The 72,089-nt window shown below is 42.3% G+C and overlaps 1 protein-coding gene across 5 annotated transcripts; it reads left to right on the top strand.

Moving 5' to 3' along the window:
- The first annotated feature begins 8,808 nt into the window (after positions 1-8,808).
- Positions 8,809-56,092, top strand: atf7ip (activating transcription factor 7 interacting protein). 5 transcript variants are annotated; one of them, XM_080448154.1, is made up of 15 exons: positions 8,811-9,271; positions 9,393-9,472; positions 30,964-31,019; positions 31,906-32,442; positions 35,694-36,177; positions 37,732-37,901; positions 43,121-43,258; positions 43,428-43,499; positions 44,015-44,100; positions 49,262-49,317; positions 49,507-50,145; positions 50,804-50,905; positions 51,024-51,104; positions 53,496-53,578; positions 55,465-56,092. In XM_080448154.1, the coding sequence occupies exons 4-15, from the start codon at positions 31,912-31,914 to the stop codon at positions 55,927-55,929; spliced, it is 2,907 nt and encodes a 968-aa protein (XP_080304280.1). In that variant the 5' UTR covers positions 8,811-9,271; positions 9,393-9,472; positions 30,964-31,019; positions 31,906-31,911; the 3' UTR covers positions 55,930-56,092. The 5 variants fall into 5 exon arrangements, with proteins under 5 accessions (XP_080304279.1, XP_080304281.1, XP_080304283.1 ...); XM_080448155.1 differs by lacking the exon at positions 30,964-31,019 and having other exon boundaries at positions 8,810-9,271; XM_080448157.1 differs by lacking the exon at positions 30,964-31,019 and having other exon boundaries at positions 8,810-9,267; positions 9,392-9,472.
- Positions 56,093-72,089: the final 15,997 nt, after the last annotated feature.

A 72,089-nucleotide genomic window follows, 5' to 3' on the forward strand; every position in this document is an offset into this window, starting at 1 on the left:
TTCAGCTTGCCTCATTCAAATACTCGTATTTCTCCATGCAGTTTTGTAACAAGCTGTTCATTATTGTTTTCTTTTAACTCCTCCCCCTGACTGACTCCCTCCCCCAGTATTTATTTTTTTGCAATGACATACTGCACACTTCCCTCTCCAACCACAAATACATCTACCCTCTGTTCCTCCACTGTTTTAGTTACAGCCTCTTTAGATAGACTAGTGTTCTCAAACAAAACGAGATAAAAACAAGTGGCAGTAGGTCACGGTGGTCTACACTGTATGTTCAGAACATTAGAAGAAAAAAAAGAAAAACAATAAAAGTCAACTCGAATTATGGATTTCAAAAAACGTGACACTCCTACTCTGCACCAAATCTCTTTGCTGAAAGTAGACAAGCTCACAACGTAGTACGATGATCTGATACTTTCGCCGAATGTTCAAACTTTGTCTATTTTCGCAGAAAGCTTGCATATTATTATGACATGCCCAGAATAGGGATGATAGGGTTCATATATGGTTAAAGTGGTCATCCGTATTCACGCACTGACATGAATGAAACTGAGCTTTTACTGGACTACACAGGATAATAAAAGCCTCACATTTGTAGAATGAATGAGAATTAGAATGAGAATATTGTTAGAGCACCCCCCATAAATAAATAAAAAATAGAGAAAAAAGAAAAAGAAAAGCATTTGTACGTTTGGTGAGCTCACCTTACAACATACCATATCTATATTTCTAGTTCAGGCTAGAAATTAGCTTTTGAATTAGAATGTATTTATAAATCTCTCATACATAATTTGACTTAATAAAGTGACAATTTCATAGTGTCACTGTCATTTAAATATTACTATTTCACAACAGTTTCAGAACAAACTGTTCATTGTCTCCTTACACTCCTCCCCCTGACTGATTCCCCTCCCCCAATGTTTATATTTCGCAATGACAAACCACACCCTTCCCCAAGTACAGTATACTGCCCTCTGTTCCTCCTTTTTTCCTGTGTGAATGTTCAGTCTGTGAGGCTGTTTCAGTAAAAGCCTCTCTATATAGACGAGTGTTCTCAAACAAAATGATATCATTAAGTGCCAGTATAGGTCCCTGCAGTCACTGTATCTTCAGAGCTGCCCACATTACAAGAAAATAGAAAAATTGAATCGAATCATGACCTTAAAAAAAAGAATTGTGACACTCCTCTACACAAAAGATCTAATATTTATAAAATCTTGCAAATGTTACGAGATTTTGTAAAATGTATACAGCTTGCCTCATTCAAAATAAGCAAATTCTCCATATCAGTTTCACTGTCTTCTTTAAACTCCTCCCCCTGACTGATTCCCCTCCCCCAGTGTTATCTTTTAACGACAAACTGCCCTTTGCCCGCTCGAAGTACATCTACCCTCTGCTCCTCCTTTTTCCTGTGTGAATGTTCAATCTTTGAAGCTGTTTCCGTTACAGTGTATGTAGACACTAGATAGACTAGTGTTCTCAAACAAAATGAGATAAAGAAGTGGCAGTAGGTCATTGCAATCTATGCTCTGTTCAGAGCTGTGCACATTAAGAAAAAAGCTAAATTGAAAATTGAACCGAATCGTGAGCTAAAATTCTAAGTAAAATATGATCGTGGATTTCAAGAAATGTGACTTTCCTTCATCTATATACCAAATCTCTTTGCCGAAAATAGGCAATCAACAAGCTCACATTGCAACACATTGTACGCTTGTAGATCTCATACTTTCGCAGAATGATCGTCTATTTTCATTAAAAAATCACTTATTATGACATGCCCGGTATAGGGATGCTAGGGTTCATGTAGTGCATTCACGTTCTAACATTAAATGCAGGGTAAGTGAATTTTATTTTGGTAAAAAAAAAAAGTTTTTTGTTAAAAGGTTAAAGCACTATATTCCTATAGCAATCAAGTGGGCAGCAAATGTTCAACCAATCAGAAGAGACTACCCATTTATCATCTTTAATTTTATATTGCAGAGAGAACAAAGCAACCAGGTGCTCACCAGAGACGTAAAGGTTAAAAAGGTTAAAATTGTAAAAGGTGCTCCTGGATCAGACGGGATAAAACATCAGAAAAAGAACAGGAGATCCGGGCACTCAGAGTAAAAAGAGGTGCTAACCACATTCATCCCCTATGGGTGACTTGAGTAACTACATGTTTCCTTCTGCCAAATGAGACAACAAAATGGCTGTCGTTATATAATATGCATTAATATAATGGTTTAATGCCTCTCTGCAAACATTTATTGACAATTGCATATTGTTTTAATCTATATGTGTATACTACACACTCCTCTATAAATATGGCCCCAAGTCTTGTGAGTGTGTGCGTGCAAGCGCGCGCGCACGCACTCACGCACGCACACACGCACACACACACACGCACACACACACACACACACACACACACACACACACACACACATACACACACACACACACACACACACACACCACACACACCACACACACACACACCACACACACACCACACACAAACACACGTGTTCAGAAGCTTTTCACAGAGGACACAGCCAAAATCTTTTTGAAATATGTAGTAGCATATGTAGTTGCTTTTATCTCATTGAAATGGTTTCATTTGTAATTAGTATAATTTAATAACATTGAGATTCTGGAGTTTCACAATCCAACCTCTAAGAAGACACTTTAGTTGTAATGGCAGCCACAAGGTTTTAATTTGTATTGATTAAAAGCAAATTGCACCCTCTGCTGGTGACATGGGTAACAACATCTTTCCTTCAACCAGATGAAGAAACAAAATGGCTGTCCTTACTATAATATGCTTCATTATAATGGCTGAAAATGACACAAAATCTATTATTGACAATTAGAATTGGAATATTGCTAAATCACCACCCCCCCCACACACACACACACAAAAAAGAAAGGCCACAGATTTAAATCAGCCTATTCGTTATATAATATGCATTAATATAATGGTTTAATGCCTCTCTGCAAACATTTATTGACAATTGCATATTGTTTTAATCTGTATACATATACTACACACTCCTCTATAAATATGGCCCCAAGTCTTGTGAGTGTGCGTGCAAGCGCGCACACACACACTCACACACACACACACACACACACACACACACACACACACACACACACACACACACACACACACACACAAACACACGTGTTCAGAAGCTTTTCTCAGAGGACACAGCCAAAATCTTTTTGAGTTTCACAATCCAACCTCTAAGAAGACACTTTAGTTGTAATGGCAGCCACAAGGTTTTAATTTGTATTGAGCAAAAGCAAATTCCACCCTCTGCTGGTGACATGGGACGACATCTTTCCTTCAACCAGATGAAAAATTCGTTGCTAAATTACTCGATCCGGAAAACCAATCTTCCGTCCATATAAAGCGCAAGATCCCAGGTACTGTACCCATCGGTATCGTTCCAAAAGCTGGAACAAAGCACTCCATTACAGTAGAAAGGGACTGTTCTTGTAGGCATATGGGTTACAGTTTTAAATCCCACACCGATGTGCAGTTTTGACCAAAGGTTCGTTTTCCCTTTGAACGATGAAAGGCTATTATGAAAGGCAGGCAGACAGACATGTTTTCTCTAAATGAGTATGCCCCCCTCCCCCGGCACACACCAGGTGCAGTTTTGACATAAGGTCTGTTTTTTCCGTGAACATTATGATGAACGCCAGGCACTCAGTGCCATGGTGTTAACTAAACAATTATAAGCCTATTGTTGTTATGGAAATATGACACCAGTCATATTCTGGAATGTGTCTGAATGGAAGTGCTTTATTTTCTTTTGATAATAATAATAGTAATAATAATAATAATAATAATATTATTAACAGCTCGTATTGGCCGATCTTGAGGGGGAAAATCAGGGATCGGGATCAGACCCCACATTTTTTATCGGCACACCCCTACTCATTTTACGATGCACTATATTATACCATAGCTATATTTGTAGTTCAGGCGAGAAATGTGTTTTAGAATTACAAAGGTAAGATTTCCTGATCTCTCTAAATGATGGGTCATGGAGTCATGAAAGTATGAAGAAAATCTTGCAAAGGTTACAAAAGAGAGATTTTGTGAAATGTATTCAGCTTGCCTCATTCAAATACTCGTATTTCTCCATACAGTTTTGTAACAAGCTGTTCATTATTGTTTTCTTTTAACTCCTCCCCCTGACTGACTCCCTCCCCCAGTATTTATTTTTTTGCAATGACATACTGCACACTTCCCTCTCCAACCACAAATACATCTACCCTAAATGAGATAAAAACAAGTGGCAGTAGGTCACGGCGGTCTACACTGTATGTTCAGAGCTGTGCACATTAGAAGAAAAAAAAGAAAAACACTTAAATCAAAAGTCAACTCCAATCATGGATTTCAAAAAACGTGACACTCCTACTCTGCACCAAATCTCTTTGCTGAAAGTAGACAAGCTCACAACGTAGCACGATGATCTGATACTTTCGCCGAATGTTCAAACTTTGTCTATTTTCGCAGAAAGCTTGCATATTATTATGACATGCCCAGAATAGGGATGATAGGGTTCATATGGTTAAAGTGGTCATCCATATTCACGCACTGACATGAATGAAATTGAGCTTTTACTGGACTACACAGGATAATAAAAGCCTCACATTTGTAGAATGAATGAGAATTAGAATGAGAATATTGTTAAAGCACCCCCCATAAATAAATAAAAAATAGAGAAAAAAAAAAAGCATTTGTAGGTATGGTGAGCTCACCTTACAACATACTGTGCCATATCTATAATTCTAGTTCAGGCTAGAAAAGAGCTTTTGAATTAGAATGTATTTATAAATCTCTCATACATAATTTGACTTAATAAAGTGACAATTTCATAGTGTCACTGTCATTTAAATATTACTATTTCACACCAGTTTCAGAACAAACTGTTCATTGTCTTCTTTAAACTCCTCCCCCTGACTGATTCCCCTCCCCCAATGTTTATATTTCGCAATGACAAACCACACCCTTCCCCACAAGTACATACTGCCCTCTGTTCCTCCTTTTTTCCTGTGTGAATGTTCAGTCTGTGAGGCTGTTTCAGTAAAAGCCTCTATATAGACGAGTGTTCTCAAACAAAATGAGATAATTAAGTGCCAGTATAGGTCCCTGCAGTCTACACTGTATCTTCAGAGCTGCCCACATTACAAGAAAATAGAAAAATTGAATCGAATCATGATCTTAAAAAAAGTATTGTGACTCTCCTCTACACAAAAGATCTAATATTTATAAAATCTTGCAGATGTTACTAGATTTTGTAAAATGTATACAGCTTGCCTCATTCAAAATAAGCATTTCTCCATATCAGTTTCACTGTCTTCTTTAAACTCCTCCCCCTGACTGATTCCCCTCCCCCAGTGTTATCTTTCGTAACGACAAACTGCCCTTTGCCCACTCTAAGTACATCTACCCTCTGCTCCTCCTTTTTCCTGTGTGAATGTTCAATCTTTGAAGCTGTTTCCGTTACAGCGTATGTAGACACTAGATAGACTAGTGTTCTCAAACAAAATGAGATAAAGAAGTGGCAGTAGGTCATTGCAATCTACGCTCTGTTCAGAGCTGTGCACATTAAGAAAAAAGCTAAATTGAAAATTGAACCGAATCGTGAGCTAAAATTCTAAGTAAAATATAATCGTGGATTTCAAGAAATGTGACTTTCCTTCATCTATATATCAAATGTCTTTGCCGAAAATAGGCTATCAACAAGCTCACATTGCACGCTTGTAGATCTCATACTTTCGCAGAATGTTCGTCTATTTTCATTAAAAAATCACTTATTATGACATGCCCGGTATAGGGATGCTAGGGTTCATGTAGTGCATTCACATTCTAACATTAAATGTAGGGTAAGTGAATTTTATTTTGGTAAAAAAAAAAAAAAAGTGTTAAAAGGTTAAAGCACTATATTCCTATAGCAATCAAGTGGGCAGCAAATGTTCAACCAATCAGAAGAGACTAACCATTTATCAGCTTTAATTTTATATTGCAGAGAGAACAAAGCAACCAGGTGCTCACCGGAGACGTAAAGGTTAAAAAGGTTAAAATTGTAAAAGGTGCTCCTGGATCAGACGGGATAAAACATCAGAAAAAGAACAGGAGATCCGGGCACTCAGAGTAAAAAGAGGTGCTAACCACATTCATCCCCTATGGGTGACTTGAGTAACTACATGTTTCCTTCTGCCAAATGAGACAACAAAATGGCTGTCGTTATATAATATGCATTAATATAATGGTTTAATGCCTCTCTGCAAACATTTATTGACAATTGCATATTGTTTTAATCTGTATGTGTATATTACACACTCCTCTATAAATATGGCCTCAAGTCTCTCTCACACACACACACACACACACACACACACACACACACACACACACACACACACACACACACACACACACACACACACACACACACACACACACACACACACACACACACAAGCTTTTCTCACAATCTGTGGTACTGAAATGTTTAGTGTATTTTGTTGTTGTTGTTGTTGTTGTTAGCTCTAATGGCAGCCACAAGGGTTTATCAAGGAGATGTACACGAACAAACATAGTAACATTTGTAGAGAACATAAGCACATTGCTCCCTTTACTGGTGACTTGGGGAACTACGCCTTTCCTTCCTTCAACTAGATGAACAAAATGGCTGTGCTTACACTAATATACATGATTATGGCTGAACATTCCACAAAATCTGTTATTGACAAGTAGAATGAGAATATTATTAGAGCACTTATTTAGGGGAAAAATAAAATAAAAGCATTTGTAGACCTCAAGAAGTGCTTTTGAATTAGAAAGGGAAGATTTATTTGTCTCTGGCATACATAGCTCTACTAAATAAATAGATCATTTAATAATGTCATGGCACAGCGGGCATAGTATGACAATGACAGGCAATGTCATTCTGTAGTGTCATGGCACTGTCACAAAAGTGTGTAGAAAGTCAAAATGTATTTAGCTCCATACCAGTTTCAGAACAAGCTGTTCATCATTGTCTTCTTTAAACTCCTCCCCCTGACTGATTCCCCTCCCACAGTCTTTATCTGTTGCAACGACTTGCACCCTTCCCCCTCCACCCACAAGTACATCTACCCTCTGTTCCTCCTTTTTTCCCATGTGAATGATGTCAGTCTTTGAGGCTGTTTCAGTTACAGTGTTACATCTAGATAGACTAGTGTTCTCAAACAAACAACAAATGAGATAAAGAAGTGCCAGTAGGTCACTGCAGTCTACACTGTATGTTCAGAGCTGTGCACATTATGAGGAGGGAAAAAAAGTAGTGTGACTTTAAGGGGGAGGCCACTGCTGGCAAGCACATAATCAGTGGCACGGCCACTGGAGGAGGAGAGGAGACTCAACGCTCTCTACGCGAGACCAGCACATGGCTGGTATCGTCTGCCAAAAAACAGTATAGTCTCTAAAGACACGCTCACGTCTGATTACATTGTTCTCAGGGTTATCCAATAGCGGCGAAGCTGCCATGATTGGCACAGTTAGGCATGATCAACACTCTCTCTTACAGATGCAAATTTTGTTGGGATTGATTGATCATGTGTGATAGAGGGAGCCGACCTAATTGTCTATTAAATATTTTTGACAAATTGATCTGCTCAGTTAATTTATAATACTTGTCCACATTTGGGAAATAAGTTTGTTCAACTTGGCGAACACCATACGACAATTGAAAACGCACAAACAGAAATGTCATTGTGGGCTTTTATTAGACTGAATCACAGGAATTGACCACCAAAGAAGCATATTTGTAATTTCCTTGCCACTGAGTGTCACCCAATTATAAAATCATACCATTCTCCCAGAAAATCTGCAAAATCTGCAGAGATGTGCGTACCGTATTGTGCAATCAAAGTTCCTTTTCAAACTGTAAATACTAATCTATGTATAGAAAGTTACCCGGTATGATTTTGAAGCGTACACGCCCATTGTCTTGTGTAATTTGTGTGTTTGTGCGCAGGCACATTTTGTTTTATTTTTTCTTCACTGTCATGCTTTTTTCTTAATAACATAGGAAATCTGGAGTTTCAAAAATCACCCTCTACCCCAAGTTTTTATCAGGTAGATGAGTACAATTGATCAGTAACATTTGTGGAGAACGTTATCAAATTGCACCCCCTATTGGTGACTTGGGTAACTACATGTTTCCTGTAGTCACATGAAGCAACAAAATGGCTGTCCTTATATAATACTCATTACTGTAATGGCTGAAAATCCACAAACTCTGTTATTGACAGTTATTATGAGAATATGGATTGACCACCAAATTTCACACAGCAAAGCAGAAAATCAATTGTTTTTTTTATATTAAAATGCATTGTACCATATCTTTATTTCTCTTTGAGGCTACAACGGTGCTTTTGAATTATAAATGCTAGAATACCTTCTCACACATACTTTTCCTTACTAATTAGTTAAGTTCACAGTTTGACAGTGACAGGAACAGTATGACATCACTGTATAGGTTACTGTAATGTACAACCACAAAAGTATGTAGGCTGATAGGCAACCACTCAAAGGTTACACATATCTGAGATTATTATATATTTTTTCACTATGTATTCAGCTTCCATTATTCAGACTGACATCGGTTGAAGCCGAACCAATTTCATATCTCAATACCAGTTTCAGGAGGACAAAGTGTTCAGACTGTTCTTTAGACTCCTCCCACTGCCCGATACCCCTCCCCTGTCTTTTTTTCTCCCTAACCAGAAACGGCGCCCTTCCCCCCACAAGTTGCTTCTGCCCTTTTTTTCCTCTCCCCCTTGGCGCGATCGACCGACGGTTCGGTCTGTGTGAGGGTGTTTCAGCCGTCTAGCTAGACAGTCGGTCACACTAGGGTTGTAGAGCAACCCTACATATAACTTTCACTTCCGTCCAGGAACGCAGATCACGTCCCCGTTGCCTAACTTGCACATACTCACCTTGTTAGATCTAACTGCTTCAGCACCAGGATCGGTCAAAAGAGACTAAAAGTTGGTTGGGAAAACAAACAAATATCTATCTATACGTGTTGTTTTTCCTGTGGACTGCTCTTCGTCGCCGCTCTGCTCTCCGCTGTGCCTGTAACAGCCCCACCCCCCACTGCTGCCTGACGTCTGGCGCGCTCAGCACGAAAGGAGGAGGAGCCTCTCTGTGCCGACCGACCGAGCCGTGTGGTGAGAGAAGAGTCGGACGGAACAGCTCGTGAATGCACCGTCGCCGGTAAGACTGTTTGTTTTGATGCACTAGTCATCATACCAGAAATCACACGAGTGATCCTCACTGTGCATGCATCAACACCCAATCACTCCGCTCTGTAACCAACTGTCACGTTTGAAACCAGGGTCCGGAAGTGTGCAAGAGAAGGAGAGCGTTCGTGCAGTGACGCGATTTCGCGGGGAACGTCGCTCTCGTCCAACACCGGTGAGTAACCTATCAGTAAGCTGCTTGCATGCTAACATGTTAGCATTTGCTTAGCCTGTGAAAGTGTGAATAAACAACATGGGGTCCATGGGTATGTGTTATGCAGTAGTCTGCAAACTGAAGGAAGATAATGAGCATAGTTTATTACAGAGTAGCCTATATTTGCAATTTGATTGCAAGTCAGTAAGGTTGATTACATGTCTGTAGTGACCCCTGCTGGTCAAGAATCAAGCAGGAAGGACTTGGAAGCTAGCTCAGTTGGCAGTTGGTGTACAAGCATGCATTTCAGTATCGCTAATTAGCTTTGCAATTGGTTTCATCCATCTCTGTTCAAAATGAATGCTACATGGTACAGTGACACCACATCAACTATGTAACGATGCATACGTTTTCCTTATTTTGTGAAGAAATTAATGCAAGTCCAGCTAGCGGTTAATTGATTTGTACATATTTTCACACCGCTTTAACTAAATATTTATGATATTAAACATCTTATTTATTTATCAATATGATAGACCACTGCTGGCTTGCATATATAATCACTTTTCTAAAAATGCAAACAGTAACCAGGAAATAACTAATTAAGTACTGTGCCATTAAACATTTAGCCTTCATCACTATAAATGGTTAGAAATTTCGACTAACCCACTTCCTCACTCTAATGCAGTATCCGTTATAGTGCCCAGTGAGTGCCTGTTATCAGAGTACTTGGAGGCCAGTCTATGACCTCAATGCTGTCAGTCATCTCCATATTTGGGCATATTGAGAGACAGACAAAGATGGATGGATAGATATTGTTACTCATTGAAGACTGAAAGTGTCAACCTCTTCTGTCCAAAGGTAGCTAGTTTTATCTGTTAAAACAACTGAAACGTGGAGGAGTGACAAAATAAATCTTTTTTTCTTCTACCAGGTGTCTTAACTTAAAGTGATTAACTTTACTTTTGAGCTAAGCGTTGAACTTTGTTCAGCAAATGTTGTTTAGCAAATCACTTCCTGTATAGTTTCTTAACTGCTTGATCATAGTAGACAGAGTGACAGTTATTCAATTGGAGTCATAAAAAAAACGTTAGAAAAAAGGAAAAGAAAGGTATGCTCACTCAAGTTGAGTAACTTTAGTGTTCTGAACATAATACCCCTCTAAGCCGACAGTGGTACATTCCTGCAGTAATTTTCCATGCAGTGCTCTGGTCTAGGAAGGGGGTGTGGCTTAAAGACTGGCATGGCAAGAGCTGAACAGTTTTTTCCCCCTCCTAGTCCTTCCTGTTTTCTAGGCTGCGATATGCCTTTTATTGTTTTATAAAATAAATACAAATATGTTAAATGTGGATATGTTTAAGAGAGACCGTGGTAATCTACTAAAGACATCAACATTTTAGATTTTTGTTTGTCAGTCCACAGACTTAAACTGTATAAGTTATGCATCATTCAAATGGATTTCAGTAATTGTGGCTTCATTTGTCCCACACACACTGCTAACCTGTGTAGAACTTGACTTTACGGACTAGCAGGACATGCTACAGACCTGTTTCCAGTTTCCCCTCCCCCACTTTATCTGGTGTGTCTGCTCACGTGGGACACTGGTAACTCGATACTCTGCTTTCTCAACAGCAGAAAAAGCACAGGCTTGAAATGCTCCTCCCACTTGTTTATTTGCTTCAGCTTGTGCTGGCCTAATGGCAGGTGCTATGCTCTGATTTTTAAAGGTTTAAATTTTGCCTATGCTGTATGTCGATCGATGAGAATTGTATATTGACATTGACCAATGAGCTTCAAAGCTTGATATTTATTTGTTTATTACATAAATACTACATAATTACTCGGTTATGGCATTCTGTGGTCTGTTAGTAGTAGACCACTGCTTTGAAGCAGGCCAGTGTTAAGTTTGAGTGGGAATGTGAACACCTTTAATGTTGTCACTCAGAAAGAAGAATTGTATTGGTTTAATAATGTAATTAGCCTTGCGGCACATTGTGCAATGTCCAGATTGTTAAATAGTGCTTTGGATTGCAGTGAGACTGGAGCTAGTACACCTGGAAGCATACACCAGCAACACGACTAGAAAGCTGTTCTCTCAGGGTGTATTAGTTAGACTTAACTAATACACCAATTCAGCTGGACAACAACATTCATTTAATGTTTACAGCTTCATGTTTATCTTTATGTGCATTCCTTCTCTCCTACATGTGTGCGTGAGCTTTCCTTTGGAGCTTATAGACAGAACCTTGTTACAGTAATACTTCAACCCCCCCCCCACATGACTGATTTGATATTGATTACCATGGCAACAATCAAAACTGATGCATGCCTGTGGCTGACATGTCTGCCATTTTCTCTCCTTGCTGCGTTATATATGGTCTGAAGAAGCCATCAAGTGAATTTTGAGTGTGGAGATCTATTTTAGTGCCGTTTGGTTCTTGCACTGTATTTCAGATTTGATACTGGACAATTGAAGCCTCAAAGTATTTGAATCAGCCTTATAAGGTATTATGCCATTGTGTCAACATACTACAGGGTCTTTGGTGAATTTTGGTAAGCTGTACCTTGTCATACAATTGATCAAATTATCATTATTGTACAGCTTTACTGGTAAATAGCTGTAAGACACACAGCTCCACAACCTACTCAATAAACATACATGATGCAAGACTGGACATGTATTGTTGCACCCGAATTGAACAGATGCTTTGAACCACTTAAACCCCAGCATCGGTATTGGCTGAAAGTAGCCGATCGACAAGCTTACAACGCGACGCTGCGCCGCGTTGTAAGCTCGTCGATCGTCTATTTTCAGCGAAAGCTTTCCCCACAATAACGGAAAACCGAAATAAAATGGGGTTGTGGTATAAAAAAGTTTGAGAACCCCTGTTATACAGCAAAGCAGTGGCGGCCATTTTGTGGTGCCACAGATAAAAAACCCATTCATTTCCCCCATAGAGATTTCCAAAAGTTATTTTAAGCCTGGAACCAAGGCAGGTGCCTGGTGAATCATGACCATAAAACATTTGATTCGGTGTCAAACCGCAAAAAAATTGTATTTATTAAATACTAGACAGGTGCCCGTTGGGCACTGGCCTACTCGGGAACAAGACCAGGAGACCTGGTTCTGCCAGACCCAGTATAAGTACTTTATAAGATCAGAGTACTACGTCACGGCTAAGCCGGACTTCACATGACGTGTCAGCCTGTGTCTATGCCCATGTATGGACGAAAGGGGGACAGACTTTTATGGCTGAGGCCTGAGGGAAAAGGGGGCATACCCATGTATGGATGAAACAGGTACAAAGCCTCATGTAGGCCGACCCCTTGGGTCTGGCAACAATGCAAGTTGGGAACGATGCAAATAGAGAATGCATGCCCAACCTGTTATGCAATACCCACTGTCAGAGTACCCATTGTAACCGTCTCTGTCTGTGCCTTTTGTGACCATATATGGAGATCCATGTTATCTGTATATGGCCATATATGGGCCCCTGATGAAGGCCAACTGTGGCCGAAACGTTGTACAATGTAATTTGTCCTGTGTTTTAAAGTAAACTAAACACTTAGGAGCAATGCTGTTGTGCAGACTGTTTTTCTTTTGAACTATCAATCTGTGTCCTGCACCAGCAACAAATTGAATGTGCGCAACCCACTGTTTTCAATCATATATGGGTATGCCCATATATGGGCATGTCGGGGGGATCGGCGGTTCTGTAAAGTCCTTGTGCAGTGGCAAACATCAGTGGAGAATGTGTGGAGAATGTCTGAAGAGTGCAAACTGACAGTGGAAAGTGGACTGACTGCCAAATGAAGCATAGGCTGGCTCATTTGGGCCATGGCCAGAGCCTTTTCTGGTGGTTCTGGACAACGCCTATCCGACCGACTTGACACCGGGCACTGCACTCCCTCGGGTCGTCAGCGACGTGTGCCGAATTTGAAGTTGGCCAGTCGAATGGTTCTCCAGACACGCATATGTACAGAGATTCGGTGCATTTATTGTAAAATAGTATATAATATAATTGAATATTCAAATATGTTTTACACAGAATCAAATGTTTTATGGTCATGATTCACCACAGCCTGGATGGCTTTGTTCCAGGCATAAATTAATTTATATAAATATTTTCGGAAATCTCCATGGGAAAAATTTATGGGTTTTCTATCTGTGGCACCATAAAATGCCCACCACTGCTATGCCCTATAATGCACGCCGCCGGACCAATGGTACTTCGGAACAACAGGCCATCGAACTAATGGCATGGCACCCACCTCGGATATGAACATTGAAGGCAAAAGTAAAGGTTGATTTATACTTGGTTTTATGCCGGTGCTGTGTGATGCGTTGTGAGCTTGTAGAACTGCAGTATCGGGTGCAAGTAGCCAAAAGCCACCCCATATTAACTTGTTTACTGACCGCTGCCGCTGCGATCCCAGTCGATTTGAAAAAATAACCCAGCAATTCACACAGATGAGTGCAAGAGAAATGCTACCACTCAGCTTTGTTGAAGGCAAGGCCTTCGGTAAACTGATGGACAACATCGACGGAATACACGGTACCGCCGGGGAGGAAAATGTTAACATCAAGGTTGGAGGTGGACTCGGAGCATATGCATATGACTGCAACATACGTTTTAAAATATGATTTTGTTATTTGAATATGTTAAGCATTTTAAAAGGCTTTTATATAATCTCAGACAAGTTTCAGGCAAGGTTTGGCTTTAGATTGAAATGTGTTCAGTTTTGGCTGTATTCTTTGTAGTCATTTACCAAAATATTGCTTAAACGTCAGTAACGTATTAGTTGCTGTATAGTGCGTACATCATATTAGGTTTGCAAATAGATGAGTGCAGAATGTGTTCATAAACACCCTTGTCTAAGGGGTGATTATAGGTAGTTCTCTGGTTCATATGTCCCCCCCCCCCCCCCGTTTTGCCTCTTTGTTGTCTGGCCCTAGTAAAAATATTTTTTCATAACCTATTACACATCTATTACACTATTTGTCATAGTATGTTAGTTTTTCATACATCCACCCCCCAAAAGTGTGATGTGCATCACTCTTAAAACCACTGCTTTTTGAGAAGATATTTTTAGCCGACTTGCTTAGACACACAAGTACCAGTTTCAGCTGGCTGGAACCGGTTCATTTGGAGTGACCATTGGTGTGTAATCAGAGGGAAAATAAATTTGACCCTGGGACACTCAAACTGATGTTGTAATTTGTTGATCTTACTGAACAAAGTTATTAATATCATGTGTTTACTTTGTTTAGTCATTTGGCCATATGTTTGTTTTCTCATTTTGGGAATGTTTTCATGCACACGTTTTTCATTTCTTTATGCTTAACTCATTCCCTGCCAAGGACGTAATGGACGTGATTTAGTTTTTTTTTTGGGTGGGTGGGGGGGGGGGGGGGGGTGCTGATCATCAACCTGTGAATGATCCAAGCACCACCGAAGAAGAGTACACTCAGAAATCACGTGATCACACCAAAAAAAGATCGCCTCCTTCCATGTTAAATGATTCACAAAAGTCAAATTTTCTCGGATTTCTATTGTTTTCTAAGTGTTTTTAAAAAAACAAGCCACATTCAAACGGCCATAGCTCTGGAATGGAGGATCGCGGCCGGACAATCTTTTCCCCCCGACGCTACTGGGACCCCTTACGTGTAACGAGCCGATGTCTGTGAGGAAGGAGGTCACGGAGATTTCCGTTGGCAAGGGGACGGTAGACGGATGAATTAATTAATTAATTCCTTGCAGTGAATGAGTTAAAAATGCGCTACACATAAAAAATAAAAGGTAACATTCATCATTAAATTAATAATATATTTATCTCCTCATACGTTTAATCAGGGAAAATGGTGATTAATATAAACACCGATGGTGTGCTGGTTAATATTTTATATATGTGAACTTTAAACCCATTTTAGTTTGGCAACCAACCTTTTGGAAAGTTGTTACATGCTCTTAATGATCCAGTGATTGATTGGAAAAGTCTGACATTGATTTAGTCTGGAACACCTGATTAACTGTCGGCCATTCAGAGCATTCAAAAAAACCTGTGGGGAAACTTGACATTATTACGCAGAAGTTGATTGGCTTTGTCTGTTTCTGCAACAAACAAAAAAAGAATCCTGAATGTTGATGTAGTGACCCAGACAAGACCCGGCCACACAACTCTGCCAATCTGACTCAGTTTTATTGACACGGTAGGTTGTGCGTTGGTTTGCCGAGTGGGAGGCTGGGGTTAGATCCCAGCTCGGGTCTAAATCACCACATCTGGCGTAGTCGGCAGGACATGGAGGTTCTCTCGTGAGGGACATGAAAGACATGCATATCGTGAGCGGCATAGCGTGTAGTGTGAAGCGCGAGGACGCGCTCCCAAAAACTGAGGGAGTAGCTGTAGTGCCCCAGACAAGACCCGGCCACAACAACTCTGCCAATCGAGCTCAGCTCTATTGGCACAGTAGGTTGTGCTTTGGTTTGCCGAGTGGGAGAATAGGGTTCGATCCCAGCTCAGGTCTAAATCACTACATCAACAGGATTTTACAGAAAGGACATAACAGGTCCCTTGTTCAATAATGTCATGTCATCAGTCTGCACAGAATGCTGTTCCTTCCTCCACCACCGATTCAACATACTCAATCGGGTGATCGGACCCTGCTACCACCAACGGTGCAGGACACGATGCACAAACTACAACTGATTCAGATATAGACTCCTTGGTATCCAGATTGCCCGACGACATCTTGGTGTCATTCTGGCATTCTACTAGTGCTATGAAAAACCTTTGCTGTTACTTTGCTGTCCTGACCAAAGCTAGTGAAATTATTAGGGGTAGTTAAGTAAGAGAATAGTATCAAATGATTAAGGGCTGTGAAAGACGGGTCAACTGTTATGGACAAGTTGAAGAGAGCATTTTGGGAGCACGATAGTTCATAGTAGTCCAAATGGCTTGTACTTGTACAAGGTAAAGGGTCAGGCCGCTTATCTGGAATTGGTTCGCGAAGGTAACAGTTTTAGTGTTAAGTATATTAGACCCGAGCTGGGATCGAACCTCAGTCTCCCACTCGGCAAACCGACGCACAACCTACCGTGCCTATAGAGCTGAGCTCGATTGGCAGAGTTGTTGTGGTCGGGTCTTGTCTGGGCCACTACATCTACCCACTCAGTTTTTGGGAGCGTGTCCTCGCGCTTCACACTGCACGCTACGCCGCTCACTATACGCTCAGCGACACACATCTTTCATGTCCCTCACGCGAGAACCTCCTCCAAGTCCTGCCGACTACGCCAGATGTAGTGATTTAGATCCGAGCTGGGATTGAACCCCTGTCTCCCACTCGGCAAACCGAGTTAAAATTATTTAAGCAGTGTACAAATGTCACAGGACGGATTAACCAGAAAAACTAACAAAAGCACCGACAAAGAAAAACAAAACAAAACATGAACATAAAAAACCCACCAACCTCTTGACAGGGTGCTTATAGAATGTAGAGTTGGTTCTAACACTCTACTATAAAGACCATATACGAGATACGCGCATATGGAGCCGGCCGAGATACCCATACAAGGAGCAGGGTCGAAGAGGCTGATACAATCCGAGACTGGCGTCGTGGACAGTACGCAGAGGCTGTCATCATCTGAGCTGGCGTCATAGACAGTACACACCATATGAGGATATAAGTACCACGTAAACCTCCAAGTGAGAACGAGGCGAGGTCAGCAGTATGACGTGGCACCTCTCAGGGGGAGTATACAATGGCGACGACACAGGGACAGAGCGAGTAGTTGGACTTGCGGACCGGAGCAGAGTCAGAACTAATACCATAGCATCATCGAACATCTTGATATAGCAACTTATTGCTGGATTGTCAGTGGTTGATATCGATAGGATCGGCAGTTCCGGACAACATATCTCCATATCTATTACTACATTCCCCTTGTCCTAGGACTTCCGGGTCATTCTGGTAAGTTATTTGTTTCTGCTATGTTCTAGCACACCAGGTCTCCAATTTCATACACTTCATGTCCAAGAATCGATCATGCCTGTCGCCTTTGGACAGTGTACTTTGGATTGTTCAGTATACATCTGTAATCCTTCTTTGGCCCATATTTTGCCTCAGTAAGCCACACATGGCCCGGAAGGGAAACGGCGCGCCCTGAGAGATCGCAGAGAGTTAGCCAAAATGGCTAATAGTTAGTAGGGATGGCCGTTAACTGACGTTAACCGTTAACTGCCGTTAAATCGCCAACCGATTAATACTAACGATTAAAATGTTTTTAATTGTTTTTTGGCCAAGTCTACACCTGCAACCACACGTAACTTCCACTTTATTCTTCTTCTTCTTCGTCTTTGTATTGGTATTGTTTGTGTTGGAGCGCCTCAGTGCGGCTGCAGAGTTCATGTGCAACCTCTTCCAGAGAGAGATAGAGACACTAGAAACTCTGCTGGAGACACACAACAAACTGTGTAGACTTGGCCCTTTGAAATAAAATGTATTTTGGCCATTAAAAAAAAAAAAAAAAAATCTTAATGGTTATCGATTAAGGTCGTTAAGGCCTAACGGTAATCGGTTAATACAATTTTGCACTCTGTTTGCAGTCAATCGCGGTAATGTTCGTACTCCATTACTTAGCGACCCGAGTCGCGTTAATATTTCTGTAATTTTCGTGTGATGTATATAATGACTTGATTTATAAACGACAGTTCCGCTACTTTTCGTTGTTGTGAAAAGTTGACCTCCGATCTGTGATTGCCTAGGGCTGATCACGTGGCGGAAGTTCATCCCAGTTACACCACATTTGGTTACCTATCGAATTCAGTTTACGTCCCACCACGTCTGCCAACTACAATGAAGACTGGTCACAGATTCGGACGACCTAACACAGGTGGTGTAGCACCATACCATTTCAGGGCTGTGCATTATAAAGGAATATGGCTTTATTATTAGGTGCAGGTGAACAAGGGAACCAGGAGACCTGGTACTGCCAGACCCCTAGTGGTTCAGAGCTCTACGTCACGCTAAGCTTGGCCAATCAAAAAGAGGACAGAAGACAGACCTCTTTTATGCCCATGTATGGACGAAAACGTTTGGAGAGGGGGACCGAACAGAAGACAGACCTCTTTTATGCTCATGTATGGACGAAAACGTTTGGAGAGGGGGACCGAACAGAAGACGGACCTCTTTTATGCCCATGTATGGACGAAAACGTTTGGAGAGGGGGACCGACAAAGCCTCATGTAGGCCCGACCCCCTGGGTCTGGCAAAAACATATTGTGATACGATCGTGGAGTAAAAGGGACATAGACTGACAAATACTGATATCTCCATATATGGGCATATCAGTCAGATCGGCGGTGGCACGTAGGTGTGAGGGCCGCGTATCGGCCCGAACTTCTAGTATGCCTACATGGGCATTTTTGGAGATAAACTGTATACTGGAGGCACCACACTCCCTCGGGATACACGCACCGAGTCGATCGGTTCTCAAGATACACAAAGGACACACACACACATGCAGAGTTTTGCTTTATTTATAGTAGGATATATAAAGATAAAGTATTAATGTATTCATTGTTATACCGATGAAATCTGATTTATCAGAAGAGTTGGAATGCTTTTGCAAGGCACTGTATGCATCTCATCTCATTAGGGGCTGAGCCCCTCCAAAGGTCTAATCCTAGAATCACCCCTGCCCCAAACCGTAGAGCACCGTAATATTACTGCTAGGTAGCGAGCAGCACACATTATTAGCAAACGTAGTCCCTATGGCATTTACTTTATCCTGACTAAAGTAAATGTCATAATCTATCCTTAAAACCCTTTCGAGTATGTAGCCTTTCCGAAAATAAAGTAATAAAAGGATTGTTTTTCATGGTCAAGCTTAACATTATTTCCCCAAACCAATGACTGGAATCCATGTAAACATTCATCTCCTCTCAGTAGTGCAATATGGTGTTTAACTTAGCATTTTAGATCAGCATGAGTCTAGAGAATGTTGGTTGAACCAGTCATTAATTTTCTAGCTCCTTCCCTGGATGGAGCACCCTTCTGCTGGAATGGTTTAGTCCATGCTGGAAGCCGAGTATGTGCAACAGACTGTGCTTGAGTGGGGGAGGGGTGCTGGCGTTCTGTGGTTCCATTTCTGATGGTGCAGAGATAGCTAGAGCTTACGTGAACTGATTAAAATCTGTTGTGCCTACATTGATAAATTGTTTTTGGATTGGGAATCAATTCATGACATATTTAGTGGAATTGTATGTCAATGTATTGACATATTTCACAAGGACACATCTTTGTATCGAATTAGGGAGTCCAGGTTGAATGATTATTTTACACCACAATAGTTTTTTGTGGCTTGGTAGAGATTGGTGACTTTTTGTTGCTACCAGCATGGTTTCTCTCAGCTGCGCACAAGTAAAGAATCACAGCGCCTGATTCAGATGTTGCCTGCTGGCTCAGCCACACATCCCCCCTCCTCTTTCCCTTCCCTTTTCTCCCTCTGCCTAGACCTTGTTAGCCTTCAACTACAGCTACTGGGAAACAAATCACGCGCATGTTCTCTAGGGCCTAGAGAACGGCCTAGAGTCTAGGCAGTGTTAGTCTGATAAAGCATTAGTTTTGTCATACAGTATATATTTTTCGAAGAATACTTATGTTTGACAATAGCTTGCCGGAGACAGAGAAAGCACATTTATTTGTGGATGTTTTTGTATGCTCCATATAATGTGAATTTCTAGATAATATGGCATATTATCTACTATGTATTATTATATGAAATTTCAGCTAGTTTAATAAAGAATCTAGGAAAAATATCCACCTGGACAGACAAAATATTACCTTATGTTAGCTGCCCAAACGTCAAAGTAAACCACCTCCCCACTCTTGGGCTTGAAGACAGCTTAATTTAATTTACCCTTGATTTTTTTTTGAGTCCAGTGGGAATAGTACCATGATACAACAGATGTAAAACTGATGATATAGAAAATGCACACAAATATGCTTTTTTTATATCTACTACAATAAAAAATGTCACATCTGTAATTACAGTGTTCTATATGACATGATGAAGGAAAGCAACCATCAAACATAATATAAAAATGGAAGGGGGCGAGTGGTTCATATTCAAGTAATGAACTGCAATGTGAAGGCAGTTAGAGTGGTAGCACTCCCTGGGGAATGTATTTATTTATTTTATTACTTAATAATCCGCTGAGTGAGAATATGGATTTATTCCTGGTGTTTTTAATTTTTCTTAATAATCCGCTTAGTGAGAATATGGATTTATTCCTGGTGTTCTTGAGCTGCTGATTCCTTAAGCTAATTTTTAGAATAATCGTCATCCTTACAGTTCAAATATTCAAGACTTTATCTAGATATGGATGCTACAACATCAACAAATCTGTCATGGATGTGCCATCTAACTGCTGAGTTCTGTGGTTTCCTCTGTGGATTGAGATGAATGACATCATTTTTAATTACATGTATTTATTCAACAGTTGAAAATCATTCACACGTGCCTGTGAGTTTTCAGATTATCTGGAAATGTCAGTAGAACGCTGGTATTACCTGACTAGGCAAGGTCAGAATTATTCTATGTAGAGGTGAATAGAGCAAAGTAAAGACTGGCATGAATCATACCGTAAACATGTGTTTTTAATCATGTCATTAAAAACTAGCAATACCTAAAAGTACAATCAATTTTGAAAAATATTGCACAACTGTGGTGTATGTAGCATGATCTGATACATTTGTTTACAATTTTAAAAAATGGCAAATAGTCAACGGTAAGCAGTCCTCCACTGCTCACCCAATAAATCAATGCGCACACGAGTTGCTTGGGAGCTAGTAAGAAATGTGCCCATGTGAAACTGACTTAGTTCAAAATAATGCTGCATTGCTGTAACTTAAATTATGATCTACTGGATATATCAGTTAGCGAGTGAGGCAGAGGTAGGCTGGCCACAGCAAAACAGGTGGCCATTTTGAGTTGCTGCAGTGAATCCAGATGCAGCCCGTGTGAGTGGGTGAGGGGAAGAATGCGCATTGTGCGCAGTAGCATTGGAATACAGGCTCATCTCTCGCTGTTCAAGGTTCAGCCTCTAACACTGAGAAGATTGATGAAAAATAATCAATACAAATATGTTGTCATTACCTGATCAAATGTATTTTGAAAGTTTGAGAGCTAAATGTTTAAGTGGTAGCATTTAAACTATGTGTTTAATCATCTAATTGTTTTCTCCTGTCTTGATTACCAAGACAGGAGAACAAAGTTAATGGCAGATTGCTTAGGTAGGACAGTGTTCAGTGTTCAGCCATTATGACTAATGTCATGCATTATATGGCATGACAGCCACGTGGATGTTGCTCTACTCTGTATCAAGCAATGGAGCCATAAATTCAGATTAGATGAGCAACACATAGGCCTACATTGAGGTTCACAATTGCAATTTAGGTTGTAAAGAGATAATGTTGGTTGAAATACAAACAAATCCAGGAGATTAAATAGTTGTTCAGCTTTCTTCGAACTATAAACTGTTAAAGATAAACTAAATATTAATTCAGAAATATTAAGATATTTACAGATAATCTTATTTTTCAATAAAAAAAGGAGTTTGTGTATCTATTTTTGTATGGCTCACTTGTCTGTAACAAGAGCTTAGCATGCTCAGCATAGCAACAAGGGTGGCCATTTTGAGTTGCTGCAGAAGTGGAATGTGAATGGGCAAAGTACACAGAAAACTGATGTATTAAAACCATTGCAATGATGACTGATGACAGAGAAGAATGTTACACACTACACTGTTTATATTTCAGTGTAATACAAATCCCATTTATCTATGTTTCCTTGAATAATCACAATTTACAATTTGTATCGTGCTCCTAAAACTTAGAAAGTCCAGTATATATAATACTGGTAATGTTTCATCTGCCACAGGTTATACGGATATTGTAAGATTCTATAAGCTATATTGACATTTTAGGATTCTTTTAGTTCCCCCTCTTGTGTGGAGAATCCCCCTCTGCTATAATGGTTTGGTCCATGTTTGGCACCTCTGCATTGTGGGAGAGGCCTCCTCTAGCTTTGACCCACCCCCGCCTGCATGTGAGAGAGGTTGTTCTGGTGTGGGGGATGGTAGGTGCTCAGGAAAGTGTGTCAGGGAGTGTGCAGTTCAGGTCTGGCTCTTCGCTGCTAGCTAGCCTTTGTCTGAGTAAAGTGCATATTGTACTGTGGAAATAGCTGTGAAATATTAAAGCTGAGCTTATGCTTTTTGTTAACTTGGTAAGTAATAGGCTAATCTTTGCATACGTTCTCATCAGGAAGAAAAAAAGTGTTTCACATCATGCAGTATAAATGGGGCAGTTTTGCACGTAGACCCCTGGGCTACTGTAAAGTCAGTAACTGTTCCCTTTTGTGGCAATTATAACCACAAAGCTTATGTAAAACCAACCCCTCTGCAATGAGTCTGATGGAACAGTCTATGAAGAGCTCCTCCCCCTTTCCCTCCTGGTTTTCCCCCTGGCCTCACTCTAGTCTGCATCTATGGCCTCCTTGCCATGTGTTCCCTTGATCAACAAAACAGAACTTTTGAATGACATCCAACGGAAGGCCTTCCGCCATCTTGCTCTTCCTCCTGTCAGAGGTGAACATCTCTTAATTTTGAAAGCATAGCTTATTTTCTTGATTGTTAATTAGACTTGATGTTAAACAAACTTGTATGTTTGTTAGCATAAAATGCTAATACCCTTTTCATTTTTTGTTTGGTGCTAATTATATTTGATAGTGTTAAATGTATTTTCCAGATTTGTTCAAGGGCTGTGCATCAAAGAAAAAGTGGTTAAGGCAATTAATGGAGCCAATTTGGCTGAAATGGAAACCTTGGCACAATACCTAAGAAATTCTTTAAGGAAGATTGTTTCCAGCTGCGACCACACAGTCATATAAGCCTGTCTGTCGCAAAGTCGCACTGGGCGTCACCCACGAAAAAAAACAGGTACTGACGACATAGCACAGATCTCTCTGTATATCTGTCTGTCCTTTGCAGATCTCCAGAAATGTTCATCCAATGGACTTCATACTTGGTGTAAAGCTAGGCACCCTCTGAAGTAGTGGTGCAAAATATATAAAAATATAAAAAAAATAGCAGATCTACAAGCTCACAACGTGTCAGATTTTGTGACCCGTGAGCTTGTAGATCTGCTATTTTCCTTATTTATGCTTGACATGTTGTACAATCAAGTATATTGGGCTTGTGTGGTTAATCAGACTAATGCTTTTTTTTTTGCATTGTTTTGTGTCAATTCGTACCAATGGAATAATCGCTAAGGAAAGAATCGAATAATCGCTAAGAAAATAATCGATAGTTGAAGCCCTACATGAAAGTACTGTACCGAGTGTTAAGTCGATCGTTTGTTGAAGTCAACTGAGCGACTTAACACTTGGCGGGTGTTTTGCATGTGAGTGTGACGTTGATCGGACACACGGTTATTATCCAGAACCGGCCTGCTCGAGTGGGCACACATTCCGAATGAAGGCCATGCTCCGAACGGCACTGCACTAGTTTATTTAAAGAAGGCTTGTTTTTGTGTTGTTTTTTTCTCAGCAGACAGGAAAGAGATGGAGTAGAAACGGCAGACAACGTAACTGCATTTTATGAGCTGGATTCCAAAGTTAAACCCATTGTTGTAGATTCATTAATTGAATCAGGCTAATCATTTATCACCAGCAATTTCAGAGAATACATTTTTTTTTTTTCGAGCTAAAGAGTCACAACAAGAGAGTTGTTTGAGACTATAAAATGGAAGAGCTTAGTAAAGGTTCTGAAATGTACCGTGTTCTAGTAACAGAATATGAACCACTTGAGCCCCATATGCTTTGTTGGTGAAAATAGCCGATCTACAAGCTCACACAACGCATTGTAACGCGTTGTGTGCTTGTAGATCTGTTATGTTTGCTGGGGGGGGGGGGTTAAATGTGATTAAATGAGATTGAAGTATTTGGGGAGAAAGTAATTGTTTTTTTTTTACGAGGGTTAAATTCTTTTAAAATTTGGGGCTTTTTGTATTTTGATTGAAGTATGGAGAATCCCGTCCCTCTGCCAGAATGGTTTAGTCCATGGCTGTCTGTGAATTTCCATACCGGTTTGAGTTTGTGCTAGAATGGGGGATGGGTGCTGCTAGCTGACTGTGCACTGCACTTTGTGCCTGTCACAGCTAGCTACGGTCGTGTTTAGCTATGCTCGGTGTTGGTTAAAACGACACTGTATTGGTTATACATGTGGTATTTTCATGATTTATACCCGTTTGTTTTAACAGGATGCAGTTAGGAACTGTACGTGTCCTGAAGGAAAATAATCTTGAATTTCATATGCATTACAGCACTCTGCAGTGTTCAGTCACTCCCAATAATAACTTCACTAATCGATGCTATATTTTAAAGCTACTCTGCCTTCATATGTTTCAGTAAGGGAATATTAAAGGAGATATAAACAAGTATTTTTGCTTTTATTGCATGAGAAGCTGAAGAAAAATAATTTGTAGGCGGAGCTTGTAACTTGCTGTTCAGTTAAATGCTTCAAGTGTTCAGTACAAGTGGCCATTTTGTGTGCCTGCAGGCAACCCAGATAAAAGATCCATGAAAGGTGGGTGGGGACGAAAAAGGCAAAGGGTAGTAAGGTACAGTGAAAGCTATGTGTTGCTTGGTAGTGTAATTCTTACAGAGAGAAATGGTTCACAGAGATTACATTTGTCTGATCTACTTTTGTCTGAACTGGAGCCAAAAAATTGCTTAATTATATCCAATCATTCAATGATTGGATATTAGCAGGTCGTAATAGAGAAATGCTCATCGCCCCTGAAGATATTTTTAGAGCTTGTATTTAGGATCATGGTGAATTCAGCCAATATCCATAATCATGACTCATCCATTGATCACAAATTACATTATATTTGGCACATGTATCTGGTCTCTGTTTATCATTCCATTTTTGTGTATAATTGCAGAGAGAAAACATTTCCTGTTTTTGATTTTGAGACGAAGCTCAGTGCTGTGTAAATGTGGGGATTTTATGGATGAACCCCCTCCCTCTATCAGAATGGTTTAGTCCATGCCAAGATTGTGCTAGAATGGGGGATGGGTGCTAAGTGGCAGGTTGTGCTCTGCACTTTACCATGTGCCTGTCACAGCTAGCTACAGTCGATGTGGGTTAAAACCACGCTATTGGTTATACATGCGGTAGTTTTGTGATTTATGTATTGTCTAATTTCATATGCAGTACATAGTACTGCAGTCACTGCCAATAATCACGTTAACTGATTCTATATTTCTCTGCCTTATCTTTAATTAATGGCATATTATGGGAGATATGAGCAACTATTTTAGTAATATGGTGTTGCGTGTGAAAATAAATTTTGTTGGGGGGGGGGGGGGGGGGTGTGCTGGCAATTGGACTGCTCCATTATCCAATGTTTACTACAAATGGCAGAGGGTACAACGTTTTGTGAGCTTGTAGTTTTGCTATTCTCGTTATTATATTTTATTTAAAAAAAAATTATGACATGCCCCAAATAGGGTTGAAAGTGATTTAAAATATAGAACCGGTTTGAGCACTACATAATGCTGTAATGCATATGAAATGCCACAAACACGGATAAGAGATTAATTTCCATCAGGGCAAAGCTCCTAACTGCATCCTGTTAAACAAGTATGAATCATTAAACTACCCCATGTATAACCAATACAGTGGGGTATTAACCAACACCGATCATAGCTAGCTGTGACAGGCAAAAAGGAAGCGCAGTGCACAGCCTGCTAGCGTCTCCCATCCCCCATTCTAGCACATACTCAACCTGGTACAGACAGCCATGGACTAAACCATTCGGACGGGGGGGGTGGGGGGATGCTGCTTTCTTCATACTGTAAATTTTAAAATATCAAAAGCCCCAAATTTACAAAGCATTTATCCCCCCCAAAAAAACAAGGACTTTCTCCTCTGCGAATTTGCGCAAAATGATTTATGTTCTATATTAGCAGATTTTTTTTCTATAAATATATTTTGGGGTGTTTATTATGACCTTTTGTAGTTATCCTTAGCTATTTTCCAGATCAGACATAAGTAGACTAGACACAAAGTTTAAAACAAAACACTACCAAGCAACACTGTATCCATTGTCTTTTCTGTCCCCACCCATCTTTCATGGATCTTTTAACTGGGGTTGCCTGCAGGCACATACAAAATGGCCACCTGTATTGCTATGCACGGGAACACTGAACACTTGGAACCATAGAACTGAACAACTAGTTACAAGCTCCGCCTACAAAACTGGCAAAACAGGAAAAGACATGCTGCTGTTTTGGAAATTGTTTTGTTCATCACTATGAAGACTGAAGTTAAAGAATCTGGGTCCGGTATTCTCATATTTCTGTTTCACTGATAGAAGACCGCATGGAGTCCTGAATACAGATAGTCTTCCAAAGCTTCCAAATATTTGTCAACAAAACAGTCAATTTATGACAGTGAAGAACTGTGCAGAATGTGCACATACTGCGTGCTGTGTCAGTAAACTGAAGTCGTTGGGAGCTATTAATAGGGCAGTACCCGTTTGTCAGAGGGTACTATTGCACTATGCGTCAGTACCCGTTGCCGGAGTACTTAGTGCAGCTCCTGTTATCAGATTACTTGGGAGGCAAGTTTATTGTTTAGATTGTACAGATTAGTCACTGCCTCAGCAGTGTCCTATTCTTCCTGGGGTCAAACGAGTATGTATGTGACGTCAGTACTAGAACATCATATCGATGACGTCAGTGATCTCCATATATGGGTATATACACACACACACACACACACACACACACACACACACACACACACACACTTCCCAGAGAGCTTCCCAGATTTATAGATAGATAGATAGATGGCCATTATGCCTGTTCCTGAAAAACCTGAACTTTGAATTCATGAAGGCCTTCTTATCTCTTGAAATCTGAGATTTCAAGGACTTTGCTGAGTCATATTAAGGGTTGTAGGTGAAAGTACTGATTACAATTTCAAGAAAAAGTTGAGCTTATGGAGAATACTGTCCACTCAGGATACCGCAAGATTTTCTTTTATCAATCAGGTGAGGGAATGACCAAATTTAAACGGGACATAAATACATAAGGAATAGGTTGGGTTGAAATATAGACTCATGTAGTCATATAGCATATTCTGCTTTACATCTTCCGAGGCAACATTTTGTCTGCACTAGGCTCCTTATTGAAATTGGAACACTGCATTGAACATCTACATTGTGTCATCAATAACCCACTACTATGCTACTCCTAGAGGTTTCGGTTCAAATTGTGGTTAGATCTTGTTAATAATTTCTGGTACATAGAAGAAATACATAGCCTATACATATATATATATATATATATATATATATATATATATATATATATATATATATGTAGATTTTCAAGGGTGCTTGTCATCTGAGATTGTCCAACCAAGGCAGCTGTTCCTCAGGTTGGATACAGGGGGCAATAACGGATGCCGAATGATACATTGTTCATCACATTGTACTCATAGCCTTATTTATTAACCACTTAAGTCTTACTTCGTTGTACAATGGTGTGATCTAAAAGCTCACAACACGCTGTGAGCTGGTAGATCGGCTATTTTTGAAGATTTTGAAATTTTTCCACATAGTGTCATGCCCAAACTAGGGACGCCAGATTGAAAGTGGTTAACAAAGACAATGAAAACATGGCATTTGATCAACTCTTTAACTTCTTAAATAGATGAACAATAGGCTATTGTCAGCTAAGAACTGCCTCTGCTCAGATTTCCCAACAGCGTTGGGAGGGGGTTCGCTACTGGCGGCTGCCGGTGTTGGTACGCATACTGGCAGTCTTTACCGTAGAAGGTAGCTGTTTTACACTCTTATGTTGTGATTCCTTTGTGCACATATAAACTCCAGAGTCTCCTCAGCCATGAAGTGTACCTCACCATCTGCAGTAACTTTGTTAGGCGAAAACATTATGTATATTAATGCTAAATGAAAAAAACGTATGCATGTAATTGTCACTGAAGTGTCATGATGTAAATTTAATATCAAGAGCAAATTATTAATGAACAGCAGGGTGGTGATGTAACTTGATCTGGTGCAGCCTTAGAAACCCATTCAGCTAGCAACCGTGAATTCAGTCTGGCTGCGCACAGCAGAGCCACCGGCCATTTGAGTTTCTGCAGTGAAACCAGGCACAGTTGATGAAACCTTAATGTGGGGGAGGGGAAGGTTGCGCACTGCACTGAGCAGTAACGTTGGAATGTGAACTACGCGTGTAGCATGCTGGGAATTTTACACGTCCTCATTTATGCTGCATGGACACTTACATTATTTTGACTTGGGGTTACTTTTTTTCAACATAATGCATTTCAACTGTGTTGAAATGCATTATGACTTGTTGTTTTTAATGACAGAAAAACAAACAAAAAAAGTATGGCTATTACAGTGTCATGTGTACCTAGTCAGCAGCTTAGTTTGCCTCTCAGCTTTACATGCAGTGTAAAGAGTTTACTGAGCGTGGTGTGCTTAGCGGATGTTGTAAAATTCTCGGGTGACTCAGAAGACAGCCTACCATAGCAGGCTGAAATGTAAACGGTATGCCTGCAGGAAGCCAGGGGTAGGACAAAAAGGTCATTGTTCTTGTAGACTGGTAGTAGTGGAAAAAACAGTGCACTTGTGTCTAGAACCGTGTTAACATTCTAGAATTGTTGATTAGCACTGCTTTCACATTTTCCCAATGAAAGTGCTTGTATTTTATTTGTCATTGTATTCTTTTACCTGATTTTTGTTCTATTCAGAGCATGCAGAAGCTTGTTCATCATAATTGAGTAAAAACGTACTTGCCAAGTACGGGTTGCATAGAAACAATTTGCTTCGGGTTGTGGTGCAGTGACAGCCCAACATCAAAGGAATTATACACGTTATAGTTTGTTTTCCTGTACAGGTTAAGAACTGCAGAAAAAACATGGCTAGTAAACAACACAGCTGCAGCTAACGAAAATAATAATAGGTGCGTTAGATTTAGATGTGCCCAGAGCCACGGGGGCCAATGTGCAAGCATAGATGGTAGTCATCAGCATTGGGCACACCTAAATCTAACACACCCATTATTAATGTATTCGCTGCAGCTGCATCACTGTGTACTATAAGGTCAGCCTTATGCAGCTTGCCACGTTTTTACCCTGCTGTAGTGTAGTTCTGAACCTGAACCGGAAAACAAACTACAAAATCAGCCTACGGCTTGTAGAGCTTGTAGATCTGCTATTTTCGGGCGAAGAGATTTTGTGTAGATACAAAAAAAAAAGAACTCATCAAGTACAGTGCAACGCAGGTCCATTTTACTAAGTATAGAGAGTCTACATGTTTAGGCAGAACTACTGATAAGATCATAGTTACATGTCATTAGATCAAACCACACGGTAAACACAAGTCATGGCTGATAGATTTGTATTGTATTTGATTATTTGTTTCCACCTCAGAGTAAAACATAATTATGAAATATAACAGAAATCTGCCAGGGACAAAAGGACCTTCGTTCAAGAACCCACAAGTAGGAGGATTATTCTTGGTAGCATAGGCAGGCAGAATATTCTCTAGGCCCTCTAGCCCTGTATTTTAATGCTGGTGACTAGGCGGTTCAAATCACTGCTCCACCTTGTGGTCTTGGTTGTCATTGTAAAGTCTGTCATTATAAGGTTGTCATAAGGCCTGTTAAGGTCAAAGCAACAGTATTCTTTAATCAAGGAAAAGGGTTGGCTTGAGGATGTTTATGGGCATTTTAAACATAATTAACCACTGTTTGACTTGACTGATTTTGACTGATTACTGATTTTAAAATGTTACAGCCATAGTGTGAAGTCACAGTTATTCATGTTAGACAGGGGGAATTAGCTTGCTTTTGTTTTATTACTAAAATCTCGCCTAAATTAATTTGCTAGTAGGGTTCATTTATTGATTGCTTTAATTGCTTTGCCATTTGTGGGGGGAGACGGTGTGCAATGATGGCTATATACCTCAGCAGCTTTTGTCCATAAATCTTTTCATTTGAACTAGTTTTTACATTGAACATTATATTTATACTTTTCATACGTTTCTACGTGAAGTAGTCAAAGTTTTTGAAACGTCAGTGTTTTTGAAAGGTTGTAAACACGGTTTAATTTCTATCATATTTAATTGTACTGTGTAGCGGAACAAGACTGCACACCCACCCTTGGTGATGAATCGTACCTGCATTATTTCAACTGATCTAACGTGGTATTGGAAAAATGGCCAAATTGCACATTGTGTTACAATTTCTCAGTAGGCAAACTAGGCATGCATCATGTCGACAATCACACAATCTTCCAAATCAGCCTGCTATTGTTGTAAACAAGGCTCAGACTGAGTCTGAAGACTGCACACTGTGAAACCTACAGTAAACATAATTTAATCAAAACTGTATGTTGTTTTTCTTTTCTAGGGTGCTGCTGAAGCATTAGACCGAAAATCACATGATAATCAGTGTGCCACTTTGAGGTGAGGTGCTAATTATTATTATTTGAATAATAAGATATTCAATCGCATGTAATGCATACTATTAGATTTCCTTTAAGATGTTCAGACTGAGACTGAGAAATTGGCTCATTTTTCTTCTACCGGACTACTCACACATCAGATTGACACCTGCATATAAATCTTATCTATCATAAATGTGAAATCATCAGAAACAAATGCACATAAGTTGCGAAAACTAGCTTGAAACGTGAATTCGTACGGGAATGGAAACTCTGCAGCTTTTGCATAACATATTACTGTTGCTAACGCTGACTCAAATTGGCATCTCTGATTGGCTGAGGCTATGACCAATAAGATGATGGGGGGAGGGGTAGAGAACATTGTGAAAGGCTGTGTTGTTTTGCTACGGTTCCATTTCTGTTCTCAAGATCAGGGCTGGCCCATACTTGAAATCCTGAGGCTAATCAGCAAACTGAGACTAGGGGCCTTTGGTTAGTGCTGTTCGGAGCAATCTTTAGTAACATGTAAGTGCTTATCGGTAGTCTGAGCTGCTGCTTATATGTATCACTCAGGACTTACTTGTGTGTGTCTGTGTGTGTGTAAAAATGCTGGGGAGCCTCGGAGAAGACACAAGTTGCTGGGATTTTCAACAATATCTGAATCAAATTAGGACATGAAGTTGTGAAGCAATGATTTGTTATGCAGACCTCAAAGTGGAAAAGGAACCTTCTAGAACAGAACAAAGAAGAGAATCATGGGGCACCACAGTGACCTCTAGTGTTTCCTCTGAAACTCTGCAATGTTTTCTATAGTTTTCCAGTAAAGCATTTAACATGGGGAAGGGGAAGTGTGTTGTAATCTTGTTCAAATTGTCATATTAATGTCATCTATTCTTCACCCTCTCCAGGTAAAAATGGAAGTCGCTGTGGCAGAGGAGAAAAAGAAGATTTTCCGTGCCAGGAAAACCATGAAGATTAGCGATCGGCAGCAACTGGAAACCCTTCACAGCACCTTGTTATCAGCAGCTCAACCGTCGTCGAATCCATCTCCCCCTCCCGTGACACCTGTAGTAAATGGCACGCACAAAGAGGAGGGGCAAAAAGTCTCTGACAAAGAGCAAAATGACTTTTTGGACTCAAACTCGTCCCCCGCAAACTCGCCCGTCTCCCCAGCCTCGCGGGGCTCCCCTCCTCCGTCCCTGTCCCTAAATTTGTCCCCTTCCCCAACCTCTTCCCAAAGTCCCAAAGCCAGGGAGGACACGCCTCCTGCATCACCATTCCAATCTATCAACTTTGACTTGAAAAACACGGAGGAGGGAAAGAAGGCCTCATTGCCTTCCCCATCAAATGGGTGTTCAGCATCTTCAACAGAGAGCAAGGAAGGACCAGATGAAGAGGTGGTAAAATTGGAAAAGAAAGGAAAGGCTCCGGAGTCTAAAAAAAAGGTTTGTATAATGTAGAAGTTTTAAAAACTGTGCCCTAGATAGAGATGGAATCCTAAAATACGCTTACAGCATTGTTGAATTTTTGGATTGATTAGCAGTCTGAGCACTATGGAGTTACATTTGTGTCTTTATTAACCAAACAAAAGAAAAACATTTGAGAGAGAAAAAATATAAACAGAGCAAAGAATAGTTTTGAAAGAAAACGAATTAAAACAGCAAGCAAAAAATAATAATTTGTAAGCAAAGGAAATTATATAAACAGAACATTTTTTTTTTTTAATTAAAACAAATTAAAAATGCAAGCAAAAAAATATAATATTTGAAAGAAAATAAAAAATAATTGAGAACAAAACTTTTAAAATTCAAGAGTAAAAAAATAAGGAAAAACGGTTTAAACTACATAAAACAAAATACTTAGTAAAATGTTTGGGTAATAAAATGTGTTGTGCTAAATAAAATGTTTTTAATGTTTTTTTTCCTCATTTGCGAATGAAAGTTGTTTTTTCTGATTGCAAAATGCCTTCTCTCTCAAAACCTGTCTTTGGTCTCGATTTTTTTTTTCTCTCTCTTGGATTTGTTTGTGTGAGGGGTTAAAGTTCAGAAGGCGGGTCCTACGCTGATAGATGTAAGACACCTCTCCATTGGTCACTTGGAGTCTGAGTGACAGCTCCCCCTTCCTTATGTAGCTTGTTGAATGCAGGGATGGAGGTGTGTTACGGCCAGCATGGTTTTTTGATTGATTGAATTATTAGCAGTTTGCAAAAAAAAACTAAAAAACATGAAAGTATAATGCAAGGTCAGCTAAGAGTATTTAAAACCCAAGAAAGATGACTTGTTTCCATTGGGGTCCTTTGTACTCAATTCATAGAGACATTTAATGACAGACAGATATACACTACTATGCAAAACATCATAAAAAACAAAAACAAAAAAAATATGTACAGTAAACAGTTTGAGTAAACAGATTGATGGAATACTTTATTAACAGTAGGATACAGAGGTACAATTGTACAATGATTGTTATAAGGATAACACAAAAAGGCTCGTTTCCATTGTGGTCCTCTGGGACTGAGGTCAGAGCTCCATTCCAGCTCTGGACGCTACACTATTCGTTACAATATTGAGCATTTTAGGCTATTAGCAATTCAGATGATTCCCTAATGTTAGGTTTCTGTTCTACTTACAGTTTGTGATCTGTATTTAAAATTGTTGTATTGTTGTTACTGTTATAGTAGGCCAGTGGTTCCCAAACTTGGGATCGGGACCCTCAGAGGGGGTCCCCAGATTAGCTTAATGAGCAACATTGTTTTCTCTCTCAACAGTAAACAAACCAACCTATACAGTATAAGTGTATACAGGGTAACACATTTCTAAAGTGACAATTTAATGACTTTTAAGACCTTTTTAAGGCATTGTGCGCTTGTAGTTCGGCTATTTTCACAATATTTATCTGTGGAACCGAGTCAAACTAAATATAATGCCTACAATTTCAAGTGCTTGTCAGGGTGGGTGGTCCCCAGTTCAAGTATGATTATTTTGCGGGGTCCCCAGTTCAAATATGATTATTTTAGGGATTCACAGCCTGAAGCACACTATCAGACGAAACGTTTCCAAAGCAGTCTATCTGGAATGGGCCTGGCCAATAGGCCAGTCACTTCAGCCTTGCCTTAATTAGAATAACGAATATAACATAAAATAATGTAGCTTTATTTTATAATTTCAAAGGGTTCCGAGGCTGTGAATCCCTAAAATAATCATATTTGAACTGGGGACCCCCCAAAATAATCATACTTGAAGTGGGGACCACCCACCCTGACCCAGGCATTAGATTTAGTTTGACTCGGTTCCACAGATAAATATTGTGAAAATAGCCGAACTACAAGCGCACAATGCCTTAAAAAGGTCTTAAAAGTCATTAAATTGTCACTTTAGAAATGTGTTACCCTGTATACACTTATACTGTATAGGTTGGTTTGTTTACTGTTGAGAGAGAAAACAATGTTGCCCATTAAGCTAATCTGGGGACCCCCTCTGAGGGTCCCGATCCCAAGTTTGGGAACCACTGGCCTACTATAACAGTAACAACAATACAACAATTTTAAATACAGATCACAAACTGTAAGTAGAACAGAAACCTAACATTAGGGAATCATCTGAATTGCTAATAGCCTAAAATGCTCAATATTGTAACGAATAGTGTAGCGTCCAGAGCTGGAATGGAGCCCTGACCTCAGTCCCAGAGGACCACAATGGAAACAAGCCTTTTTGTGTTATCCTTATAACAATCATTGTACAATTGTACCTCTGTATCCTACTGTTAATAAAGTATTCCATCAATCTGTTTACTCAAACTGTTTACTGTACATATTTTTTTTGTTTTTGTTTTTATGATGTTTTGCATAGTAGTGTATATCTGTCTGTCATTAAATGTCTCTATGAATTGAGTACAAAGGACCCCAATGGAAACAAGTCATCTTTCTTAGGTTTTAAATTCTCTTAGCTGACCTTGCATTATACTTTCATTTTTTTTGCAAACTGCTAATAATAATAATAATCAAAAAACCATGCTGGCCGTAACACACCTCCATCCCTGCATTCAACAAGCTACATAAGGAAGGGGGAGCTGTCACTCAGACTCCAAGTGACCAATGGAGAGGTGTCTTACATCTATCAGCGTAGGACCCGCCTTCTGAACTTTAACCCCTCACACAAACAAATCCAAGAGAGAGAAAAAAAAAATCGAGACCAAAGACATAGGTTTTGAGAGAGAAGGCATTTTGCAATCAGAAAAAACAACTTTCATTCGCAAATGAGGAAAAAAAACATTAAAAACATTTTATTTAGCACCACACATTTTATTACCCAAACATTTTACTAAGTATTTTGTTTTATGTAGTTTGAACCGTTTTTCCTTATTTTTTTACTCTTGAATTTTAAAAGTTTTGTTCTCAATTATTTTTTATTTTCTTTCAAATCTTATATTTTTTTGCTTGCAAATATATTTTTTTGTTTGCATTTTTAATTTGTTTTAATTAAAAAAAAATTGTTCTGTTTATATAATTTCCTTTGCTTACAAATTATTATTTTTTGCTTGCTGTTTTAATTCGTTTTCTTTCAAAACTATTCTTTGCTCTGTTTATATTTTTTCTCTCTCAAATGTTTTTCTTTTGTTTGGTTAATAAAGACACAAATGTAACTCCATAGAGCACCACTTCACATCCCTTATCATACTTTTTGGTGTCTTTCTTCAGGAAATTAACACTACAAAAGATGATGCAGCCACTGCGAAGGATTCTTTGAAGCCGACAATTAATGATTCAGCTCTATCTGTAAAAGAGCCAGAGGAAGACCACAGGGCAGTCACTAATTCCACAGAGCCCATGGAGACAGATGTTGACACTATGGAGGCCAAGGCCCCGGAGACCTCCACATCTGCAAAAAAGGACGGAAAAACATCTTCCGCCAAGGCAGGTACCTCCTTAGTCCCTGCATCCTCCTCCTCAACCCAGGCAGCTTCAGTTCTTGACCAGGAAAAGGAAACCATTCAAACCAAGGAAGCAGCTAAGGAAGTGAAAGAGGAGAAAGTAAAGGATGAGGTGACGGCTTGTAAAGAGAAGGTGAAAAAAGGACCAACAAAGGAGGTAAAGATGGAGGTGGACCATGTGAAAGCAAAAACGGAAGTTGGAGAGTCCTCAAAACCATCCCGACCCACATCCACTCCTCCATCTGACACAGGTATGAGAGCAAGTGGGGACTAATGCCCAATTGAATGCGGAAAATAGCCGATCTACAAGCTCACATGTGTCGCAGATCTGCTATTTTCCGCCTGTGACACCATTGTACAATGAAGGATAAATCATGCTTAACGGTCAACTGGTTCAATGTTGACAGATCCTTTTACACATTTTAGCCATCAATGTTAAATTCCTGCTCCCATTATAATATAAAGGTTTGATCAATGTGCTCTATGGAAACCGTATGCACAGACTGAATGTACAAAGTATGCTCTGTAATCACAGCATTCATTGAATTTATCATTTTGAAAACACAGTTTTGTGGAAATTCTAACATAATGAATTTCTGCCTCAGCTAAGCACAAAGTAAAATGAATATGAACTCCAAGTTAATTGATAACTATTTAGTAATGGTCAGGATAGTATTTCAGGCATCAGTTGCTTATAAGACAAATCCACTTGACATTTATATTTATTTTTACAACTTTGTCTTTATTGAAGGTTTACATTGACATGATACATGATACAATTCACAGTACAAAAATAAACAGAAAAAGACATACATGTATAAACATACAAATAAAACAAAAAACAAATAAAATACATATTTATAACCTTTATGGGGGTGCACATTTAAACTGTTCTCTAATATTGCTTCACATCTCTCCTTTTTTTATATACAATAACCATTTTCCCCATCTTTTTTGGAGGAGATCTTCCCTTATTTTCAGTTTGAATGTACATTTTTCCATATCCTAAATCCACTTGACATTTATGAGATGGCTTGAAATGCGAATTCAAATCAGATTGTCTGGACACTTGGACACTGAAGCCTGATTTATGCGCCAACGTATGATAAAATCTCACAATGCTTTGTGATGTAGTGAGCTCGTAGATGTACTATTTTCGGCAATGTCTGAAATTCTGAATACACAAATCCGATCTGATCGCTTGCAAATGACAGTGTGGACAGTCAGTCTTAAAGATCATATTTGAGAAACAAATCAGATTTGTCTGCAGTCTGAACAAAGCCTTAGGGTCAGCAATTTTAGACCAAACTACCCTGTGACCAAAAATGTACTTAAATCATTGGAAATAAACTGACTCACAGATTTGATACTACTGTCCCCTGTGGCCACAGTACCCATTGGAACCGAACCTCTACTGTTTCAAGTGAATGTCCAACATTTCCTTGAAGAATATTGTGTAACTAGAGAGATGACAGGTTATGACAGTTGCTATTCTATGCATTCTTATAACTCGATGCCTGTTGACTACGAAATAAGAATCTTAAAAAATAAGTTATTCAAAAACAAAATTCTGATTTCCTGATCTCTTTGTTTGTGTTCCGGTAAGATTTTGAGAAAAAAAATCAAATTTCTACTCAAAACAAAACTTATAATATATATGATATAAATAAAGTTCAAATCCTGAAAAATTACAGTTGGGATATATCGAACTACATGTTGTGCTACCACTAGCATAACACAATTATTGGCCAATATTGTGCCAGTGATGTACACCAAACTCACATGCTTTTACTTTGTTGTTACAGTGGTCAAAGTCGAGAAGAACCCCTCTTCACAACTTAAGCGCACTCTGTCAGAGGGTGAGAAAGATGGCCCGAAGGTGGAAAGAGAGGGGAAAAGGCCCAAGGTGGAGTTGGAAGCGCAGCTGGAACTAAAAATTACTGCAAAAGCCAACAGTCGCCTTAAACTTGAAAAGGTTTGTTATGCCCTTTAATATACTGTCTTTTATTTCCCCCTATTATAAGATATTTGTTTTATTGATGGATGAAGACCATGGTACAAGCCATATTTTGAATACTGTAGGGATGGAAAAGTTATAAACGGTATACAAAAGACTGAATATTTGTGAACCAGCGCAGCAAGTATACTCCCACAGCCATACACTTGACAGGAAAGCTCAGAAAAACTATCTAAACTGATTTTGGTAAAAAAAAGATAGCGACCTACCGTTCAGGCGCTATCGAAATAAGACGAAAAGCCTAGATCTACAAGCACCGGCCAGCGAACGCCGCCTGTGTCCGCTCTGAGGAGCGTTGTGGCCGGCCAAATTAAATGGTAGCACACTAGCATTGCATCACTTGCTAACGTCTATATGCTGAAGCTATACAAGCACACATACCTGAGATATACAACGTTTTTGAAGGCCTGCAGACAATCTTCCGACATATCATGACATCATTGCTGTTATTATCCCGTTCAGTGAAATGTGCAATTTCTAACTTCACGGCACGCTGTCTGCCATATTGAAATCTGTGATCGCCCCTCCAGAGTATGGGAACCTGGGAAGGCCACATTTTGAAGAAACACCCACCCGTTTTTTCTTTTGCTCTTTGACTGCCAGAAATAAAACATAATTTTGCCAATTTCACTCACTTTTGAAAAATCATAGAATATTTATCTCCAGTATGATCAATCCCCCGACGTATCCGAGTCTTGTTGAATCGGGGGGGGGGGGGGGGGGGGGGGGATCATCCGTTCCATAGTTGTGGCCTTGAATGTACAGTAGGCTGTTCTCGCCAAAAAGCTACACAAACAGCGGAGAATCCATTCTTCCAGATCAAATTACAAGAGAGAATAGGCTGTTTGTTTTGCGATCACGTGACCCGCTGCTCCTCTCCTTCATAGAGAGCCAAACGGAGACCCATAGGCGAGTGAACAGTGCCATCTAGTGGAAAACCACTGAAAACACAAATCTCGTCATTGGCACTGTGAGCCATTGCAAAATATGACGAGAAATCTTGTCATTGGCAGCCAAAAAGTTAAGAAACGCCCTTTTTCCGATGTCAATAATTATATATTAATGAAACAATTAGACATATTACCCCACGTTGTATTCAATTAGGCTCACAACTCTGTGCACATTCAGCCAACGCAACATTAGATTTACAACAAAATATATAAAGATGTACCAATACCATTTTTTTCCTTCCCGATACCAATTCCGATGCGTATCGGTCGATACTGAGTACCGATCCGATACCAGTGTGTAATTTTAAAAAGAGGACAGTGGTTCTCAAAGTGGGGTTCAGGGACTCTCAGGGTTCCTTGAGGTCTGTAACTCTACGGGTCCATTTGGTTCCATTTGTACACTCAGATGGGGTCCTTGAAATTAAAAAGTTTGAGAACCACTGATCTAGGAATAAATTCCATTAATCGTTGACTGCCAGAGTTAAAACATCGTCTATAGCTGCCCTCGCCAGCGATTCCGATTTACTAACCTTTGAAAAATCATAGAATATCTTTCTTCACGAAGATCCACCCACCGATCACTTTAAAAGACTTTGCAGATAGGGCTGTGAATCGTCTGCTATCTCACGATTAGATTCGATTCCGATTCTTGGGGTCACGATTCCGATTTTTATCGATTTTTTTCAAAACAAACGATTCTCGATTCAAAACGATTCTTGATTCAAAACATAGGATTTCAGGATCTACTCCAATCTGCTGGCATGAGAACAGAGTACATTTATGTAGCTTTTATAATTGTAAAGGTTTTATCAACTGATAATATTGTAAACACACAAAGGTAAATCCAAGATCCTCCCCCCCAATTTTCATTATTATTTTTTTTTTTGTAAATCGATATTTTTAAAAATGAGAATCGATTCTGAATCGTCCAACAGTAGAATCGCGATTCGTATTCGAATTGATTTTTTTCCAACACCCCTAGTTGCAGAGTCTCGTAGAATCAGAGAAAAAGAATTGTGCCACTGCGGTAATCCATTCCATAGCTGTGGGCAATTGAATGTGTTGTTTTCGCCAAAAAGCAACAAAAAGCTAAAAAGAAAATTCGTTTTTTTCAAATCCTTTAACATTAGATCGGATGGGGCTGGGTTTGTTGTGATCACATTATTTCCCACTCTACTGTTCTCCAGAAGTCATAGGATCACTCATAGGTTGGCGAACAGCGCCCTCTAGTGTAAACCAATGAAAACACCACACACTCGTCAACTCGTCATTGGCAATGTGGACCTCGGGCCAACTTACGAGTGTACTCGTCAGTGGCAGTCAATGAGTTAATTATTGGTGCAGCTACAAGTTAGTAAAAATAATAATATATATAGTATAATATAAATAGTACAGTAAGAGTATAAAACAGTAGTGCAACGTTACTGTAAATGGCAAATGTATGTGACAAAATGATGTGGTATAGGAATGGTATAGACAGCATTTTAGGCAGTATTGGCAGCTTACAAATCTAAAAATGTACATTTATAAACATAAGTGATAATAGCCCCAAAAAAATAAGTTTGATCATTTTAACCAACAAGCAATAGCAATAGTTCAGTAATAAATACGGTTAATCAATAATGCAGTGCAAATCTGTAACTAATTTAAAGCTGTACCATTTTACAAATACACAAAAAACAAATTCACTTGATAATATAATTGATGAATTTCACCATGTTTGTGGAAATGTTCTTAGTAGTAGTCTACACTTTACGTGCCCAGCTGCACCAACATGCGTAGAATAACCCGTAAGGGCGATACGTAATTACAAATAATAAGGTGCTCTGGTGGGCAAAAGCCAGCTGAACCGGTAAGTACTAGTCCAATTCATTCATTTCGTGGGTGTGTGCGTCATCATTTTCAAAAGGTCTCCATTCCTGCCCGTCTACATGAAAGCGCTGTGGCAGCGTTTTCAAAACAAAACAGCAGAGTTTTCAAATGTCTCTGTTTTAGGGGGTAAAAATGGCAGAATAGTGTGGATGATAGGTGAAAATATGTGTTTTCATGTCCTAGTGGAGACCTAGTTGGAGGCCTGAGATAACTGCCTCTCGCCTAGACTGGGATAATGTAATCATGCCGGAAACAAAGAGCACCTGTTCACCTCCAAAATTATTCCCGCGGCCAGAGGCATCATAATGTGTTTCATTTCGTACAATCATTTTGTTTCGTTTGGTATAATAATCATGTTTTATTCCAACACGTAGTGTGCCTGGTGAGACTTAACTACTCGATTCGGCATTCAGTTGGAGTAACAACTGAAAACAAAGTGGCGCCAACCGGAAACCACTTTCTATAATTCTAGAGTAGGCATGGCTTAAGTCACACTGGTCAGTTCGGAATGAAAACCAGGCTTTCCGCCATGTGGAAAGCCTGGTGATGCGATGTTGCCTCTCTTCAAACACAAAGGGGCACGTTTTCTCACCTTCATAGGGATCTGACTAGAGATTACTTGACGAAACGTTACATTTGATTACTATTATTGTTCTAAAACAATGGGGAGATCAGCTGATAATGTTTTAAAGTTTCAGATTGTTTAAGGAACATGGAAGAATTGTTAATCATATAACTAAAATAAAAAGTTAAAATTGACCCCCAAATCAGAACTTTTATTTATTTAATTTATTATGTTGTAATATTTGTAATATATAAGTGTATGATAAAGATTTGTGGAGCAAATGCCCCATTATTCATTTGTTGGTTAAAGTAAAACAATTAAAAACAATATATATTATTATATTTTATTATTATAAACATTTTTTGTTTAATGCATAAATTATTTTTCCAAATTGAGCTGGAAAACTTGAAGCCAGATTTGTCAGACCTTATTTTTCATAAAGAAAACTATAAGCGGTTCCAAAATTCTTGGATAAAGCTAAACAAATGATATCTCATTTTGTAACTATAATCCTCTACATCCTTACATATGTAATGAAATGCAAAGAATCTAGTTGCTGCATTCAGGCACATTTTAGAAGGGATGACATGTTTTAGCCAAGCTAAATAGTTCATGTTGGCAATGTTTACACAATGAAGGGAACATTCCTGAAAAGAACGTTTAGCACATGTAATTGTTCTTATAATCTCTGCATGATTGATTACCGGTATGTCCTCACAGGCTTGTACTAGTTTAGCTGTAACTCCCCTTAAATTCATCTAGAGTCACAGCCAATCTATTAGAATTCTAATAGAACTCTATGGTAACCCCATTCCCAAGCTTTCCTGTCTCACGAGGAGAAAAGCCTGGTTACGACCTAACGCAGAATGTGTCTATAGGGCGAAACTTCCATTGTATGTGTCCCTGGAAGCTGTCTTTTCTTTGCCAATCGCAACATGGGTTTCATGCCTGAGGAATGTAAACAGATGTCCACAGCATCAATATAACTTCCTTGGGCAGTTCTTCCAGTACTTCCTGTTAGACACTCTCACTCTCAGTATTACACTGTGATGTAATCCAACCCCAAAGGTGTCTCCAAATTTGAATACTTAGATTTAGTTCAGCTTCTACCTGCCCCTCCAGTGAAGGGCACTGTGACACTCCCACACAAGATATGTAAACAACTAACAGCATTATATTTGCAGACATAAGTTAAAACGAATACATACATCATGAACTTAAAAAATGCCAAACAAAGGTAAACTAATAAAAGAAACAACGCTCCACCTTCACTCCTCTCTCTTCCCTGACCGCGTTGTACAGCCTGACAAGGTAATTGGCAGTCAAGGTTATTGACTTAAGCTGAAGGCTTGTGGCTGCATTCTTGTGTATGAACTCCATGCCTCCCGGAAGTAGACCTCAAAAAGACAGTGATTAGTAGGATTCCGCCAAATAAAAGTACAACGTAACCAAAATGAACTGTATTAGCCTGTTTGGTCAAACTTTAAACGACAGTCAATATGCATGTCAGTTTTCATCTTAATGAGGGGGATGTTCTCACCCCAGTGAGGAGTGGCTTTGGAAGGGAGGTGCGCAAGGCATGCTGGTAGTTGGAGTAATATACATTGGGAAGCAATCCAGAGGAACACACACATTAATTGTTCCGGTCAAAGGGCGGCAATTACAAATACGAATACTCTTTCCCACTTCAAATAGTAGGCTTCAAACTTTGAGTGAATACAGCTTGTTCAGTTGAAGTTCTGAAATGGTATTTTGACATTACATGTTTTTTTCTTATTCTTCTTTTTCAGATTGTGCAGCAGTTGTTGACAGAGCAGTTGAAGGCGTTCGAGTGGACGGTTGTTGATAAAGGTTTACAAGAGCTGAAAGACAGAGTAGAAAAGATAGACTGTGGCACCAAACACCAGCACAGCATTAGTACACTACAAGTAAGCAGACCTTTCATTTTCATTGAAAACAATAATTTCCTCATACATTTTATTCAAACATACATGCAATAAGACTTATTCATTTACATATACATGGTAATGTAAGAACAGTAGAAATGTATTATAGTTTGTAACCCAAAATATTTTGTCTGTCTGCGATCTTTTTCAGGCTAAACTATCTCGAATGTCGAAGAAGTTTGGAGAGGCCAATCAAGCATCAGAAAACAGAAGAAAACAGGAGGTAATTTATTTTCTTTAACACTTTCAATAGGGATTACACCCATTATTGTAGGGGGGGGGAAAAGAAAAAAGGATTTAATAGTCCATCTACAAGCTAACGATGTTGCATTGTGATGTGTTGTGAGCTTGTAGATTGGCTATTTTCGCCACTTGACCCCATCGCACAGCTAAGGCGGTGGTTAAGTGGTTCATTGATTTCTATGAGCTACAGTACATCGCTACAATCTTCTTGAACATATATGGCAACATATTAGCATAACCTACGTATATATAGACAGAATGGAAGATAAATTAGCTCTACAGAGAATTTAGGAAATTTGAGTCTGGAAAAGTATGGAAAATGTGTAGAAACCCTGTGCCTTCCATATTTGTACCATTCTGTAGTTTTTCACCTGTACAGGAAAACAAACTACAAAATCAGCTTAGGGTTTCATCCGCTTTCAAGACTTTTTGTTCTGTTATTCAAATCATGTCTGAAAAACACATTTCTGACAATGGACTTTATAATTTTCACAGGCACTTGCAGCTGCTTCCGCTAAGACTGCAGCTGCAACAGCTGCAGCAGCTGGCCCAATAACCCAAATAACCCCAGTAACCCATCGGTAAGTGTTTTTTTTATTCATATTTTTAATGATTCATATTCATAATCTAAAACACTGTCAATGCTTGACTTATTATAGCAGACAAGTATTGGTGTTTTACGTAACAGTATATTACAAATTCTACTTGGCGGATCAGTTAGGAGATTTTTCATCTAGTCCACACAGAAATTTAAATTCTGTGCAATCATAAAATGCATCATATTTTGCGTATGTTTGTGAATTTCCCAATGGGCCTTTGTATGAACGTGACAATACCAGACTGAAGCCAGTAATACGCATGTAGGGCTATATAATTTCCGTAATGCTGAAACATTTGAAAGAACCCAGACTGAATGGGGACATAAAACAGTGTCCACATAATTATACAGAAGTGTCCAGAATTTGGAGGTTTGAGTTTGTGACCATATTAAGAATGAGTGTAAGTGTACCACATCAGCATGTACATATATCCATACAAACGCGGGTTTGGGATACAGAAAAATCAAGAGGAACCAACAACAACAAAAAACTAAGAAATACAGCGTTAATGGTTACAGTCGGGGCAAAACAGTATCCACATGAGTATCAAGTTTTGTCAACTTGTTGACCGGACACACGCACACACAAAACACAAACACAAAATGCAATGACCATGCCAAATCCCAAATGTATCTCAAAAACAAGGGAAAAGTCAGATTAGCGAGTTTGAGAAAATGGATTTCATAGTGCCCTACACATGGAGCCGTTCACAGCAACACTATTTGAGATTGTCCTGGAATGCTGTCTATAATCAATTAAGACTGGATTGAAGTTTAATGAAGACAGAATAAAGACCACAATCCTTTACATCTCCTAAAAACGATTTCTTTGGGAACCAAGAATCGCAGACTTTTTTTTTTGAGCGTTTTCAAGATCAACTTTTTAAAGCACTTACTTGACCTTAAATATATTTCTCTAGTAAACCTCCTTTGGAATAAACATGCAGCTTTTTTACCTGCAAAGTAGCCCTGCATGGTTACAGCTGCTGAGTCTTGTAACGTTCTACAATGTGAAGCTTGAGCGTTACCCCAGGCACTGCACAGAGTGTAGTTAAAACTGCACCTCTCCTCCCAACAGCGTGCTCCGTCGGCAGACGCAGGAGCCGCAGCCTGAAGTGCCCTCTGTCGCTAAGACACCCGCAGTGTCAAAAAAGAAGAAACACAGGACGAAGGACGAAAAACAAGAAACTCCGGCAGAAGAAGAGATGGAGGAGGAGGACCCTTCTGCCCGTATGACCATGGCACAGCGGTTAACACAGTACAGTGTAGGCAAATGCCTAACAAACATTCCGCTCCGGCCGATCAGCTCCCAGTGGGAGACGGCGTTGTACCGAGATTGTGGGAGAAAGAACCAGAAGCCCAGGCCCGACCGCTACGCTTCGTATATATTCCGCAACTTGGTTCCCTATGACATCTACTGTACCTGGGTCGCAAGGGTGAACTATATTGGCTTATTGGGAAAGGCCGCTCTGCCCAGGAACGTAAGGAAGACACTAAGGATGTACATCGAACGTCGGTTCAGCAGACTGTCCTCTGACAACTGGAGAGATATTCGAGAAGCCATCAATGAATTACTACGAGTGAAGAGAAAACCACTATTTTTTGGGTGTGTTAATGGTTGAACTGCCATGTTTACTTGACCGTCTTTAGTGACAAGAACAAAAGCATACTGTAATTAGTAATTGCATTATTGCATTTTCTTTAGACATATTCTCTGCATATTCACCCTGCTTTGAAAAATAAAGTTGAGAATGTGGTGGAAAAAAACTGTCATTATGTGATATGTAATGATTACACATGGGAAACATACTGATGTTCTTCTGCCCACTGCTTAGTACTTAAAGTAATACAGATTTGCAATGGAAACATGCAAGCATAACAGGTGTTTTTGCTCCAAACTCAAAATTATGACAAAGGGTAGAAACTGAAAGAAGTGTCACACTGGAGGATTGTCGTCTGGTCAACTTTGTGTAGCACTTTTCCCACAGAATAAAGTCCATGTTTTTCACATTAAAAAATTTATTAGTTAAAAATACATGAGACATAATACAAGCATACTGTATATAAAGTACAGTATTAAAAAACACCCTCACACCCACACACATTTATAAACCCCATCCATCCACACGTTCAAAAGATACAGCCCTTCTCCACCACCACAACCACTCGCACATACTGTACACCAAAACATAGGATGTGCTGTACTCGGGCATAATAAAAACATTACTGTTTAGGCAACAGTCCACTAAACGCAAACGTTTTGACCTTAAGCCTCAGCTTGAAAAGTTGGTGTTTATTGTATTGTTGCCTAAACAATAATCGATCTGCAATAAAGTGAGTGCAGTTTGTTCCATTATAATAGGACGATAGTGTCACCATGTACCTTCACCAGATCTAAATTTTATTAGGAGACGGGTGCCTAATGATCTGAGGGATCTGATTGGTTTATAGGCAGTAAGCAGTTCAGATATATTCAGGAGCTTGATTCTGCATTGTATTGGGAGCCAATTAAGTGATCTATAAGTAATGTGCTGAGCTTTTCTTTTCCCAGTGAGTTGATCTGGCTGCAGCATTTTGAATGAGCTGTAGCCTTCATACAGTCTTTTTGGGTACAACAAAGGGGGCATTACAGTAATCTAACCTGTCGGATATTAATGCTTAGACCAGTTTCTTTCAATAAAATTGGGACAAAAAACGTTATTTTTGGAGATGTTTTTAAAGGACCATCTTAGTAATATTATCTCCCAAGGCTCCCTGTGTTTTCAGAGGCAGTGAAACCAAATAGGAATGGATCTCCTAATACAGAGATCTCAATTTGTATTCTTTGTTCAACTATGGAACGTTTTGGGAGTGGTTCAGTGTTAAGACTAAGAGAAAATAACTAACCTAGAGACAAATGTTGAAAATCATGCAAACTAGAGACAACAGCTGCTTCGCTTGGGCTCAAAATCAACTCATCAAAAACCAAGGTGATGTGTATCAACAATAAAAACAACTCCAATAATCATGGACCAAAATCAGCTAGAGGAGGTAGCCAGTTTCACATACCAAGCTAGGAAGCATAATTACTATGGGGACGGAAGAGGATGTCAGTGCCAGAAAAGGAAAAGCAAGGATTCAAACCACTTCCAACATCTTAAATAAAATCTGGAAAGCAAAAAATATCACACAAGAACAAACTGCAAAACTGCGAATGTCAAATCCACCCTACTCTACAGTTCAGAAACCTGGAAGAAAAGTGCCAACCTACTCAACAAAAAAACGTCATTTATCAACCGCTGCCTCCGACGCCTCCTAGGAATCTACTGGCCCAACCAGTAGACCTGTGGGACCTCAATAGACAAGACACAATAGAAACACAAATCAGGAGGAGGAAATGGAACTGGATAGATTACACACTTCGAAGACATAATAGATCAATCACAAAACATGCTCTGACATGGAACCCGCTAGGCAGGAGGAAGCACAGAGCAGGAGATGAAGGTGCAAAGGCTGTCATGGCAACAACTGGAGAAGAGGGCACAAGACCGAAGAGGATGGAGGAGTTTCATCAATGGCCTATGTTCCTCAGGGAATTTAAAGGCCTAAGTATTCTGGGCTCACGTTTCCAAAGCCATCACCATCAAAGTTGAAAATATGGCTGTAGTGGTTAAGGCAGAGCGCCCAATGGCTGCCATGTGTTTGTCAAGTTCACTTGCTGCCGAGCTTCCACTTCCACTTCAACTAAAAACTTTAGCGCAAATTACATTATCATTTTGTGAAGATGGAGGGGTTCTCTAATCCCACGCAAATGAAATTTATATTTTACAAGATAATTGGATGCTGCAAAAACAAAACAAAAACTTTTTTCTATCACTTCGCTTTCTCTGGCTTCGTGAACAAGGTCTTTTCATGGTATCTGTAAAGCCTTCAAGGCAGCCATCATGCATTGTGAAAAACCTTGTAGGATGCTGCTGCCTTCTAAGCTCGCTGCCTTCTAAGCTCACTGGCTTTGGCATGTTTTGTCTGTCAGCGGAAATCTACATATTTATTTTGGCAGTAAAAAAAATAAAAAGCATTTTTCTTGTGAACGATAGCGAGACATTTTGAAGAATCTAATAATTTGAAATATCCATTCTTGTCTTTTTCATCAGTGATGATATACAGTACATTAGTAGAAGGTTACCCAGCGTTGCCTGGGTTATTGTGCCGGTGAATGAGGCACAAAGTACTTGGAGGCCATCTGTTATGTCAGTACTATGAGGTCAGGCATCTCCAGATTTGGGCAAAGTTTTATGCCAAGCCACCTCTCCTTAATAAAAAAAGTTAAACATTTGAATCATTTTTTTTTGTGCTCAACCACTCTTAGAACCCTTTTTATTTGGTAAACTTGACCTGAGTCAGCTTGCTCTGACATTTTTTCTTTCTACACCAAATGTGTTCGCCCCGAAACATTTGTCACTTTGTTGTTTTTGTTTGAGTACCTTTTCTTTTTATTAAGTTCTTGTTGATATTACCTTTTAATACATTTTGGATATTAATTAGGTTTTCCTCAACTTTCTGTAGGAATTCTATCAAGCCGTGACATCAAACATTTTACTTACTGATACCTGTCACCTGAGAGTAGTCTGACGTAATACATAATGTCATTAGATAGCTAAGCAGACAGAAGGTGGTGCTATTGTTTAAAAAATATATACAGTATACTGTGAACTTCCTGCTTGTGATTGAAGCAAAATGGATTGAAGAAATGTTTCATTGCTGATTCTTGGGGTTGGGATGCACCAACTTATACTTGCAGTACTAATAATTGAGCTGAACATAAATTCATGGAAGTAATTTCAGTCAGAAATTCTAGAGTAGCGTTTAGGTCCAAAGAAGTGGTGTAGTGTATTTGTGGTCACTCTTGATTGGTTCATTTGTGAATATACAAAGCTCTGATTAGACTAGAGCCTTGCATGAAGACTATCCAATGATTCCTAAGTGGACTTTCAACCGTTTTTTTGCTTCTTTCTGTGCTAATTTACAGAAAAGTCACATGTAATGATAAACGACGTCTGCACCTTGAATGTCACTGGATTAACACATTGTCCCCTTACGTGTCATTCTGTTGTGGATGATAACAGCTCTAAGCATAAATAAACAATTTCTAAATTTCTAAACAGGCTGGTCCGGACTGCTACGCATACTCCAACTACCATTTCAACAACCAATGCAATTTGTGAGTAATACGATGTCCATTTACTGTCTTCAGTATGACTTTGACCTTTTCTAAGGATTAAATTAGCTACCCTTTGAATATGCATTGATAATTATAACTCCAAAGAGTATAGTTCATACTTATGATGTGTATCATACTTCTAAATTCTTGATTACCTTATTTGAGTAATAATTTTCTCTCCATTTCCAGCCTCCCCGCGTCTCCCAACACCGGTCCCCATGTGTACTCCCACGTCCACAACCATGGTACAACAGAACCCACAACAGATTCTCCAGCTGATAGCCTCCACTTCTAATGCAACCAATTCCCTGGCCACTGGCATCACCACCCAGAGTTCCATGGGCCATACCTTGCTCCTGAAAGCAGCCAATGGGAGCCCCGGCAGCCAGCCCATGCTCTTCCAGCTGCCTTTGTCTATGACTAACTGCCAGCCAGGAACCCTTGTCAACTTTCCCGTCTCGTCTTTGCCCACTGTCAACTCTCTTAACAGGGCCAAAACAACCACAACAACCACCACTTTCATATTAAAGCCAGCCCACGCGATCACGACTGCAGCAGGTTCAGTCACCGCCAATGTCCCTGCTCTCCAAGCCTCTGCGGCTCAGATGTCCCAGATGACTCTTGCCCGGGCCGTGTACCCGGGGGGCGCTGGAGGGATCAGTACGCCCAACGCCGGGGTGTCGGTGACCACAGCCAGGGCACCAAGTCAGTCCATTTCTTTAGCAGGAGCCATGTCTTCATCCTCTTCGCCTGCAACCTCTGGGCCAGCAGCAACAGGCTCCACTGCTCCAGGACCCCCACAGGGAACATCCATGACGTCAAAGACAGGTGTGTGTGTGTGTGTGTGTGTGTATGTGTGTGTGTGTGTGCGTGTGCGTGTGCTTCGGACCTATTTCACCAGATTTTCTTTTCAACTTTATCCGGCGGGGCATTGAAGAGGTTTATATGTATGTAGAGTATGTCCCCCAAATGTTTGCCCAAATTTGGAAATACACCCAGCTTCAGACTGGCCTCCAAGTACTCTGATCGGAAATGTGGGGCTCCATAGCCCAGAGACACAGACATGTGTCATTCACAAACGGCACACCTAGTAACTTGCTATTCATAGTTACAGATTGCACAGGGAATCCACCCCTTTATTGTATATTTTTTTTTTTTTACTGCGTGGCTGTGTAGGAGCCTAGCTGTCTATAAGAGTCTGTCTGTTAGTTTGTTTGTTTGTTTGGAGCTAATCTCGCAAAACCGCTGGACCAAGTGGTGCCAAATTGTTTATGCAAACTGACAGTAGGCCAACGTACCTCTTGCACGGCTTGGGGCAAAATCCACTCCAAAATTGACCAAATGTGCTCAAAAATCATTTAAGGGAGGCAGAAAAGGCTAAGACGTTTTGAATTGTAATCTAATTCTATATTGTGTGGAATGTTGTCATTGCCTTGACCAAGGAATGCAGAGTAATTGTTTCCTATGTTTGACCTACACATTTCAGACAACCAAGCTACAAGCTCCACTCCAGCCAAACCTGCTGTGGTAGCGGGACGCCCGAAAGGCTCTGTCATAGACCTCACTGAGGATGATGACGACGTGCAGGGTAAGGTTGAGGAGCAACTGTCTTCCCCTGTCCTAACGTGAATCTTCATTTTGTGATTTTCCTTTTGCATTGTAAATCAGAAATACAATACTTATTCTGATTCCTCTGTCTCCTACAGTAACGGGGGTAGTAAAGAATGCCACTGTTGCACCTGCCTCGGTTACACAGCGGCCTCACCCAGTCATCAGTGTTCCCAACAGTAAGTCCCTTCATATTATGATGTCTTTGGGTGAGCGGGAGTGTGATTCACTCCCCTTATATCTGATACTGGTTGTCTACATTAGAGCCCTGCACTGGACTGCGCCCGCCCGCTCCCGCAATAGTTTCAACTCGTCCCACCTGCAGTACATTTTTTACCGACAGCTCCCAGTGTTTAACACATTGACCGCCAGAGGTTAATCTCATAATGTTCTCACCAGTGCCAATGTTTTATTGTTGTTTTTTGTTTTTTTCACGTCGCCATAGACCTCGTTAAAATCCTTAAGATTGAGCTGTGCACTGTTTGTATACATCGCGGAGATCTCCCTGCGTCTACCAGTGAAAACCACGTGTCAAACGGAGCCGCCATGTTGTAGTTAGAACGGTTTATGTTAAACAGTGATCAGCGAGGAGAAAAACTACAATCGAAGAAAATGGCGTTTTAGTGTGCGCTTTAGAATGGAGGCCGACGGGATCGGCAAAACGTGATCCCGAATAATTCCGTTTCCGGTGGTGTTACAATGAAATGTGCCGTATAGAAAATTGAGAAAAGTTTTTATTTTTTTAGAGAAAAAGCACCACAGCCCGTAGGCTACGGGATCGGCGCTTTACGGTTGGATTTATCGGCCCGTAGGCTACGGGCCTGGCGGTGGTAGTGTTAAGTACCGCCTGCTCCGTCCTGCAGTATTTTCATTGGGAGACAAATAAAAAGAGAAGGACATCATTGACCATTTCAGCACCACGGACAGAGACACCACTGGACTAACTGCTGATCAGTATGCTGCCTATTTAGATTACCTAAATTGAAAACAATGTCTTCTTTTATTTCCTGGCCTGCACCGATTATTTGACAAAGGTTGTAATCATTCAAAGATATTGTTTATTCATACGCTTGTCGACCTGGCTCATACGCTTGTCCACCGCTCTTTGACTTATATCCATTCCAAACTTTTGGCTCCGGTTTGCTTCCCACTGCCTAGAACAGCGCTACTCAACCCGCGGCCCGCGGGCCGCATGCGGCCCGAACGCAGCGTCTTGGCGGCCCCCTCATGGTCAAAAAAAAATATTTTTTTTTTTTTTTTTTTTTTTTTTTTTTTTTTTTTTAAGCACAGGATAAAAATATACATTTCCGTTCAAATATATGGGTTGCTAAAACATTTTTAAAAAACAGACAGACATACATACAGGTGTGTCAATTGTTACAGGTATAATGCATAGTTTTCTATGCATTTCGGGTTTTTGGGGGGGTTTGACCCCCACATTTTCCGGCCGCGCGGCTTTGCCACGCGCCCAGGATAGGTGTCCCTTATTTCAATCTCTGGGAGTTGGCAACCCTAACCTTGCCATACCTTAGCTTTTGCTGAACTGATGCCACTGGACATACACACAAAATAAACTGGTACAGTGAAAAGAATATGATGTCAAAATGTACAAAATGCGCACACAGAACAAACACATGACTGCACACATACCGACTGAGACGGCTATACTAAATGAAATGGCTAGGTTAGTTCGTTATGGCGTTAATTATAGGTACATTTTCTAAAACGGGGGTTTTCGATTAGAGGAGTAATATTACACTTGAGTCGAACGGTGCATCCGAGAGGCAATTCCTATGTTGAAAGACTCCACTGATTTATCAGTGTGATTTGGGTGTTTGGTGTAATACATCTTCGGTTTCACTGACTATAAGCTTTGCGTGCACACACTTCCTCGCTCTCTCTCTTCCTCCGAAAAATGTTAGGCCTACCTACTAATTAAATATTCTATATTGTGACTGATTTTACTTTTATTCAGATTTTGATTTCTTTGAGCACATTCAGAAATTTATTTTGCGCAATGCCCAGGCTGAGAACCACTGGCCTAGAACGTGACATCTGACCTCTCCAATACTCCCTTGGTTAAGGATGCAAGATTTGCATTGGATCCCACGGGAGCCCAATCCCAATGCAGGGCTGTAGTCCATGCCACTGCTTGATATCATGCTTTTTAACCACATCATAGTTTAACTTGAACCCTAGCACCTATTCTGTGAAAATAGGCAAACATACAGCAAAAATATTAGCTCTAGTAGTAGATGGGCTAGATTTGGTGTAGAGGGAGAAAATTAGGGAGGGGACCCTTAAATCCTACATACTTAGTTGACCGGGGTGGTCAACGAGGTATGTAGGATTTAAGTGGTTAATCATTTGTTCCAAAGGCCTGCATTTTATTGATGGTTGCAAATTGCAACCATCAATAAAGCGTTGTGCTTCTGTCTGATCTGTCCCTTATGTGACAGATGTCTATCAGTGGAATACAAATTATATAGTAACATGTACTTAATGTGTCATTTGCCTCATTGTGTCATTTGCAACATCTGTTGAATTTCCAACCTTGTTCTCTTTCTTAGGTGCTGGAACCAGGTCGTCCCCTCAAAGCAGTCAGAACTCTGGAGGCAATCCTCAGACAACAGTACACCATCGCGCCCCAGTGGTGAGATTATAGAATTACATTTTACATGTTGCATACAGACCACACACTAGGCCACATTTACGTACAAGAAAGGGGCCAAAGTGCGCTGCACCTATCGAGCAAGTTATGCTTGCAGTCTGTGTGAAATGAATGTCTGACTTGCATAAGATGGCAGCCAATTATGCAATCAATGATTAGGACAATACTCTAGTGCAGGTGGTGTAGGTAACCTTAGGCAACATTGTGCCCAACATTGGCACAGGGGAAGGGGGTCTCTGGCACACTGGCATAAGTGTGCGAGAGAGGTTTTTTCTTTTGAAATTAAATATTTAAAAAATTTCCCCTCACATATACAAATGACATCCTGCACATAATTCTACATTCATTCATCAAACTCCTAAGGGGGGAGGGAGGGAGTCTGGGAGATATGTGGGTTATTGCTCTGAGTCTAGTGATTATTACATCCTAATAAAAAGAAAATATTTCTAAAGAAGAAAAAAATAAAGGTTGTTATAGTTGGACAATCAAAATCTGTTGGAAATTTAAAAAATTGATGTGGTGTCATAATTAAACAACGTAATGTTGATATGGCACGCTGACTATCAAAATAATGAAAACATGGCACTTCATGTCAAAAAGGTTGCTGACCCTTTTACGTCTGTGGCAGGGAATGATAATATGCAGTGCTATTTTGCACCTACTGTTTAAAGGCTGAGATTTTCCATTAAATACTGACCATTCAAAATGCATGCATAATAGAGCAGTGCACACTCGTGTCTCGTCTCCTATCGTTATTTGTGTGATCCTACTTCAAATACATTGCATATGCATAAAGGAGAGAAGAGCACTTGCAATGTCATGCAAAGTGTGCTTGAAGTTACAATCTGTGGGTTTTATGTCCATTATCTCCCTCTCCTGATGGATAGAGGTAACTGCAACGATGTACAAACTGTAGTGTCCAACCTGGCATGCCGTCTGCTTCAAATAATAATAATTGGTCCACAAAATGTTAAAGCCTAAATCGAGAGCTGGTCGCAGCGTATCATGGATTTTGTGCTTGTTCTATTTCTTTTTCTTAATTTTTTTCCCCCCATTTTATTCATTACCACTTTCCCCATGTATAGTCCCTGTCACTGCCAACCGCTACATGTTGGTCTTGGGGAGGGTTTAGACAACTATATGTCTCCTGCGATACACATGGAGTCGCCAGCTTGCTTCTTTTGAGGCGTAACACACGTGGAGGAACACACTATACCTCCCAGTTCTGCTGCCTGCTGAAGAGCAGTGAGAGAGAATGCCCTCCCCTGCCAGCTTCACCCGCTAACGAGGCTAATTGTGTTAGTTGGAGCGCCCGGCCAAGGCACGGTGGAGGAATCAAACTCAGTCTTCATGGTGGTGGGCAGGAACTTTACCCCTGTGCCAACCAGATGCCATTTACCAAACTTATTTGAGTAATTGAGTTACTGTTGGTTAGACAGTATTGTGTGGTCAAGCCATGCAAGTTAAAATGTTGTTCCCAAGTCAATCTTTTCTTCTGGGGCTATTTTCAGCAAGACTTTTCAAATCGGCTTTAAAAGCATAAAAACATATCTTTGACAAAAAATAATGTGTTAGATTCTTTCTCAAGAAAGTTTCAAGTCTCTGCAAATTGCTTTTCATACCACACTGAATGGACAGAATCCAAAATATGCATATTGTATTTATGTAACGTTTTGCTATGCGGTGAGAGTGAAAGGATGGAGACAAAGAAGAGAAAAAAGACGATGAAAAATATTCGTTCTACCAAAGTTCAACATCACTTTAAATATTACTACTCGCATAATAAAGATCAGGTGATATGTACATTCAGACACCAATCTGTATTAATGCAAAATGTTTAATTTATTTTCATGTTTGTTCTCTTTTAGGAATCTCCTGCGAAATCCCGTGCTGTAACCACCTCTGCACCGACCCGAGGCACCACAATGATTCTGCCACCCCTCCCCACGGCACCACAACCTGTAGGTCGGCTGCCTGCTGAAGCTACCCAGACCTCACCCCCCCAGCAACCCCAGCTGAAGCTGGTGCCAAGTCCCAGTGGTATAGTGCTGTCCTGGTGTGTAGCAGAGACTGACCTGACCTGTGCAACTGTAGATAGCTACCACCTATATGCCTTCCATCAGGATAACTCGAATGCCAACAGCGCAACACAGCAGCACTGGAAAAAGATTGGGGAGGTTAAGGCCCTTCCTCTGCCCATGGCCTGTACTCTAACTCAGTTCCAGGCTGGCTCCACCTACCATTTTGCGGTCCGAGCCAAGGACATATATGGCCGCTTTGGGTCCTTCTGTGATCCCCAGTGCACCAACGTCATCAGTCCCAACTCTGGCTGAGCTGATGCACGGTGATTTTTGTTTGAACTTGAGAAGTTATGTTTTCACTTTTAATTTATGTTCATGTTCTTGTTGTTACTCTCACGGATGTTATTTTAGTTAGTTTTTTGTAAGTTCTGTCTGGCAACCAGACCTAAAATTCAATAAACGGTTTTATTAAGATGCTTGTGGTTTTAATTACTTTGCAGTGCATTTTGATATTGTTTGTTGCCTAGCTTTAAAAAATAAATAATCATTTATTGACAAAAATGCATATTTAGTCAGGGGATATTAAAAAAATCTTGGAATAAATTCCTTACCAAAAAAAATCTTCACCAATGTGTTTGTAAAGGTGTCTAGTAACACATCTCACAAAGACTGAAATGTAGTTTCCCTAGGAGAATTTGTGACAGCTCCTGAAAGTTGGGGTACCCACCATAACCTTATGCGGGAAAAAAATAATAATAATTCTGTTTTAAGTAGCATGTGAGGGGTCAAACTAGGGTGTTTTTATGATTCTGAATCCATTGCAAGCATTTGTTTTGCACCAAAACCACTCCTCGGGCTAAAAACGGCCATAGCCATCCTTTTCCAGGTATACTTTTTGTGTAAAAAGCCCATTGAGATTGGGCCGTTTTTAGCCCAAGGAGTGGTTTTGGTGCAAAACAACTGCTTGCAATGGATTCAGAATCATAAAAACACCCTAGTTGGACCCCTCACATGCTACTTAAAACAGAATTAAAATTTGATTTTTTTCCCCCGCATAAGGTTATGGTGGGTACCCCAACTTTCAGCAGCTGTCAAAAATTCCCCTAGGCCCTAGGGAAACTGCATTTCAGTCTTTGTGAGATGTGTTACTAGACACCTTTACAAACACATAGGTGAAGATTTTTTTTGGTAAGGAATTTATTCCACGATTGGAACTTTTTCTGCTAATATCCCCTGACTAATTCTGTCAGAAGGATAAAACAAAAAAGCTTGAAAGCTTATTTCTATTGTGGTCCTTTAAAGGAGAGTTCTGGTCATTTTAGGTTGTATGTTTGATGTGTCGCTAATCACTCGCCAACATACAAAGGAACGTTGAATATTTCCAGATCTGCCCCTGTTGTCCATTCTGCAGACCCCTTGCAGCGGCATAATGGGAGAAGTGTGTAAGAGATGCAAAGTTTTTTTTTCCTCCTACTAATCGTGGAGTCTCATGATACTCAAACATGCGCTGAATGTCCCGCATGAGCTACCGCTCATGCAGAAAGACATGACGCTGGTTGCTTGTTTCTCTCACAGAACCTGGCGTGTGCCAGGTTCCGTGACATCGTCATAACGCCCTGGCTGCCAAGGACGACTTATGACGACTTAAAAAATATATATATATAAACTAGAAAAAGTGCTCCTCGGAGCACAGGTCTCCGCCAGGTCAGGTAGGTTATTGTGGCCTCCTGGTGATGCTATAATAGGCCAATGTGAAAAGGGTGCCATTTCTTATTAGGCCTTGCACGGCAGTTGGACACTGCATTCATGGCTTGAGGCATTTTTTGCAATTTTTTTTTGCTAAATTAAACCTGCTGGTGGCGCTATAACAGGCCAATGTTAAAAGGGTGGCATTTGTTCCTCAACAAAGTGTGAAGGTGCGTGCAAAGTTTGACCGCACTGATTTGCGGAATTTTGTTCAAAACAAGCCACTACTGCAAACTTTAGATGTCAATCTTACCCAATGAGAATGGAATATGAAAAATCAAACACATCCGTCTTGATCACATGACTATGGAGATCTGCGTGAAATTTGGATAAAATCGGAAGGAGTAATATAAAAAAATGTGTTTTACGTAAGTCGGCCTCCTGGTGGCGCTATAAAAGGCAGATGTGAAAAATGCAGGGCAAAGGTTTTTCCTTGACCTCTAGGGAGTGTGCATACAAAGTTTTACACAGATCGGTGCAGTTATAGGTACAAACATGAATTGGCCTGTTATAGCGCCACCATGAGGCTGATTTGAACATTCAAGTGCCATTTCTTCCTCGGCATAGTGGAAATATGCGTGCAAAATTTCACGGAAATTGCATGCTGTGTTCATGATTTGAGGCATTTTGTTCAAAACGGAGTATTCCTGCAAACTTTTGAAGCCATTTTTAGCCAATCAGGATGGAATATGAAAAATCTGAAAGACTCGTTTTGTTTTATGACTATAGAGATACTGTGTACCGATTTGCGGGATTTTTGGACAAAATCTGTAGGAGTACTGTCAAAAAATATGTTTTGCACAAATCGGCCTCCTGGTGGCGCTATAAAAGGCCCATGTGAAAAATTGCAGAGGTTGCAGAGGTTCTGAATTGGGAGTGTGTGTGCACAGTTTCGCTGCGATCAAGCCAACGGTGCAGACGATTAGCTGTTCACAGATGGACACACGGACGGACGGACACACACACGGACGGACGGACAGGGGGTAAAACATACTCTCTTGCCATGCCTTTCGGCCTGGCGGAGACAATGATTTATATATTCTGTGACTACTTCAGAAGGTAAGAAAAATCGCTGGCAGTGGGTGCACACAGCCAGAAATAAGTCTGGCAGTGAAAGAGTTAATGTTAATATTTGTTTGATTATTAGAGTTTAATTGATGAGGCATGTCAGAGTGCTATTGCCTTATGCCTACCATGGAAAAGTAAACAAAACCTATGCTGCTATACAGGGGGATCCAGTCACCTTTGAAATACTGAACAGCCTATGTTAATCAGGCTAGATTCCTACAGTCCATTAAATGAATAAAACTATCAAGGGTATGGGGGAGCGAATTCTTCCCTGACCAGGGCACACACTTCTTGCAGAGGCTCACACTTTCATCTGAGGAGACATAGGTGAGTGGTTTAGTCTTGTCTGGTTTCTCCACCTGCATTACCTGTCTGGGGAGTTCCGGTTCCTGGTTATGACAGCTGCATGCTGTCCACACGGCACTTGGTTCGCGCAAAAGTCCCATCCGTCTTGTCACTGCTCCTGTCCAGAACTACTGTTTTCAAGTATTTCAGTGCAAGTCCACATCAAAAGGACAAACTCTCCAGCTGGCTGAGTTCACCTGATCCAAGGCTATAGAAGAAGGAATGGAAACATTCTATGCCATGTGTTATTGACATACCTGGGAGGCAAACTGGAACTGGAAGTTTGATGGAATGCATTGGAGTCAATGAGAGCCGGGTGGACAAGTGTATGTGCAAATAAATATATAAATTTTCTTTATGATTAGGACCTTTTGTCAGATAATCGGTTCAGGAAAATAAAAGAAGACATTGTCACATGTTGTTTTCTGATCTCTTGTGTTTTGATGTGCACACTATTTAGTAATTTATTGAGGCATCTAAAGAGCACAGAGTGTGTCTGGTTCCTCTTGATGGGCATGGTAGTCTCCACAGAAGAATGTCCGAGAGACCTGGTCTTTTGCTCTGTGGCAATGTCCAGCAAAGCGGAGTCGTCTTTGTGCCACAACAACTGAGATGGGAGGGATGCCACCATAAATCTGAGCTTTAGTGGGATGGTTCCAGAAAGGTTCTGGACACGCATGAGAAGTCTTGTGTATGGCAGTACCCCCTAGTGTTAGCCAGACACTCAGTCTGAATTTATTCCATTTCACTCCATTATTCTGTCTGAAAGCCCTCTCAGTGCAGCCATTTTCTGAGATGGGGGCGTGGCCAAAGTGGGACTCTGTAACGATTGGTTCATACTGAATCATCCCCATTGGGCCTATCATATTTTCAACTGAGAAAACCTCGCCTTCGACAGCGTCACCAGACCCCTGAATCGACAGGATATTTTTACGAATGGGCGTGGCAAGCATTTCAGGGGCAGGAGGCTACCCTAGTGTGGATGGCACACCCACACTTTGTCCACAAAGACATTTTCTTGCACCTATGGGTGCTTGGATTGACTTGCACAAGGGACATTCTTTGCACCATTGAGTACGTGGACATGTGCAAATTCACACATACAACATCACGCAACACAACATAATTTGCACATATATAGCCTATGAAAGGACCGCAATGGAAATACGCTGCTGGCTTTTTTGCGTTTTATCCTTTTGATAACGGTGTGACAATGTATGTATGTTATATATGTTTATTATCAATAAAGTCAAAACTCTAGTCACCAATGCTTGGTGTGTGTGGGAGAGCCCTTATGGATTTTCAAGATATATTTATTTTGGTCACGCACATCCCCATTGAATAAATTACTTAACTTATTTTTTTTGCTACTACTTCTAGCAAAAACAATTCGCAACAAAAACAAGTGTGCGTTACTTTTTGGGGAGTTATCAACCAGCTTTCCTGACTTATTTCGGCAGCATTCACCAATGTGAAACTGAAAAAGTTTTGTGGAAGTAAAATCAGATTTTAGCTGTAGTGGACCTCTACATACTAAATCAGTTGTACCACGGTTCTCCGTTTACTACTCACTATGGGATGTCAGCGCCCTCAGGCGATGCACAGAGCAACACACACGCTCCCGATGCCAATTATTTGATTGGCTTAGGGTATGTCACGAGTCCGGAAGACCCTGGGGTACAAGAGACTCCTCGTGGCATAGGCTCCTCCTCTTTTCTACTCTCTGCAAGCGAATGCGCAGACAAATTTCACACACAATAAGAGTTTTATCAAAGAAAGATTTTTACAAAGTAACCCAAAGCGGAATTAAGGATTATTTCCCAAGGGAAAAATCTTTCTACTATTAAGCTCGCTCCCGAGACTTAATTTATAATTTTATTCTTTTCCTATCTCCTCAGTTTTCCTTATTTCTTGGTCTGAAACAGAACTCCAGTTAGCGGCTAGGTAAGCTAACCGCGAGTTGCTAGGCTAGGCTAACGCTAGGAGCTAGGCTACGCTACTAGCTAGGCTGATTAGCCTGTTGTTTTCCCAGACCGAGGACCAAGATGGTACCGCCTAGGAGTGGCGGGTTCGCGGAATGCGACCCCCTCATCGCCGCAGACGACCCCCACCGAGTCTGCATCCACTGCTTGAGGGTCGATCACGCGTTCTGCGCCAGGACCCACCCGGGTGAGCCAGATGCGTGCCCTAGCTGCGCGATGTTCACCGTTTTTCAACTCGACGCTTGGCTTGTCAGGGCTAGGACCTTGGTCGGCTGGACTAAACGAGACATCGGTGAGACATCCACCGCCACCGGTCCGGGGACCCCAGTCGTGCAGCACGAGCGGCCCCAGCTCATGGGACCCCCACCGGTGCCGAGGCTAAAGCGTCAAGCGTCCACGACGCTGACGCCACCTCCCGCCGCTACCGCTGCAAGCGGAGGTCTGTCTCCGCCGCAGCATGCTAGCAGCGGCCCTCCCCCCCCCCCCCCCCTGCCAGCGAGGAGCAGATGGCTCTCCACGATGACGACATGGCGGAGGACGGGGAGGATTTCCTGGAGCTCCCGTCGTACCAGGACACCCAGGAGGTGTCCATGACGAGCCCCGGACGGGGAGAACCTCCCGCAGCCACCGAGGAAGAGATCCTTGAACCTGTGGCGGCTGGTTTCAACGAATGGCTAGCCTCACTAAGCAACAGGTTGTTAGCAGCGCTGTCCTAGCTTAGCTTGCTCGCTAGGACAACACCAGCTCGTTAGCCTCCTCAGAGCCGGCGTCTGTACCACGAAGGACGAGACTACACGGCGACATCCAGAGTGGGAGCTCCTGGATGAAGAGCAACCGCGAAAAGATTCATCGGGTGCTTTGAGACACATAAAGGGTTTTCATAAGAGTATGTTCAACTGTTTATGCTGTTTACACTGTTTCTGTGCTTTATTTTGTTCCATTAAAAATTCCCAAAATACACAAGCACACTATCCAGCCCCGGTCAGGAGGTCACGACGCTAGGGATCCCAGGGGGTCCCCGGGCGTCGATGGCCTCCTCTATAAGCCCATTGTGCCTGTCAGGCCTGCTTTCACAGCATGATAGACACTAATGGGATACTTCTCTGCCTGTTTTCAACAACTGTCGGGGGGCATCGACGCATAGGGATCACTAGGTGGTCCTCGTGTTGATAACCCCCCCTTATAAGCCCAGTGCTTGGACTGTCCCTTGGCGACTTTCCAAACGCTGCTGGGATAAATTCTAGACATGCTTGAATCAAATGCAGGTAATAAAACCTTTACTAGCTGAACAGATAAAAGCTAAGAGCTACCTGTAGCTAGAATAAGCTAGGCTAGGCTAAGCTAAAAGCTAAACTAGGTAGCCCGGCCGACCCGGTTTTTACCCTCTGTCCACTAGGGGGCACCAAAGCGTCACTGTGGGACGGTGGGTTCACAAAATGGCCGCGCGGGTCAAGGGTCGCGCCTGACGTACCCAGAGACCCGCTGTGTTTACAATCTGTTGAGTACCGTGTCACGCCAGCCTCTGGAGGGCGACAGAGCGCTTCCTTCGGGGAAGGCGGCTCCGTCGCCTCCTTCAGCCAGGCCAAGGGGCCTAGACAAGATGGCGACGGACTTTGTAAACACCAAGGGAGCAGCGTGGAATGCTTCCGTACTCAGTCACGTGACCCCCACGCGCCTACCGTCAGGACCAGCGCTACCTCTACTGTCCCTAGCGGGCGCCACACGTATGGCCCCGTTGGTCCGAGTAGCAGCGTCATCGGTCCCCATGGTGACGGTCACGTGCTCCGTGGGGCCGACGATCGCTGCCTTTATGGGACATCTGACTACTGTACCACGTTTCCCCTCTGGAGGGCGACAAGAGCACCTCCAACGAGGAGAGCAGTTTTTTGTCAACAACTCTAGCCGCAGGGGCCTAGCCAAGATGGCGGCAGCCCGTGGGCAACCCAGATATTGACGTTGCGGAATGCTCGCGTGTCCAGTCAAGTGACTTTTCCGACTCTCCCGGCCAGACTTTGTGGTACCTTCACTGTCCCTAACGGGCGCCACGCTTTGCATGGGCCCGGTGGATTAGGTGTCGACGTCACCTGTTTCCATGGAAACGGATGTCAACGTCTCTTCACTCCTGGTGAGTTAGACGTGATCAGCTATGGTACCTGCTAGGTTAGCATAGCCTCCAGTCAGGCTGCTGTTGTTTCACTTAGCGGCTAACTAGCCTCACTAACATCGACACAGTTAAAGAGCAGTGTTGTTTTGGTGCAGCGCTTAGCCAGTCCCCTAAAACAACGCCGCGGTGGCCATAGCTCTCCTTCGTTCTTGGTTAGCCAAACAGCTACAGGTAGCAGCTAAAGGCTAAAAGCGACCTGTAGCTAGGCTAGACCAGGCTAGGCTAAGCTTACAAGCTAAGCTAGTTAGCCCTTTGTCTACACTACCACGATGGAGGCTCCGGTTCATCGGGTGCTTTGAGACACACATGAAGGGTTTTCATAAGAGTATGTTAAACTGTTTGTTGTTTACACTGTGCTTTATTTTGTTCCTTTTAAAAATGTCCTAAAATACACAAGCACATTATCCAGCCCCGGTCAGGAGGTCACGACGCTAGGGGTCCCTGGGTGGTCCCCAGGTGTCGATGGCCTCCTCTATGAGCCCATTGTGCCTGTCAGGCCTGTTTTCACAGCATGGTAGACACTAACGGTCTCTAACGGACGCCGCAGTACGAGTCCGCTGGACCGCATGGCGACGTCATCGGTCCCCGTGGAAATGTGTACGTTGTCCACGGGACTGATAACAGCAGCGCCCCCTTCCGACTCGCTCGCTCGGTGAGCAGCTTTGGGAGGGTTGCAATCCGAATCTGTTTATTATCCCAGTACTGTACATCAGCGTTGCACTGTGTTTATACTGGTTTAGCTCAGTACGGCAGTAACACACTGTAGTTGTACTGACCAGCTCCCCTGAACAACAACAACACTTTGTGGTTGCACTGGTGTGTTTTCCACATGCCTTGTGTTACTTCCTATGTCAGACAAGTGTGTCTCTCTCATGCGGAAGATAAAAGCAGCCATGACTCTGAGAGTACGGCCCTTTCTGAATCTGAAGGGCCTCAACAAGTACCTAATCGTTTTCCATTTCAAATGTTGACGACCGTGAAGCTGTTGCGAACGGTACGTCAGGGGCACTGGAGTACGGGCATCGACCTCTAGGTTGCTTACCTCCACGTCCCAATCTGGCCTCCACACAGAAAATTCCTGCGCTTCGGCTACAAAGGGGAAGTGTACGAGTACACGGTTCTTCCCTTTGGTATGTCATTAAGCCCGCGAGTGCTTGTGAAGTGTACCAATGCGGCCATAGCTCCACTGCGGCAACAGGGGATCAGTCTGTCGACTTAACTTCGACGACTGGTTAATTGCCGCGGGCTCAGAGGAGGAGGTGGCACGGCACACGGCCGTGGCCCTCTCCCACCTGCCGTCGCTAGGTTCACAATCAACGTCCAGAAGAGCGTTCTGGTTCCATCTCAGCGGACCACCTTCTTGGGGATCTCGCTGGACTCGAACACGCTCAGAACGCGGCTGTCCAAGGACAGGTTAGACAGCGTCTTAGCTTGTGTGAGGTCTTTTCGCGTGGGGCGTCAAGTCACTTACAAGCTATGCATGCAAGCGGTGAGTCTCATGGCTTCGGTCATTCACTTAATCCGCTTGGGCAGGTTCTACATGAGACCTGTGTAGAGGTGGCTGCGGGCTCTTCGGATCCCACTCACCTCAGGCTATCGGCAAGTGGTGGTGTCTCCAGGGTGCGTGGAGACACTCGGATCGTGGTCGCAGGCGGCTTTTCTGTCCCAGGGGGTCAGTATAGGTGCTGTGATATCGCGGAAGGTCGTCAACACGGACGCCAGCCTCACGGGGTGGGGGCGCCGTCCACGAGGGCCGTTCGGCTGTGGGGTCCGGCGCTGCAGTCGGCCCACATCAATTACCTGGAACCGCTGGCGGGTTTTTTCCTCGCTCTCAAACAGTTCGAGGCTCGGTTTTAGGGGTTGTTATGTCTCGATCAGAACATACAACACCACGACCATGTGCTATGTCAACAAGCAGGAAGGCTTGGCCTCCCTGGTGTTGGACGGATTAGCGTGCGAGATGACGCTGTGATGCGACTCACGTCTCGTGTCCATTCAGGCGTTCCATGTGCCGGGCCTCCTGAACGAACTGCTTTATGCTTTCCCGCCAATGGAGCTGATCCTCCCCACGTGGGAGAGGGTCAGGCTCCGAGGATTGTTGATGTTGCTGGTGGCCCCAGCATGGGACACGTGGAGGTCAGAGATAACTCCTCTCCTTCACGACGTGCCTTGGGCCCTCCCTGTTGGCAGGGACTTGCTGTGGCAGGGAGGGGGGACGCCCTCAGGACCTAGACCTATGGGTCTGGCCCGTGAGAGAAATTTGAGATTGTGTGGCCTTCCCCCTGACGTGGTGGCTACCATCCAGGGCGCTAGGGCCGCGTCCATGAGGAATGCTTACGATGTCAGATGGAATATGTTCGCATCTTGGTGTCTGGAACAGTCACCAGTGGTGGTGGCTTTCCAGGCCTCGGGGTGTAGCATTCTCACTTTTCTACAAAGAAGGTTAGATCAGGATTTATCCTTCTCAACAGTAAAGGTGTATTTGGCGGCCATTTCGGCTTGCCACGAATAATAATGATTTTAGCTGTAGTGGACCTCTACATACTAAATCAGTTTTACCACGGTTCTCCTCACTATGGGATGTCAGCGCCCTCAGGCGATGCACAGAGCAACACACACGCTCCCGATGCCAGTTATTTGATTGGCTTAGGGTATGTCACGAGTCCGGAAGACCCTGGGGTACAAGAGACTCCTCGTGGCATAGGCTCCTCCTCTTTTCTACTATCTGCAAGCGAATGCGCAGACGAATTTCACACAATAAGAGTTTTATCAAAGAAAGATTTTTACAACGTAACCCAAAGCGGAAATAAGGATTATTTCCCAAGGGAAAAATCTTTCTACTATTAAGCTCGCTCCCGAGACTTAATTTATAATTTTATTCTTTTCCTATCTCCTCAGTTTTCCTTATTTCTTGGTCTGAAACAGAACTCCAGTTAGCGGCTAGGTAAGCTAACCGCGAGTTGCTAGGCTAGGCTAACGCTAGGAGCTAGGCTACGCTACTAGCTAGGCTGATTAGCCTGTTGTTTTCCCAGACCGAGGACCAAGATGGTACCGCCTAGGAGTGGCAGGTTCGCGGAATGCGACCCCCTCATCGCCGCAGACGACCCCCACCGAGTCTGCATCCACTGCTTGGGGGTCGATCACGCGTTCTGCGCCAGGACCCACCCGGGTGAGCCAGATGCGTGCCCTAGCTGCGCGATGTTCACCGTTTTTCAACTCGACGCTTGGCTTGTCAGGGCTAGGACCTTGGTCGGCTGGACTAGACGAGACATCGGTGAGACATCCACCGCCACCGGTCCGGGGACCCCAGTCGTGCAGCACGAGCGGCCCCAGCTCATGGGACCCCCACCGGTGCCGATGCCGAGGCTAAAGCGTCCACGACGCTGACGCCACCTCCCGCCGCTGCCGCTGCAAGCGGAGGTCTGTCTCCGCCGCAGCATGCTAGCAGCGGCCCTCCCCCCCCCCCCCCCTGCCAGCGAGGAGCCGATGGCTCTTCACGATGACGACATGGCGGAGGACGGGGAGGATTTCCTGGAGCTCCCGTCATACCAGGACACCCAGGAGGTGTCCATGACGAGCCCCGGACGGGGAGAACCTCCCGCAGCCACCGAGGAAGAGATCCTTGAACCTGTGGTGGCTGGTTTCAACGAATGGCTAGCCTCACTAAGCAACAGGTTGTTAGCAGCGCTGTCCTAGCTTAGCTTGCTCGCTAGGACAACACCAGCTCGTTAGCCTCCTCAGAGCCGGCGTCTGTACCACGAAGGACGAGACTACACGGCGACATCCAGAGTGGGAGCTCCTGGATGAAGAGCAACCGCGAAAAGATTCATCGGGTGCTTTGAGACACATAAAGTGTTTTCATAAGAGTATGTTAAACTGTTTATGCTGTTTACACTGTTTCTGTGCTTTATTTTGTTCCATTAAAAATTCCCAAAATACACAAGCACACTATCCAGCCCCGGTCAGGAGGTCACGACGCTAGGGGTCCCAGGGGGTCCCCGGGCGTCGATGGCCTCCTCTATAAGCCCATTGTGCCTGTCAGGCCTGCTTTCACAGCATGATAGACACTAATGGGATACTTCTCTGCCTGTTTTCAACAACTGTCGGGGGGCATCGACGCATAGGGATCACTAGGTGGTCCTCGTGTTGATAACCCCCCTTTATAAGCCCAAAGCGCTTGGACTGTCCCTTGGCGACTTTCCAAACGCTGCTGGGATAAATTCTAGACATGCTTGAATCAAATGCAGGTAATAAAACCTTTACTAGCTGAACAGCTAAAAGCTAAGAGCTACCTGTAGCTAGAATAAGCTAGGCTAGGCTAAGCTAAAAGCTAAACTAGGTAGCCCGGCCGACCCGGTTTTTACCCTCTGTCCACTAGGGGGCGCCAAAGCGTCACTGTGGGACGGTGGGTTCACAAAATGGCCGCGCGGGTCAAGGGTCGCGCCTGACGGACCCAGAGACCCGCTGTGTTTACAATCTGTTGAGTACCGTGTCACGCCAGCCTCTGGAGGGCGACAGAGCACTTCCTTCGGGGAAGGCGGCTCCGTCGCCTCCTCCAGCCAGGCCAAGGGGCCTAGACAAGATGGCGACGGACTTTGTAAACACCAAGGGAGCAGCGTGGAATGCTTCCGTACTCAGTCACGTGACCCCCACGCGCCTACCGTCAGGACCAGCGCTACCTCTACTGTCCCTAGCGGGCGCCACACGTATGGCCCCGTTGGTCCGAGTAGCAGCGTCATCGGTCCCCATGGTGACGGTCACGTGCTCCGTGGGGCCGACGATCGCTGCCTTTATGGGACATCTGACTACTGTACCACGTTTCCCCTCTGGAGGGCGACAAGAGCACCTCCAACGAGGAGAGCAGTTTTTTGTCAACAACTCTAGCCGCAGGGGCCTAGCCAAGATGGCGGCAGCCCGTGGGCAACCCAGATATTGACGTTGCGGAATGCTCGCGTGTCCAGTCAAGTGACTTTTCCGACTCTCCCGGCCAGACTTTGTGGTACCTTCACTGTCCCTAACGGGCGCCACGCTTTGCATGGGCCCGGTGGATTAGGTGTCGACGTCACCTGTTTCCATGGAAACGGATGTCAACGTCTCTTCACTCCTGGTGAGTTAGACGTGATCAGCTATGGTACCTGCTAGGTTAGCATAGCCTCCAGTCAGGCTGCTGTTGTTTCACTTAGCGGCTAACTAGCCTCACTAACATCGACACAGTTAAAGAGCAGTGTTGTTTTGGTGCAGCGCTTAGCCAGTCCCCTAAAACAACGCCGCGGTGGCCATAGCTCTCCTTCGTTCTTGGTTAGCCAAACAGCTACAGGTAGCAGCTAAAGGCTAAAAGCGACCTGTAGCTAGGCTAGACCAGGCTAGGCTAAGCTTACAAGCTAAGCTAGTTAGCCCTTTGTCTACACTACCACGATGGAGGCTCCGGTTCATCGGGTGCTTTGAGACACACATGAAGGGTTTTCATAAGAGTATGTTAAACTGTTTGTTGTTTACACTGTGCTTTATTTTGTTCCTTTTAAAAATGTCCTAAAATACACAAGCACATTATCCAGCCCCGGTCAGGAGGTCACGACGCTAGGGGTCCCTGGGTGGTCCCCAGGTGTCGATGGCCTCCTCTATGAGCCCATTGTGCCTGTTTTCACAGCATGGTAGACACTAACGGTCTCTAACGGACGCCGCAGTACGAGTCCGCTGGACCGCATGGCGACGTCATCGGTCCCCGTGGAAATGTGTACGTTGTCCACGGGACTGATAACAGCAGCGCCCCCTTCCGACTCGCTCGCTCGGTGAGCAGCTTTGGGAGGGTTGCAATCCGAATCTGTTTATTATCCCAGTACTGTACATCAGCGTTGCACTGTGTTTATACTGGTTTAGCTCAGTACGGCAGTAACACACTGTAGTTGTACTGACCAGCTCCCCTGAACAACAACAACACTTTGTGGTTGCACTGGTGTGTTTTCCACATGCCTTGTGTTACTTCCTATGTCAGACAAGTGTGTCTCTCTCATGCGGAAGATAAAAGCAGCCATGACTCTGAGAGTACGGCCCTTTCTGAATCTGAAGGGCCTCAACAAGTACCTAATCGTTTTCCATTTCAAATGTTGACGACCGTGAAGCTGTTGCGAACGGTACGTCAGGGGCACTGGAGTACGGGCATCGACCTCTAGGTTGCTTACCTCCACGTCCCAATCTGGCCTCCACACAGAAAATTCCTGCGCTTCGGCTACAAAGGGGAAGTGTACGAGTACACGGTTCTTCCCTTTGGTATGTCATTAAGCCCGCGAGTGCTTGTGAAGTGTACCAATGCGGCCATAGCTCCACTGCGGCAACAGGGGATCAGTCTGTCGACTTAACTTCGACGACTGGTTAATTGCCGCGGGCTCAGAGGAGGAGGTGGCACGGCACACGGCCGTGGCCCTCTCCCACCTGCCGTCGCTAGGTTCACAATCAACGTCCAGAAGAGCGTTCTGGTTCCATCTCAGCGGACCACCTTCTTGGGGATCTCGCTGGACTCGAACACGCTCAGAACGCGGCTGTCCAAGGACAGGTTAGACAGCGTCTTAGCTTGTGTGAGGTCTTTTCGCGTGGGGCGTCAAGTCACTTACAAGCTATGCATGCAAGCGGTGAGTCTCATGGCTTCGGTCATTCACTTAATCCGCTTGGGCAGGTTCTACATGAGACCTGTGTAGAGGTGGCTGCGGGCTCTTCGGATCCCACTCACCTCAGGCTATCGGCAAGTGGTGGTGTCTCCAGGGTGCGTGGAGACACTCGGATCGTGGTCGCAGGCGGCTTTTCTGTCCCAGGGGGTCAGTATAGGTGCTGTGATATCGCGGAAGGTCGTCAACACGGACGCCAGCCTCACGGGGTGGGGGCGCCGTCCACGAGGGCCGTTCGGCTGTGGGGTCCGGCGCTGCAGTCGGCCCACATCAATTACCTGGAACCGCTGGCGGGTTTTTTCCTCGCTCTCAAACAGTTCGAGGCTCGGTTTTAGGGGTTGTTATGTCTCGATCAGAACATACAACACCACGACCATGTGCTATGTCAACAAGCAGGAAGGCTTGGCCTCCCTGGTGTTGGACGGATTAGCGTGCGAGATGACGCTGTGATGCGACTCACGTCTCGTGTCCATTCAGGCGTTCCATGTGCCGGGCCTCCTGAACGAACTGCTTTATGCTTTCCCGCCAATGGAGCTGATCCTCCCCACGTGGGAGAGGGTCAGGCTCTGAGGATTGTTGATGTTGCTGGTGGCCCCAGCATGGGACACGTGGAGGTCAGAGATAACTCCTCTCCTTCACGACGTGCCTTGGGCCCTCCCTGTTGGCAGGGACTTGCTGTGGCAGGGAGGGGGGACGCCCTCAGGACCTAGACCTATGGGTCTGGCCCGTGAGAGAAATTTGAGATTGTGTGGCCTTCCCCCTGACGTGGTGGCTACCATCCAGGGCGCTAGGGCCGCGTCCATGAGGAATGCTTACGATGTCAGATGGAATATGTTCGCATCTTGGTGTCTGGAACAGTCACCAGTGGTGGTGGCTTTCCAGGCCTCGGGGTGTAGCATTCTCACTTTTCTACAAAGAAGGTTAGATCAGGATTTATCCTTCTCAACAGTAAAGGTGTATTTGGCGGCCATTTCGGCTTGCCACGAATAATAATAATAATAATAATAAAACTGTATTTATATAGCACCTCTCAAAACTGGGTTACAAAGTGCTTTACAAAGAAAAAATACACAAAACAAAGAAAATGTAGATTAAAAACAATGCAGAAAACAATGCAGAGATGCATATGAACTAGACTAGGGCTGGGCATTAAAAGCTAATCTATATAAGTGGGTTTTAAGGAGGGATTTAAACCGGGGGACAGACTCGTTGAGCCTGATCTCTAGGGGCAGGGCATTCCAAAGGGTAGGGGCTCTGAAGGCGAAGGCCATGCAACCTTTTGCATTTAACAGACCCTTTGGAATGTCCAAGAGTGCGTGGTTAGAGGATCTCAGACTACGTGTAGGCACATATGGGGGGAGTAGGTCCAAGATATAGGCTGGGGCAAGACCTAGCCTGGCCTTACAAGTAGTGAGTAAGATTTTGTAACTAATTCTAAATTCAACTGGGAGCCAATGGAGGGATGCTAGAATGGGTGTGATATGATCACATTTTTTTGTACCGGTTAAGAGACGGGCCGCAGCATTTTGAACCAGCTGAAGGCTGTGGATGGATTTTTTGGAGAGGCAGGTGTAGAGAGAGTTACAGTAGTCTAACCGCGAGAAAATGAAGGCATGAACAACTTTTTCTAGGTCGGCGATGGTCAGGAATGATTTAATTTTTGCTATATTTCTAAGGTGATAAAATGATGATTGAACGACCTTTTTAACATGCTGTTGGAAGTTGAGGTCTGGGTCAAAGGTGACACCCAGGTTTCTAACTGTGGCTTTGAGGTTTGGAACTAGTGGGCCGAGGTTGTTTTCAATCTGGGCTCTGGCGAGGGGGTAGCCGAACACCAGAACCTCTGATTTGTTCTCGTTCAGCTGAAGGAAGTTGTTAGACATCCAGTTTTTGATGTCGGTAATGCAATTATGTAGGGTGGCAAGACTGTCTTTGTTGTCCGGAGTTATTGGTCAGTAAAGCTGTGTATCGTCAGCATAGCAATGAAATTGAATATTGTAGCTACGGATTATGTCGCCTAAAGGAAGCATATAGAGGGAAAAGAGGATAGGGCCGAGAATTGAGCCCTGGGGGACACCACAATGTAAGGGGGCTAGGGATGATGACACTTCCCCAATGGCGACTGAAAAATGTCTGCCACTTAAATAGGACTATTGGAGGGCCACACCAGAGATGCCCACAACAGTCTCCAGACGGCTAATGAGGACTGCATGGTCGATGGTGTCGAAAGCAGCCGTTAAATCCAGTAAGACGAGGATGGAACAGCTACCCGAGCCGGCAGACAACAGAAGGTCGTTGGATACTTTCAGGAGTGCTGTTTCTGTGCTATGCATGGGGCGAAAACCTGACTGAAATTTCTCAAAGGTGTTATTGCTACTTAGGTGGGTTAGTAATTGGTTAAAAACAACTTCTTTTTTTTTTAGAAATGGGCCTATAGCTGCTCATAGAAGAGGGATCTAAATTTGGTTTCTTTAGGAGAGGAGTGACTATAGCAGTTTTAAAAAGGGC

This window comes from Gymnoscopelus braueri (genome assembly GCF_963280865.1).
Source record: "Gymnoscopelus braueri genome assembly, chromosome: 2".
Classification (NCBI taxonomy): domain Eukaryota; kingdom Metazoa; phylum Chordata; class Actinopteri; order Myctophiformes; family Myctophidae; genus Gymnoscopelus; species Gymnoscopelus braueri.

What these genes read in the sequence shown, in the direction of transcription:
- atf7ip (XM_080448153.1), top strand. Translation starts at nt 9,338, where the DNA reads ATGCATCAACACCCAATCACTCCGCTCTGTAACCAACTGTCACGTTTG. An exon ending in GTCGCTCTCGTCCAACACCG is followed by an intron (nt 9,473 to 31,905) that starts GTGAGTAACCTA and finishes CACCCTCTCCAG; the next exon opens with GTAAAAATGGAAGTCGCTGT. An exon ending in AGTCATCAGTGTTCCCAACA is followed by an intron (nt 51,105 to 53,495) that starts GTAAGTCCCTTC and finishes TCTCTTTCTTAG; the next exon opens with GTGCTGGAACCAGGTCGTCC.